This window comes from Triticum urartu, chromosome 6A (genome assembly GCF_056163025.1).
Source record: "Triticum urartu cultivar PI428250 chromosome 6A, HENAU_Tu73, whole genome shotgun sequence".
NCBI classification, from domain to species: Eukaryota; Viridiplantae; Streptophyta; class Magnoliopsida; order Poales; family Poaceae; genus Triticum; species Triticum urartu.
Genome location: NC_141878.1, coordinates 418,180,756 through 418,252,844, shown reverse-complemented (window position 1 = coordinate 418,252,844; position 72,089 = coordinate 418,180,756). Strand labels below are relative to the sequence as shown.

Sequence of the window (72,089 nt, the reverse complement as noted above, 5' to 3'; positions counted from 1 at the left end):
ATCGTTTGCATTAGGGGTTGTCTTTCTTTATTTGGTCCCGTAGTCGGACCTTGATTGTATCTGGATGATGTAATGCTATATTTATGTATTTCGTGAAGTGGCGATTGTAAGCCAACCCTTTATTTCCTTTCTTATTCAGTACATGGGATGTGTAAAGATTACCCCTCTTGCGACATGCCTACTATGCAGTTATGCCTCTAAGTCGTGCTCCGACACATGGGAGATATAGCCGCATCGTGGGTGTTACACAAGTCCCTCGTACCTACACAAACAAATAAGAACGTCGCAACCAACGCGATAAAGGGGTTGTCAATCCCTTCACGGTCACTTACGAGAGTGAGATCTGATAGAGATGATAATATTTTTGGTATTTTTATGATAAAGATTAAAAGTAAAGATTGCAAAATAAAAGGTAATAGAAATAGCTTGTTGACGGAAGATTAATATAATGGAGAGTAGACCCGGGGGCCATAGGTTTCACTAGTGGCTTCTCTCAAGATAGCATATGTATTACGGTGGGTGAACAAATTACTGTCGAGGAATTGATAGAAAAGCGAATAATTATGAGAATATCTAGGCATGATCATGTATATAGGCATCACGTCCGTGACAAGTAAACCGACTCCTGCCTGCATCTACTACTATTACTCCACACATCGACCGCTATCCAGCATGCATCTAGAGTATTAAGTTCATAAGAACATAGTAACGCATTAGGTAAGATGACATGATGTAGAGGGATAAACTCAAGCAATATGATATAAACTCCATCTTTTTATCCTTAATGGAAACAATACAATATGTGCCATTTCCCTTTCTGTCACTAGGATCGAGCACCGCAAGATTGAACCCAAAGCTAAGCACTTCTCCCATTGCAAGAACGATCAATCTAGTAGGGCAAACCAAACTGATAATTCGAAGAGACTTGCAAAGATAACCAATCATACATAAAAGATTTCACAGAAGAATCAAATATTGTTCATAGATAGACTTGATCATAAACCCACAATTCATCGGATCTCGGTAAACACACCGCAAAAAGAGTTACATCGAATAGATCTCCAAGAAGATCAAGGAGAACTTCGTATTGAGATTAAAAGAGAGAGAAGAAGCCATCTATCTAATAACTATGGACCCGAAGGTCTGAAGTAAACTACTCACACATCATCGGAGGGGCCATGGAGTTGATGAAGAGGCCCTCCGTGATTGATGCCCCCTCCGGCGGAGCTCCGGAAAAGGCCCCAAGATGGGATCTCTTGGGTACAGAAGGTTGTGGCGGTGGAAATAGGGTTTCGTGGTGCTCCTGGTTGTTTTCAGGGTATATGAGTATATATAGGAGGAAGAAGTAGGTCGGTTGAGCCACGAGGGGCTCACGAGGGGGAGGGCGCGCCACCCTGCCTCGTGGACTCCTCATTTGTTTATTTACGTCCACTCCAAGTCCTCTGGATCATGTTTGTTCCAAAAATCACGTTCCCGAAGGTTTCATTCCGTTTGGACTCTATTTGATATTCCTTTTCTGTGAAACACTGAAATAGGCAAAAAAATAGCAATTTGCATTGGGCCTTGGGTTAATAGGTTAGTCCTAAAAATAATATAAAAGTGTAAAATAAAGCCCATTAAACATCCAAAACAGAATATATAATAGCATGGAACAATCAAAAATTATAGATATGTTGGAGACGTATCAAGCATCCCCAAGCTTAATTCCTGCTCGTCCTTGAGTAGGTAAATGATAAAAACAGAATTTTTGATGTGGAATGCTTTCTAGCATATTCTTCAATGTAATTCTCTCTATTGTGGCATGAATGTTCAGATCCGAAAGACTCAAGATAAAAGTTTAATGTTGACATAAAAATAATAATACTCCAAGTATGCTAACCAAGCAATTATGTCTTATCAAAATAACATAGCCAAAGAAAGCTTATCCCTACAAAATCATATAGTTTGGCCATGCTTCATTTTCGTCACACAAAATGCTCTCATCATGCACAACCCCGATGACAAGCCAAGCAATTGTTTCATACTTAGCCTTTTCAAACTCTTTCAACTTTTACGCAATATATGAGCGCGAACCATGGACATAGCACTATGGGTGGAATAGAATATAATGATTGAGGTTGTGTGAGAAGACAAAAAGGGAGAAAGTCTCACATTGACGCGGCTAATCAATGGGCTATGGAGATGCCCACCGATTGATGTCAATTCAAGGACTAGGGATTGCCATGCAACGGATGCACTAGAGCTATAAATATATGAAAGCTCATCAAAGAAACTAAGTGGGTATGCATCCAACTTGCTTTCTCACGAAGACCTAGGGCATTTGAGGAAGCCCATCATTGGAATATACAATCCAAGTTCTATAATGAAAAAATCCCACTAGTATATGAAAGTGACAAAATAAGAGACTCTCTATCATGAAGATCATGGTGCTACTTTGAAGCACAAGTGTGGAAAAAGGATAGTAACATTGTCCCTTCTCTCTTTTTCTCTCATTTTTTTATTTGGGCCTCTTTTTTTATGGCCTCTTTTTAAAAAAAATCGTCCGGAGTCTCATCCTGACTTGTGGGGGAATCATAGTCTCCATCATCCTTTCCTCACATGGGACAATGCTCTAATGATGATCATCACACTTTTGTTTATTTACAACTCAAGAATTACAACTCGATACTTAGAGCAAAATATGACTCTATGTGAATGCCTCCGGCGGTGTACCGGGATTGCGATGAATCAAGAGTGACATGTATGAAAAATTAAGCATGGTGGCTTTTCCACAAATACAATGTCAACTACATGATCATGCAAAGCAATATGACAATGATGATGCGTGTCATAGTAAATGGAATGGTTGAAAGTTGCATGGCAATATATCTCGGAATGGCTATGGAAATGCCATAATAGGTAGGTATGGTGGCTATTTTGAGGAAGATATAAGGAGGCTTATGTGTGATAGAGCGTATCATATCACGGGGTTTGGATGAACCGGCGAAGTTTGCACCAACTCTCAAGGTGAGAAAGGGCAACGCACGGTACCGAAGAGGCTAGCAACGATGGAAGGGTGAGAGTGCGTATAATCCATGAACTCAACATTAGTCATAAATAACTCACATACTTATTGCAAAAATCTACAAGTCATCAAAACCACGCACTACACGCATGCTCCTAGGGGGATAGATTGGTAGGAAAAGACCATCGCTCGTCCCCGACCGCTACTCATAAGGAAAGCAATCAAAGAACACCTCATGCTTCAAATTTGTCACATAACGTTTACCATACGTGCATGCTACGGGACTTACAAACTTCAACACAAGTTTTTCTCAATTTCACAATTACTCAACTAGCACACCTCTAGTATTACCACCTTTATATCTCAAAACAACCATCAAGCATCCAACTTCTCTTAGTGTTTAAAATTTAACCAAAGCAAATTACCATGTTGTTCTGAAGGACTCTCAAAATAATACTCCGCCACTCTCTAAAAGATATAAGCGAAGTACTAGAGCAAAATTATCCAACTCAAAAGATATAAGTGAAGCACATAGAGTATTCTAATAAATTCCAATTCATGTGTGTCTCTCCCAAAAGGTGTGTACATCAAGGATGATTATGGTAAACTAAAAAGCAAAGACTCAAATCATACAACACGCTCCAAGCAAAACACATATCATGTGGTGAATAAAAATATAGCTCCAAGTAAAGTTACCGATGGACGAAGACGAAAGAGGGGATGCCTTCCGAGGCATCCCCAAGCTTAGGCTTTTGGTTGTCCTTTGATTTTACCTTGGGGTTCCTTGGGCATCCCCAAGCTTAGGCTCTTGCCTCTCCTTGTTCCATAATCCATCAAATCTTTACCCAAAACTTAAAAACTTCACAACACAAAACTTAAAAGAAAATCTCGTGAGCTCCGTTAGTAAAAGAAAACAAACCACCACTTCAAGGTACTGTAATGAACTCATTCTTTACTTATATTGGTGTTAAACCTACTGTATTCCAACTTTTCTATGGTTCATAAACTCTATTACTAGCCATAGATTCATCAAAATAAGCAAACAACACATGAAAAACAGAATCTGTCAAAAACAGAACAGTCTGTAGTAGTAATCTGTAGGTTTAGAATACTTCTGTAACCCCAAAAATTCTAAAATAAATTTATGGACTTGAGTAATTTATCTATTAATCATCTGCAAAAAGAATTAACTAAATATCGCTCTCCAGTAAAAAATGGCAGCAAATCTCGTGAGCGCTAAAGTTTCTCTTTTTTACAGCAAGATCGCAAAGACTTTCCCCAAGTCTTCCCAAAGGTTCTACTTGGCACAAACACTAACTAAAAGAATAAAACCACATATAAACATAGGCTAGATGAATTATTTATTACTAAACATAATCAAAAAGCAAGAAACAAAAATAAAATTGGGTTGCCTCCCAACAAGCGCTATCATTTAACGCCCCTAGCTAGGCATAAAAGCAAGGATAGATCTAGGTATTGCCATCTTTGGTATGTAATCCATAAGTGGATCTCATAATAGATACATAAGGTAATTTAAATTTCTTTCTAGGAAAGTGTTCCATGCCATTCCTTAATGGAAATTGGAATCTAATATTCCCTTCTTTCATATCAATAATTGCACCAATCGTTCTAAGGAAAGGTCTACCAATAATAATAGGACATGAAGGATTGCAATCTATATCAAGAACAATGAAATCTATGGGCACATAATTCCTATTTGCAACAATAAGAACATCATCAATTCTTCCCATAGGTTTCTTAATGGTGGAATCCGCAAGATGCAAGTTTAAAAAACAATCATCAAATTCACGGAAACCTAGCAAATCACACAAAGTTTTAGGAATCGTGGAAACACTAGCACCCAAATCACATAAAGCATATCATGATCTTTAATCTTAATTTTAATAGTAGGTTCCCACTCATCATGAAGTTTTCTAGGGATAGAAACTTCCAATTCAAGCTTTTCTTCAGAAGATTGCATTAAAGCATCAATGATATGTTTAGTAAAAGCTTTGTTTTGACTATAAGCATGAGGAGAATTTAGCACGGATTGCAACAAGGAAATACAATCTATTAAAGAACAATTATCATAATTAAATTCCTTGAAATCCAAGATAGTGGGTTCATTTCTATTTAAAGTTTTGACCTCCCCCATACCACTTTTATCAAAAATTTCACCAAGATCTAAAAACTCCGAATCATTGGGGCGCCTTCTAACTAAAGTTGACTCATATCCAGTACCATCATTATCAAGATTCATATTGAAAAACAAATATTTAATAGGGGACACAACAATAACTTTTCGATCTTCATCATTATTATCATGGAAACTAGAAGAACACGCTTTCACGAAGCAATCTTTTTTAGCACGCATCCTAACGGTTCTTTCATTGCACTCATCAATGGAAATTCTCATAGCTTTGAGAGACTCATTGATATCATGCTTAGGTGGAATAGATCTAAGTTTCAAATAATCAACATCAAGATAAATTCTATCCACGTTCCTAGCCAACTCATCAATCTTAGACAATTTTTCTTCAATCAAAGCATTGAAATTATTTTGCGAACTAATAAATTTCTTTAATATTAGATTCGAAAATCAGAGGGCATCTTATTATAATTTCCATAAAAATTGTTGTGGGAATTACCATAATTATTAGAGGAATTACTAGGAAACGGCCTAGGATTAAAATTACCTCTATACGCGTTATCACCAAAATTGTTCGTACCAACAAAATTCACATCCATAGATTCATTATTATTCTCAATCAAGGTAGACAAAGGCATGTCATTAGGATAAGAAGAAACACTCTTACTAGCAAACAATTTCACAAGCTCATCCATCTTTCAACTCAAAACATTAATTTCTTCTATCGCATGCACCTTTTTATTAGTAGATCTTTCGGTATGCCATTGAGAATAATTAACCATAATATTATCTAGGAGTTTAGTAGATTCTCCTAAAGTGATTTCCATAAAAGTGCCTCCCGCGGCCGAATCTAAAAGATTTCTAGAAGCAAAATTCAATCCGGCATAAAAAATTTGTATAATCATCCAAAGATTCAAACCATGTGTAGGGCAATTACGTATCATTAATTTCATCCTCTCCCAAGCCTGTGCAACATGTTCATAATCAAGTTGCTTAAAGTTCATAATATCGTTTCTAAGATTGATGATCTTAGCGGGAGGAAAATACTTAGAGATAAAAGCGTCTTTGCACTTATTCCATGAATCGATACTATTTTTAGGCAAAGACAAAAACCAAGTTTTCACACCATCTCTAAGAGAAACGGGAATAGCTTCAGTTTAACAATATCATTATCCACATCTTTCTTCTTTTGCATATCACACAAATCAACAAAGTTGTTTAGATGGGTAGCGGCATCTTCACTGGGAAGGCCGGAAAATGGATCTTTCATGACAAGATTCAGCAAAGCAGCATTAATTTCACAAGATTTAGCATCGGTAAGAGGAGCAATCGGAGTGCTAATAAAATCATTATTGTTGGTATTGGAAAAATCACACAATTTATTATTGTCTTGAGCCATCGTGACAAGCAAGCAATCCAACACACAAGCAAAAAGAGAGAACTAGAAAAGAGAAGGGGAACGGAAAAAGAGGGCGAGTAAAATGGCAAGGGTGAAGTGGGGGAGAGGAAAACGAGAGGCAAATGGCAAATAATGTAATGCGAGGGATAAGAGTTTGTGATGGATACTTGGTATGTCTTGACTTGTGCGTAGACTCCCCGGCAATGGCGACAGAAATCCTTCTTGCTACCTCTTGACCACTGCGTTGGTTTTCCCTTGAAGAGGAAAGGGTGATGCAGCAAAGTAGCGTAAGTATTTCCCTCAATTTTTGAGAACCAAGGTATCAATCCAGTAGGAGGCCACACGCAAGTCCCTCGTACGTACACAAACAAATAAGAACCTCGCAACCAACGCGATAAAGGGGTTGTCAATCCCTTCATGGTCACTTACGAGAGTGAGATCTGATAGAGATGATAAGATAATATTTTTTGGTATTTTTATGATAAAGATTAAAAGTAAAGATTGCAAAATAAAAGGTAATAGAACTAGCTTGTTGACGGAAGATTAATATAATGGAGAGTAGACCCGGGGGCCATAGGTTTCACTAGTGGCTTCTCTCAAGATAGCATAAGTATTACGGTGGGTGAACAAATTACTGTCGAGGAATTGATAGAAAAGCGAATAATTATGAGAATATCTAGGCATGATCATGTATATAGGCATCACGACCGTGACAAGTAGACCGACTCCTGCATGCATCTACTACTATTACTCCACAAATCGACTGCTATCCAGCATGCATCTAGAGTATTAAGTTCATAAGAACAGAGTAACGCATTAGGTAAGATGACATGATGTAGAGGGATAAACTCAAGCAATATGATATAAACCCCATCTTTTAATCCTCGATGGAAACAATACAATACATGTTGTTTCCCTTTCTGTCACTGGGATCGAGCACCGCAAGATTAAACCCAAAGCTAAGCACTTCTCCCATTGCAAGGACGATCAATCTAGTAGGCCAAACCAAACTGATAATTCGAAGAGACTTGCAAAGATAACCAATCATACATAAAAGATTTCAGAGAAGAATCAAATATTGTGCATAGATAGACTTGATCATAAACCCACAATTCATCGGATCTCGACAAACACATCGCAAAAAGAGTTGCATTGAATAGATCTCCAAGAAGATCGAGGAGAACTTTGTATTGAGATTCAAAGAGAGAGAGAAGAAGCCATCTAGCTAATAACTATGGACCCAAAGGTCTGAAGTAAACTACTCACACATCATTGGAGGGGCCATGGAGTGGATGTAGAGGCCCTCCGTGATTGATGCCCCCTTCGGCGGAGCTCCGGAAAAGGCCCCAAGATGGGATCTCTTGGGTGCAGAAGGTTGCGGCGGTGGAAATAGGGTTTCGTGGTACTCCTTGTTGTTTTCAGGGTATATGAGTATATATAGGAGGAAGAAGTAGGTCGATTGAGCCACAAGGGGCCCACGAGGGGGGAGGGCGCGCCCAGGGGGTAGGCGCGCCCCCCTGCCTCGTGGACTCCTCGTTTGTTTCTTGACGTCCACTCTAAGTCCTCTAGATCACGTTTGTTCCAAAAATCACGTTCCCAAATGTTTCATTACGTTTGCACTCCGTTTGGTATTCCTTTTCTGCAAAACACTGAAATAGGCAAAAACAACAACAATTTGTACTGGGCCTTGGGTTAATAGGTTAGTCCCAAAAATAATATAAAAGTGTAAAATAAAGCCCATTAAACATCCAAAACAAAATATATAATAGCATGGAACAATATAAAATTATAGATACGTTGGAGACGTATCAATATTCTACGAAGATCTTTATCGGTTGAACCTTATGACAACATGCGTAATTCCCTTTGTCCATCGGTATGTTACTTGCCCGAGATTCGATCGTCGGTATCTTCATACCTAGTTCAATCTCGTTACCGGCAAGTCTCTTTACTCGTTCCGTAATACATCATCCCACAACTAACTCATTAGTCACTTTGCTTGCAAGGCATCTTATGATGTGTATTACCGAGAGGGCCCAGAGATACCTCTCCGATACTCGAAGTGACAAATCCTAATCTTGATCTATGCCAACCCAACAAACACCTTCGGATATACCTGTAGAGCATATTTATAATCACCCAGTTACGTTGTGACGTTTGATAGCACACAAGGTATTCCTTCAGTATCTGGGAGTTGCATAATCTCATAGTCGAAGGAATATGTATTTGACATGAAGAAAGCAATAGCAATAAAAGTGAACGATCAATATGCTATGCTAACGGATGGGTCGTGTCCATCACATCATTCTCCTAATGATGTGATCATGTTCATCAAATGACAACGCATGTCTATGGTTAGGAAACTTAACCATCTTTGATGAATGAGCTAGTCTAGTAGACGCTTACTAGGGACACGGTGCTTTGTCTATGTATCCACACATGTATCAAGTTTCCGGTCAATACAATTCTAGCATGAATAATAAACATTTATCACGATATAAGGAAATATAAAATAACAACTTTATTATTGCCTCTAGGGCATATTTCCTTCAGTCTCCCACTTGCACTAGAGTCAATAATCTAGTTCACATCGTCATGTGATTTAACACCGATAGATCACATCGTCATGTGATTTAACACCAATAGTTCACATCGTCATGTGATTAACACCCATAGTTCACATCGCCATGTGACCAACACCCAAAGGGTTTACTAGAGTCAGTAATCTAGTTCACATTGTGATAACCCACAAGTATATAGGGGATCGCAATAGTTTTCGAGGGTAGAGTATTCAACCCAAATTTATTGATTCGACACAAGGGGAGCCAAAGAATATTCTCAAGTATTAGCAGCTGAGTTGTCAATTCAACCACACCTAGAAACTTAATATCTACAACAAAGTATTTAGTAGCAAAGTAATATGATAGTAGTGGTAACGGTAGCAAAAGGTAACGATAGCAAACGTAATGTTTTTGGTGTTTTGTAGTGATGATAGTAATAGCAACGGGAAAGTAAATAAGCGAAGAACAATATATGGAAAGCTCGTAGGCAATGGATCGGTGATGGAGAATTATGCCGGATGTGGTTCATCATGTAACAGTCATAACCTAGAGTGACACAGAACTAGCTCTAGTTCATCAATGTAATGTAGGCATGTATTCCGAATATAGTCATACGTGCTTATGGAAAAGAACTTGCATGACATCTTTTGTCCTACCCTCCCGTGGCAGCGGGGTCCTTACGGAAACTAAGGGATATTAAGGCCTCCTTTTAATAGAGTACCGGAACAAAGCATTAACACATAGTGAATACATGAACTCCTCAAACTACGGTCATCACCTGTAAGTATCCCGATTATTGTCACTTCGGGGTTAACGGATCATAACACATAATAGGTGACTATAGACTTGCAAGATAGGATCAAGAACTCTCATATATTGATGAAAACATAATAGGTTCAGATCTGAAATCATGGCACTCGGGCCCTAGTGACAAGCATTAAGCATAGCAAAGTCATGGCAACATCAATCTCAGAACATAATGGATACTAGGGATCAAACCCTAACAAAACTAACTCGATTACATGATAGATCCCATCCAACCCATCACCGTCCAGCATGCCTACGATGGAATTACTCACGCACGGCGGTGAGCATCATGAAATTGGTGATGGAGGATGGTTGATGATGACGATGGCGACGGATTCCCCTCTCCGGAGCCCCGAACGGACTCCAGATCAGCCCTACCGGGAGGTTTTAGGGCTTGGCGGCGGCTCCGTATCGTAAAACGCGATGAATTCTTCTCTCTGATTTTTTTCTCCTCGAAACACAATATATAGAGTTGGAGTTGGAGTCGGAGGAGCTCCAGGGGGGCCACGAGGTAGGGGGCGCGCCCCCCACCCTCGTGGACAGGTAGTGGGCCCCCTGGCCTTCATCTTTTGTAGGTATTTTTTATATTTTCCAAAAAGTTGCTCCATGAAGTTTCAGGTCATTCCGAGAACGTTTGTTTCTGCACATAAATAACACCATGGTAATTCTGCTGAAAACAGCGTCAGTCCGGGTTAGTTCCATTCAAATCATGCAAGTTAGAGTCCAAAACAAGGGCAAAAGTGTTTGGAAAAGTAGATACGATGGAGACGTATCAACTCCCCCAAGCTTAAACCTTTGCTTGTCCTCAAGCAATTCAGTTGATAAACTGAAAGTGATAAAGAAAAACTTTTACAAACTCTGTTTGCTCTTATTGTTGTAAATATGTAAAGCCAGCTTTCAAGTTTTCAGCAAATATTATAACTAACCACATTCGCAATAACGCTTAGGTCTCAAGTTTACTCATATCAATAGCATAATCAACTACCGAGCAATAATAATAAATCTCGGATGACAACACTTTCTCAAAACAATCATAATATGATATAACAAGATGGTATCTCGCTAGCCCTTTCTGAGACCGCAAAACATAAATGCAGAGCACCTTTAAATACCAAGGACTGACTAGACATTGTAATTCATGGTAAAAGAGATCCAGTCAAGTCATACTCAATGTAAACTAATAGTCACGAATGCAAATGACAGCGGAACTCTCCAACTGGTGCTTTTTAATAAGAGGATGATGACTCAACATGAAAGTAAATAGATAGGCCCTTCGCAGTGGGAAGCAGGGATTTGTAGAGGTGCCTGAGCTCGGTTTTGAAATAGAGGTGAATAATATTTTGAGCGGTATACTTTCATTGTCAACATAACAACCAAGAGATGGCGGTATCTTCCATGCTACACACATTATAGGCGGTATACTCCCCCTTCCACCAACAAGCATCAATCCATGGCTTGCTCAAAACAACGAGTGCCTCCAACTAACAAGAGTCCCAGGGGGGTTTGTTTGCAATTATTTTGATTTAGTTTGCATAAAGCATGGGACTGGGCATCTCGGTGACCAGCCACTTTCTCGTGAGTGAGGAGCGGAGTCCACTCCTCTTGAGAATAACCCGCCTAACATGGAAGATACAGACAACCCTAGTTGATACATGAGCTATTTGAGCATACAAAACAGGATATTTATTTGAAGGTTTAGAGTTTGGCGCATACAAATTTACTTGGAACGGCAGGTGGATACCGTATATAGGTAGGTATAGTGGACTCATATGGAATAACTTTGGGGTTTATGGGGTTGGATGCACAAGCAGTATTCCCGCTTAGTACAGGTGAAGGCTAGCAAAAGACTGGGAAGCGGCCAGCTAGAGAGCGACAACGGTCATGAACATGCATTAAAATTAATCAACACCGAATGCAAGCATGAGTAGGATACAATCCACCATGAACATAAATATCGTAAAGGTTATGTTGATTTTGTTTCAACTACATGCGTGAACATGCGCCAAGTCAAGTCACTTAAATCATTCAGAGGAGGATACCACCCTATCATACCACATCACAACCATTTTAATAGCATGTTGGCACGCAAGGTAAACCATTATAACTCATAGCTAATCAAGCATGGCACAAGAAACTATGATCTCTAGTTGTCATTGCAAACATGTGTATTCATAATAGGCTGAATCAGGAACGATGAACTAATCATATTTACAAAAACAAAAGAGGTCGAGTTCATACCAGCTTTTCTCATCTCAGTCAGTCCATCATATATCGTCATAATTGCCTTTCACTTGCACGACCGAACTATGTGAATAATAATAATAGTGCACGTGCATTGGACTAAGCCGGAATCTGCAAGCATTCAATAAACAGGAGAAGACAAGGCAATATGGGCTCTTTTGTTAGATCAACAATTATGCATACAAGAGCCACTTCAACAATTTAATTATGGTCTTCTCCTATCGACCCCAAAGAAAAGAAAAGAAATAAAACTATTTACATGGGAGAGCTCCCAACAAGTAAAAGAAGAATAGGAAATATTTTTGGGTTTTATTTTTAATTACTACTACAAGCATGGAAAGTAAACTAATTAAAAGCTACAACTATTTTTTTGGTTTTTCTTAAGGTTTATCAAACACACAAGAAGAAAGCATAAAAAGAAAATAAACTAGCATGGATGATACAATGAAAAAGTATGAGCACCGACATCTAGCAATGAGTGTGTGAACATAAATGTAATGTCGGTGGGAAATACGTACTCCCCCAAGCTTAGGCTTTTGGCCTAAGTTGGTCTATGGCCATGGCTGGCCTGGCGGATATCCATAATAATAGTTGGGATCGTACTACGATGAAGAAGAAGACTCTGATTGCCACTGGCTGGCAATCATCTCCGGATCCCACTGGTAATTAGACTGTCGTGAAGGATCAACTTGTGGTTCCGGCTCTGGCTCCATGGCTGGTGCAGGGTTCCGGTAGGCGTGAATAGCCTCTAACGGAACAAGGTACTGACCTGCAGATAAATCAAACAAAGAAGGAGCAGGCAGGGTAATAGTCTCAGGATGATATTTATCAAAGAACAATTTGTATTTAAGCTCTCCTTCCCTACTCTTAACAATAAAATCATGTGCCACCATACTTTTATAATCTAAATAAACACGAGGCAGCACCTTTTCTTCCTTCTCATAATGCCTAATAGGCATGTTAAAATGTGCAGCTAGGCGTGAAGCATAGATGCCTCCAAAGATGGGGCCATTGGTACAGTTCAGACTTAACCGTTTAGCAATAATGCCGCCCATACTAACAGAGTTATCACCGTATAAACCGTGGAGCAAAATAATAATATCAGGGACACTGAGGTTTCCACAGTTTCCGCGACCAATTAAAAACGACTAGCAAATATTGCAAAATAGCGTAAACAGGAAAATGTATGCTAGTGATTCGTGCATCGGAAACCTTCCTTGTTTCCCCTACAGTGATAGTATCAATAAACCCATCCACATCCTCTCGATGTGGTTCCTCTGTCTTGCCCTCGAAAGGTACTAAACAAACCCGACAAAAATCATAAAGTGACATCTCCTTATGCTCATCATATAAATGAAACTCCACCGTAGGTGGTGAGCTCCTAGAATGGAAATGAAAGTTTTGCACAAAGATATTTGTGAGTAAGAGATAATGATCGCGTTGGTTGTGGAGGAAAGCGGTGAGGCCTGCATTCTTAGCCAATTCATGAAAATCTTCATAAATCCCGGCTGCTCTCAAGAAATCATCGGAAGGCCATTCACACGACCGAACCTCCGCGGTGCGAGGCAGATTATACTTAGGCTTCGGTGCCTTTTCCTTCGAGCTTCGGCTCGATGAGCCCCTCAAAAGTATCTTCATCATTTTCTGAAAAATTCTGAAATTGTTAGTAACTTCAAAATAAAAGTAAACCAAAATCAATAATATTGATTGCAACTACTCCTACAAGTGCCTAGGGCCTATATCATGCATCAAAACTACTTTTGACCATATAAATTTGACATGCAAGCTCAAGAACAGGGTCACCTAAGCAGCAAAAATTTGAAATGAATAAAACACTAGAACAAAAACTAATTGGACCAATGGAGGAGTCACATACCAAGGAACAATCTCCCCAAGCAGTTTTGTGAGAGGTGCTTTGAGTAAGGAGATCGAAAATGGCAGCAAAATGAGCTTGGACCCGGGTTTGAGCCGGATATTCGTGTTTGGGGGAGGAAGAAGGAGTGTGTGGGTGAAGGAATAAGTGGAGGAGGGCCACCGTGGGCCCACGAGGCAGGGGGCGCTCCCAGGGGGTAGGGCGCACCCTCCACCCGCATGGGCAGGTGGTTGACCCCCTGTTGTGCTCTTAGTGCCAAAGATTCTCAAATATTCCAGAAAAAATCATATTTAAATTTCAGGGCATTTGGAGAACTTTTATTTTCAGGGTATTTTTATATTACACGGATAATCAGATAACAGACAGAAAAATACTATTTTTATTTTATTTAATATAAATAACAGAAAGTAAAAGGAAGGTATAGAAGGTTGTGCCTTCTAGTTTCATCCATCTCATGATCATCAAAAGGAATCCACTAACAAGGTTGATCAAGTCGTGTTAACGAACTCATTCCGAATAACATGGAACCGGAGAAACTTCGAATAACACTATGTTACCTCAACAGGGATATGCACATCCCCAATAATAAGAATATCATATTTCTTTTTGACAGTAGGAAGAGGAAATTCAAAACCTCCAAATATAATCGATGGAATTTTTCCAATAGAGTTGATACTATGAACTTGAGGTTGTTTCCTCGGAAAGTGTACCGTATGCTCATTACCATTAACATGAAAAGTGACATTGCCTTTAGTGTAATCAATAACAGCCCCTGCAGTATTCAAAAAGGGTCTTCCAAGAATAATGGACATACTATCGTCCTCGGGAATATCAAGAATAACAAAGTCTGTTATAATAGTAACGTTTGCAACTACAACAGGCACATCCTCACAAATACCGACAGGTATAGCAGTTGATTTATCAGCCATTTGCAAAGATATTTCAGTATGTGTCAACTTATTCAAATCAAGTCTATGATATAAAGAGAGAGGCATAACACTAACACCGGCTCCAAGATCACATAAAGCAGTTTTAACATAGTTTCTTTTAATGGAGCATGGTATAGTGGGTACATCGGGATCTCCAAGTTTCTTTGGTATTCCACCCTTAAAAGTATAATTAGCAAGCATGGTGGAAATTTCAGCTTCCGGTATCTTTCTTTTATTTGTAACAATATCTTTCATATACTTAGCATAAGGATTCATTTTGAGCATATCAGTTAATCGCATACGCAAAAAAATAGGTCTAATCATTTCAACAAAGCGCTCAAAATCTTCATCATCCTTTTTCTTGGATGGTTTGGGAGGAAAAGGCATGGGTTTCTGAACCCATGGTTCTCTTTCTTTACCATGTTTCCTAGCAACAAAGTATTTCTTATCATAACGTTGATTCTTTGATTGTGGCTAATCAAGATCAATAGCAGGTTCAATTTCTATATCATTATCATTACTAGGTTGAGCATCATCATGAACATTATTATTAGCATTATTACTAGTTTCAGGTTCATTACCAGATTGAGTTTCAGCATCAGAAATAGAAATATCATTTGGATTCTCAGGTGTTTCAGTAATAGGTTCACTAGAAGCATGCAAAGTCCTATCATTTTTCTTTTTCTTCCTTTTAGAAGGACTAGGTGCATCCACATTATTTCTCTGAGAATCTTGCTCAGTTCTCTTAGGATGGCCTTCAGGATACAAAGGTTCCTGAGTCATTCTACCACCTCTAGTCATAACTCTAACAGCATTATCATTATATTTACTATTCAATTCATTGAGCAAATCATTTTGAGCTTTAAGTACTTGTTCTACTTGAGTGGTAACCATAGAAGCATGTTTACTAATAAGTTTAAGTTCACCTTTGACATTAGCCATATAATCACCCAAGTGTTCAAGCATATTTGAATTGTATTTCAATTGTCTACCAAAATAAGCATTAAAATATTCTTGCTTAACCATAAATTTATCAAACTCATCTAAGCATGGGCTAGCAAACTTAGTAAATGGGATTTCGGCTTTATCATATCTATAGAGAGAATTTACCTTTACTACCTGTGTCGGGTTATCAAGACCATGAGTTTCTTCAATAGGTAATGGATTAAGATCATATGTTTCTTCAACAGGCAGTAAATTAAGACCATGTATTTCTTCAATAGGAGGTAAATTCTTAACATCTTCAGCTTTAATACCTTTTTCTTTCATAGATTTCTTTGCCTCTTGCATATCTTCAGGGCTGAGAAATAGAATACCCCTCTTCTTTTGAGTTGCTTTAGGAATAGGCTCAGGAGCTGGCTCCGAAGGTGTCCAATTATTTTCATTTGTCAACATATTATTCAATAGAATTTCAGCTTCATCAGGTGTTCTTTCCCTAAAAACAGAACCAGCACAACTATCCAGGTAATCTCTAGAGACATCGGTTAGTCCATTATAAAAGATATCAAGTATTTAATTTTTCTTAAGAGGATGATCAGGCAAAGCATTAAGTAATTGGAGAAGCCTCCCCAAAGCTTGTGGGAGACTCTCTTCTTCAATTTGCACAAAATTATATATATCCCTTAAAGCAGCTTGTTTCTTATGACCAGGGAAGTATTTAGCAGAGAAGTAATAAATCATATCCTGGGGACTACGCACACAACCAGGATCAAGAGAATTAAACCATATCTTAGCATCACCCTTTAATGAGAACGAAAATATTTTAAGGATATAAAAGTAACGAGTTCTCTCATCAGTAGTGAACAGGGTGGCTATATCATTTCATTTAGTAAGATGTGCCACAACAGTTTCAGATTCATAGCCATGAAAAGGATCAGATTCAGCTAAAGTAATTATATCAGGATCAACAGAGAATTCATAATCCTTATCAGTAACACAGATAGGTGAAGTAGCAAAAGCAGGGTCAGGTTTCATCCTAGCATTTAGAGATTGCTTATTCCATTTAGCTAATAACCTCTTAAGTTCGTGTCTATCTTTGCAAGCTAAAGAAGCTTCTTTATCAAAAACATAACCCTTAGGAATAATAGGCAAGTCTTCATCATCAATTTCATCAGTATTATCAGATTCAATATTTTCAATCTCTCTAGCCCTAGCAAGTTGTTCATCAAGAAATTCACAGTAGTATCAAGCATAGAAGTAGTTTCATCATAAGTATCATGTATAGCAGAAGTGGCATCATCAATAACATGCGACATATCAGAACGAATAGCAGAAGCAGGTTTAGGTGTCGCAAGCTTACTTAAAACAGAAGGTGAATCAAGTGCAGAGCTAGATGGCAGTTCCTTACCTCCCCTCGTAGTTGAGGGATAAATCTTGGTAATGGATCTTTCAAGTCTTCATAATGATAAGCATATACAAATCCCAAGTGACTCAAAGAATAGAGCTATGCTCCCCGGCAACGGCGCCAGAAAATAGTCTTGATAACCCACAAGTATAGGGGATCACAACAGTTTTTGAGGGTAGAGTATTCAACCCAAATTTATTGATTCGACACAAGGGGAGACAAAGAATATTGTCAAGTATTAGCAGCTGAGTTGTCAATTCAACCACACCTGGAAACTTAATATCTGCAGCAACGTATTTAGTAGCAAAGTAATATCATGGTGGTGGTAACAGTAGCAAATGTAATGTTTTTGGTGTTTTGTAGTGATGATAACAATAGCAACGGAAAACTAAATAAGCGAAGAACAATATATGGAAAGCTCGTAGGCAATGGATCGGTGATGGAGAATTATGCCGGATGCGGTTCATCATGTAACAGTCATAACCTAGGGTGACACAGAACTAGCTCCAGTTCATCTATGTAATGTAGGCATGTATTCCGAATATAGTCATACGTGCTTATGGAAAAGAACTTGCATAACATCTTTTGTCCTACCCTCCCGTGGCAGCGGGGTCCTTACGGAAACTAAGGGATATTAAGGCCTCCTTTTAATAGAGTACCGGAACAAAGCATTAACACATAGTGAATACATGAACTCCTCAAACTACGGTCATCACCGGTAAGTATCCCGATTATTGTCACTTCGGGGTTAACGGATCATAACACATAATAGGTGACTATAGACTTGCAAGATAGGATCAAGAACTCTCATATATTGATGAAAACATAATAGGTTCAGATCTGAAATCATGGCACTCGGGCCCTAGTGACAAGCATTAAGCATAGCAAAGTCATGGCAACATCAATCTTAGAACATAATGGATACTAGGGATCAAACCCTAACAAAACTAACTCAATTACATGATAGATCCCATCCAACCCATCACCGTCCAGCATGCCTACGATGGAATTACTGACGCACGGCGGTGAGCATCATGAAATTGGTGATGGAGGATGGTTGATGATGACGATGGCGACGGATTCCCCTCTCCGGAGCCCCGAACGGACTCCAGATCAGCCCTCCCGGGAGGTTTTAGGGCTTGGCGGCGGCTCCGTATCGTAAAACGCGATGAATTCTTCTCTCTGATTTTTTTCTCCCCGAAACACAATATATAGAGTTGGAGTTGGAGTCGGAGGAGCTCCAGGGGGCCCACGAGGTAGGGGGCGCGCCCTAGGGGGGCAGGCGTGCCACCACCCTCGTGGACAGGTGGTGGGCCCCCTGGCCTTCATCTTTTGTAGGTATTTTTAATATTTTCCAAAAAGTTGCTCCGTGAAGTTTCAGGTCATTTCGAGAACGTTTGTTTCTGCACATAAATAACACCATGGTAATTCTGCTGAAAACAACGTCAGTCCGGGTTAGTTCCATTCAAATCATGCAAGTTAGAGTCCAAAACAAGGGCAAAAGTGTTTGGAAAAGTAGATACGACGAAGACGTATCACATCGCTATGTGATTTAACACCCAAAGAGTACTTAAGGTGTGATCATGTTTTGCTTGTGAGGGAGGCTTAGTCAACGGGTTTGTCACATTCAGATCCGTATGTATATTGCAAATTTCTATGTCTACAATACTCTACATGGAGCTACTCTAGCTAATTGCTCCCACTTTCAATATGTATCCAGATTGAGACTCCAAGTCATCTGGATCAGTGTTAAAGGTTGCATCGATGTAACCTTTTACGACGAAATCTTTATCACCTCCATAATCGAGAAACATTTCCTTAGTCCTCTTAGGTAACTAAGGATAAATTTTGACCGTCGTCTAGTGATCTACTCCTGGATCACTATTGTATCCCTTTGCCAAACTTATGCAAAGGTACACAATAGGTCTATGATAACCCACAAGTATAGGGGATCGCAACAGCTTTCGAGGGTAGAGTATTCAACCCAAATTTATTGATTCGACACAAGGGGAGCCAAAGAATATTCTCAAGTATTAGCAGCTGAGTTGTCAATTCAACCACACCTGGAAACTTAGTATCTGCAGCAAAGTGTTTAGTAGCAAAGTAATATGATAGTGGTGGTAGCGGCAACAAAAGTAAAGACAGCAAAAGTAATGTTTTTGGTATTTTGTAGTGATTGTAACAGTAGCAGCGGGAAAGTAAATAAGCGTAAACCAGTATATGGAAAACTCGTAGGCACCGGATCAGTGATTGATAATTATGCCGGATGCGGTTCATCATGTAACAGTCATAACATAGGGTGACACGGAACTAGCTCCAATTCATCAATGTAATGTAGGCATGTATTCCGTATATAGTCATACGTGCTTATGGAAAAGAACTTGCATGACATCTTTTGAACTACCCTCCCGTGGCAGCGGGGTCCTATTGGAAACTAAGGGATATTAAGGCCTCCTTTTAATAGAGAACCGGAAAAGCATTAGCACATAGTGAATACATGAACTCCTCAAACTATGGTCATCACCGGGAGTGGTCCCGATTATTATCACTTCGGGGTTGCCAGATCATAACACATAGTAGGTGACTATAGACTTGCAAGATAGGATCAAGAACTCACATATATTCATGAAAACATAATAGGTTTAGATCTAAAATCATGGCACTCGGGCCCTAGTGACAAGCATTAAGCATAGCAAAGTCATAGCAACATCAATCTCAGAACATAGTGGATACTAGGGATGAAACCCTAACAAAACTAACTCGATTACATGATAAATCTCATCCAACCCATCACCGTCCAGCAAGCCTACGATGGAATTACTCACGCACGGTGGTGAGCATCATGAAATTGGTGATGGAGGATGGTTGATGATGACGACGGTGACGAATCCCCCTCTCCGGAGCCCCGAACGGACTCCAGATCAGCCCTCCCGAGAGGTTTTAGGGCTTGGCGGCGGCTCCGTATCGTAAAACGCGATGATTTCTGCTCCCCTATTTTTTTCACTCTAAAAGAAAATATATAGAGTTGGAGTTGGCGTCGGAGGGCATCCAGGGGGCCCACGAGGTAGGGGGGCGCGCCCCCCACCCTCGTGAACAGGGTGTGGGCCCCCTGGTCTTCATCTTTGGCGAGGATTTTTTATTATTTTTCCTAAGATGTTCCGTGGAGTTTCAGGTCATTCCGAGAATATTTGTTTTCTACACATAAAACAACATCATGGCAATTCTGCTGAAAACAGCGTCAGTCCGGGTTAGTTCCATTCAAATCATACAAGTTATTGTCCAAAACAAGGGCAAAAGTGTTTGGAAAAGTAGATACGACGGAGACGTATCAAGTCCCCCAAACTTAAACCCTTGCTTGTCCTCAAGCAATTCAGTTGACAAACTGAAAGAAAGAAAGAAAGAAAAACTTTTACAAACTTTGTTTGATCTTGTTGTTGTAACTATGTCAAGCCAGCATTCAAGTTTTCAGCATAGATCATAACTAACCACATTTGCAATAATTCTCAGGTCTCATAATTACTCATATCAATAGCATAATCAACTAGCAAGTCATAATAATAAATCTTGGATGACAACACTTTCTCAAAACAATCATAATATGATATAACAAGATGGTATCTCGCTAGCCCTTTCTGAGACCGCAAAACATAAATGCAGAGCACCTTTAAAGATCAAGGACTGACTAGACATTGTAATTCATGGTAAAAGAGATCCAATCATAGTCACACCCTATATAAATTAACAGTGATGAATGCAAATGACGGTTGTCCTCTCCAGCTAGTGCTTTTTAATAAGAGGGTGATGACTCAACATAAAAGTAAATGGATAGGCCCTTCGTAGAGGGAAGCAGGGATTTGTAGAGGTGCCAGAGCTCGGTTTTGAAATAGAGATAAATTGTATTTTGAGCGATATACTTTCATTGTCAACGTAACAACTAAGAGATGGCGATATCTTCCATGCTAAACACATTATAGGCGGTTCCCAAACAGAATGGTAAAGTTTATACTCCCCCTCCACCAACAAGCATCAATCCATGGCTTGCTCGAAACAACGAGTGCCTCCAACATACATCAGGTCCCAGGGGGGTTTTTTTTGCAATTAATTTTGATTTAGTTTGCATAAAGCATGGGACTGGGCATCCCGGTGACCAGCCACTTTCTCGTGAGTGAGGAGCGGAGTCCACTCCTCTTGAGAATAACCCGCCTAACACGGAAGATAAGGACAGCCTTGGTTGATACATGAGCTATTCGAGCATACAAAACAGAATGTTTATTTGAAGGTTTAGAGTTTGGCACATACAAATTTACTTGGAACGGCAGGTAGATGCCGCATATAGGAAGGTATAGTGGACTCATCTCGAATAACTTTGGGGTTTAAGGGATTGGATGCACAAGCAGTATACCCGCTTAGTACAAGTGAAGGCTAGCAAAAGACTGGGAAGCAACCAACTAGAGAGCGACAACAGCCATGTACATGCATTAAAATCAATAAACATTGGATGCAAGCATGAGTAGGATATAATCCACCATGAACATAAATATCGTGAAGGCTATGTTGATTTTGTTTCAACTACATGCGTGAACATGTGCCAAGTCAAGTCACTTAAATCATTCAAAGGAGGATACCACCCCATCATAGCACATCATAATCATCTCAATAGCATGTTGGCACACAAGGTAAATCATTATAAATCATAGCTAATCAAGCATGGCACAAGCAACTATGATCTCTAATTGTCATTGCAAACATGTTTATTCATAATAAGCTGAATCAAGAATGAGGGGCTCATCATATTTACAAAAACAAAAGAGGTCGAGTTCATACCAGCTTTTCTCATCGCAGTCAGCCCATCATATATCATCATAATTGCCTTTCACTTGCACGACCGAACGGTGTGAATAATAATAAGAGTGTACATGCATTGGACTAAGCTGGAATCTGCGAGCATTCAATAAACAGGAGAAGACAAGGCAATATGGGCTCTTGGTTAAATCAACAATAATGCATATAAGAGCCACTTCAACAATTTAATTATGGTCTTCTCCTACTGACCCCCAAAGAAAAGAAAAGAAATAAAACTATTTACACGGGAAAGCTCCCAACAAGCAAAAGAAGAACGGGAAATATTTTTGGGTTTTCTTTTTAATTATTACTACTACAGCAAAAAAATAAACTACTACTAATTTTTTGGTTTTTCTTAAGGTTTAACAAACACACAAGAAGAAAACGGGAAAAGAAAATAAACTAGCATGGATATTACAGTGAAAGAGTATGAGCACCGACATCTAGCAATGAGTGTGTGTGAACATAAATGTAATGTCGGTGAGAAATACGTACTCCCCCAAGCTTAGGCTTTTGGCCTAAGTTGGTCTATGGCCACGGCTGGCCTGGCTGATATCCATAATAGTAGTTGTTGGGGTCATACTGTGATGAGGAAGAAGAAGGCTCCGATTGCCACTGGCTGGCAATCATCTTCGGATCCCACTGATAGTTAGACTGCCGTGAAGGATCAAATTGTGGTTCCGGTTCTGGCTCCTCGGCTGGTGCAGGGTTCCGATAGGCGTGAATAGCCGTCAACGGAACAAGGTACGTGCCTACAGTCAAATCAAACAAAGAAGGAGCAGGCAGGATAATAGTCTCAGGGTGATGTTTGTTAAAGAACAATTGATATTTAAGCTCTCCTGCCCTATTCTTAACAATAAAATCATGTGCCACCATACTTTTATGATCTAGATAAACACAGGGCAGCACCTTTTCTTCCTTCTCGGCATGCCTAATAGGTATGTTAAAATGTACGGCTAGGCGTGTAGCATAGATGCCTCCAAAGATGGGGCCTTTGGTACGGTTCATACTAAACCGTCTAGCAATAATACCACCCATACTAAAAGTGTTATCACTGTATAAACTATGGAGTAGAATAATTATATCAGGGATACTAAGGTTTCCACAGTTTCCGCATCCAATTAAACAATGACTAGCAAATAATGCAAAGTAACGTAAAACAGGAAAATGTATGCTAGTAATTCGTGCATCGGAAACCTTCCTGGTTTCTCCTACAGTGATAGTATCAATAAACCCAACCACATCATCATGATGTGGTTCTTCTGTCTTGCCCTCAAAAGGGACTAAACAAATCCGACAAAAATCATAAAGTGACATCTCCTTATGCTCATCATATAAATGAAAGAACACCGTAGGTGGTGAGTTCCTAGAATGAAAATGAAAGTTTTGCACAAAGGTATTTGTGAGTAAGAGATACTGATCGCATTGGTCGTGGAGGAAAGCGGTGAGGCCTGCATTGTGAGCCAATTCATGAAAATCTTCATAGATACCGGCTGCTCTCTAGAAATCATCAGAAGGCCATTCACACGCCCGAATCTCCGTGGTGCGCGGCAAATTATACTTAGGCTTCGGTGCCTTTTCCTTCGAGCTTTGGCTCGATGAGCCCCTCAATAATCTCCTCATCATTTTCTAAAAAATTCTGAAATTTTTAGTAACTTCGAAATAAAAGTAAACCAAACTCAGTAATATTGATAGCAACTACTCCTACAAGTGCCTAGAGCCTATATCAAGCATTAGAACTACTTGGAACCATATAAATTTGACATGCAAGCTCAAGAACATGGTCACCTATGCAGCACAAATTTGCAAAGAATAAAGCACTACAACAAAAACTAATTGGACCAACGGAGGAGTCACATACCAAGGAACAATCTCCCCAAGCAGTTTTGCGAGAGGTGCTTTGAGCAGGGAGATCAAAAATCACAGCAAAAGTGGCTGGAACTCGTGCTTGAGTTGGTTTTTCGGGTTTGTTTGAGACAGAGGAAGAAGATGGGTGCTGGGATAAGTGGAGGAGGGCCACTGTGGGCCCACGAGGCAGGGGCGCGCCCTAAGGGGGGCCCACCACCCTCGTGGCCAGGTGGCAGCTCCTCTCGTGATAATTTTTGCACAGCAAATCCTCAAATATTCCCAAAAAAATCATATTAAATTGGCATGTCATTCTGAGGACTTTTATTTTCGGGATATTTTTATATTGCACGGATAGGCCAGGAAACAGACAGAAAAATACTATTTTTACTTTATTTCTACTAATTAACAGAAAGTAAAGAGAGGGTACAGAAGTTTGTGCTTCTAGTTTCATCCATCTCATGCTCATCAAAAAGAATCCACTAACAAGGTTGATCAAGTCTTGTTAACAAACTCATTCCGATAATCATGAAACCGGAGAAATTTAGAATAACACTAAGTTACCTCAATGGGGATATGCACATCCCCTATAATAATTATATCATATTTCTTTTTGACAATAGGAAGAGGAAATTCAAAACCTCCAATTATAATCGATGGAATTTTTCCAATGGAGTTGATACTATGAACTTGAGGTTGTTTCCTCGGAAAGTGTACCGTATGCTCATTACCATTAACATGAAAAGTGACATTGTCTTTGTTGCAATCAATAACAGCCCCTGTAGTATTAAGAAAAGGTCTTCCAAGAATAATAGACATACTATCATCCTCGGGAATATCAAGTATAACAAAGTCTGTTAAAATAGTAACGTTTGCAACCACAACAGGTACATCCTCACAGATACCGACAGGTATAGCAGTTGATTTATCAGCCATTTGCAAAGATATTTCAGTAGGTGTCAGCTTATTCAAGTCAAGTCTATGATATAAAGAGAGTGGCATAACACTAACATCGGCTCCAAGATCACATAAAGCAGTTTTAATATAATTCCTTTTAATGGAGCAAGGAATAGTAGGTACTCCGGGGTCTCCAACTTTCTTTGGTATCCCCCCCTTAAAAGTACAATTAGCAAGCATGGTGGAAATCTCAGCTTCCGGTATCTTTCTTTTATTAGTAATGATATCCTTCATATATTCAGCATAAGGATTTGTTTTGAGCACATCAGTTAATCGCATACGCAAAAAGATAGGCCTAATCATTTCAGCAAAGCGCTCAAAATCCTCATCATCCTTTTTCTTGGATGGTTTCGGAGGAAAAGGCATGGGTTTCTGAACCCAAGGTTCCCTTTCTTTACCATGTTTCCTAGCAACAGAGTCTCTTTTATCATAACGTTGATTCTTTGATTGTGGGTTATCAAGGTCAACAGCAGGTTCAATTTCTACATCATTGTCATTACTAGGTTGAGCATCATCATGAACATCATTATTAATATTTTCATTAGGTTCATGTTCATTACCAGATTGTGTTTCAGCATCAGACATAGATATATCATTTGGATTATCAGGTGGTTCAGCAATAGGTTCACTAGAAGTTTGCACAGTTCTATCATTTTTCTTTTTCTTCTTTTTAGAAGAACTAGGAACATCAATATTATTTCTCTGAGAATCTTGCTCGATTCTCTTAGGGTGGCCTTCAGGATACAAAGGTTCCTGAGTCATTCTACCAGTTCTAGTAGCCACTCTAATAGCATAATCATTTTTCTTACTATTCATTTCATCAAGTACTTCTTTTTGAGCCCTAAGTACTTGTTCTACTTGAGTGGTAACCATAGAAGCATGTTTGCTAACAAGTTTAAGTTCACCTTTAATATTAGCCATATAATCACCCAGGCGTCTAATCATATAAGCATTTTCTTTTAATTGTCTGCCAAAATAAGCATTGAAGTCGTCTTGCTTAAACATAAAGTTATCAAACTCATCCAAGCACTGACTAGCAATTTTAGTAGGAGGGACTTCAGCTTTATCATATCTATAGAGAGAATTTACCTTTACTACCTGTGTCGGGATATCAGGATCAGGAGGTTCTTCAGTAAATAAAGAATTGAGATCATATGTTTCTTCAACAGGCGGTATATTAAGACCATGTATTTCTTCAATAGGAGGTAAATTCTTAACGTCTTCAGCTTTAATACCTTTCTCTTTCATAGATTTCTTTGCCTCTTGCATATCTTCGGGACTGAGAAATGGAACACCTCTCTTCTTCGGAGTTGGTCTAAGAATAGGCTCAGTAATTGGACCAGGAGCTGGCTCAGGATGTGCCCAAATATATTCATTTGTCAACATATTATTCAATAGAATTTCAGCTTCATCCGGTGTTCTTTCCCTGAAAAGAGAACCGGCACAACTATCCAGGTAATCTCTGGAAGCATCGGTTAGTCCATTATAAAAGATATCAAGTATTTCGGGTTTCTTAAGAGGATGATCAGGCAAAGCATTAAGTAACTTGAGAAGCCTCCCCCAAGCTTGTGGGAGACTCTCTTCTTTAATTTGCACGAAGTTGTATATTTCCCTCAAAGCAGCTTGTTTCTTATGAGCAGGGAAATATTTAGCAGAGAAGTAATAATCATATCTTGGGGACTATGCACACAACCAGGATCAAGAGGATTAAACCATATCTTAGCATCACCCTTTAATGAGAACGGAAATATTTTGAGTATATAAAAGTAACGCGATCTCTCATCATTAGTGAACAGGTCAGCTATATCATTTAACTTAGTAAGATGTGCCACAACAGTTTCAGATTCATAGCCATAAAACGGATCAGATTCAACCAAAGTAATTATATCAGGATCAACAGAGAATTCATAATCCTTATCAGGAACACAAATAGGTGAAGTAGCAAAAGCAAGGTCGGGTTTCATTTTATCTCTAAGTGATTCTTTGTTCCATTTAACTAATAACCTCTTAAGCTCATATCTATATTTGCAAGCTAAAATAGCGGCAGAAGATTCTATATCAAAAAGATAGCCCTCAGTGATAACAGGCATATTTTCATCATCACTATCATCATCGTATTCAGATTCAATAATTTGTTTTTCTCTAGCCCTAGCAATTTGTTCATCAAGAAATTCACCAAGGGGCACAGTAGTATCAGGCATAGAAGCAGTTTCATCATAAGTATCATACATAGCAGAAGTGGCATCATCAATAACATGCGACATATCAAAACGAATAGCAGAAGCAGGTGTAGGTGTCGCTAGCTTACTCATAATAGAAGGTGAATCAAGTGCAGAGCTAGATGGCAGTTCCTTACCTCCCCTCATAGTTGAGGGATAGATCTTGGTTTTTGGATCTCTCAAGTTCTTCATAGTGTCTAGCAGATATAAATCCCAAGTGACTCAAAGAATAGAGCTATGCTCCCCGGCAACGGCGCCAGAAATTTGTCTTGATAACCCACAAGTATAGGGGATCGCAACAGCTTTCGAGGGTAGAGTATTCAACCCAAATTTATTGATTCAACACAAGGGGAGCCAAAGAATATTCTCAAGTATTAGCAGCTGAGTTGTCAATTCAACCACACCTGGAAACTTAGTATCTGCAGCAAAGTGTTTAGTAGCAAAGTAATATGATAGTGGTGGTAGCGGCAACAAAAGTAAAGATAGCAAAAGTAATGTTTTTGGTATTTTGTAGTGATTGTAACAGTAGCAGCGGGAAAGTAAATAAGCGTAAACCAGTATATGGAAAACTCGTAGGCACCGGATCAGTGATGGATAATTATGCCGGATGCGGTTCATCATGTAACAGTCATAACATAAGGTGACACAGAACTAGCTCCAATTCATCAATGTAATGTAGGCATGTATTCCGTATATAGTCATACGTGCTTATGGAAAAGAACTTGCATGACATCTTTTGTCCTACCCTCCCATGGCAGCGGGATCCTATTGGAAACTAAGGGATATTAAGGCCTCCTTTTAATAGAGAACCAGAATAAAGCATTAGCACATAGTGAATACATGAACTCCTCAAACTATGGTCATCACCGGGAGTGGTCCCGATTATTGTCACTTCGGGGTTGCCGGATCATAACACATAGTAGGTGACTATAGACTTGCAAGATAGGATCAAGAACTCACATATATTCATGAAAACATAATAGGTTCAGATCTGAAATCATGGCACTCGGGCCCTAGTGACAAGAATTAAGCATAGCAAAGTCATAGTAACATCAGTCTCAGAAAATAGTGGATACTAGGGATCAAACCCTAACAAAACTAACTCGATTACATGATAAATCTCATCCAACCCATCACCGTCCAGCAAGCCTACGATGGAATTACTCACGCACGGCGGTGAGCATCATGAAATTGGTGATGGAGGATGGTTGATGATGACGACGGCGACGAATCCCCCTCTCCGGAGCCCCGAACGGACTCCAGATCAGCCCTCCCGAGAGGTTTTAGGGCTTGGCGGCGGCTCTGTATCGTAAAATGCGATGATTTCTTCTCCCCTATTTTTTCTCTCCGAAAGCAAATATATAGAGTTGGAGTTGGCGTCGGAGGGCATCCAGGGGGGCCACGAGGTAGGGGGCGCGCCCTAGGGGGGGCGCCCCCACCCTCGTGAACAGGGTGTGGGCCCCCTGGTCTTCATCTTTGGCGAGGATTTTTTATTATTTTTCCTAAGATGTTCCGTGGAGTTTCAGGTCATTCTGAGAATATTTGTTTTCTGCACATAAAACAACATCATGGCAATTCTGCTGAAAACAGTGTCAGTCCGGGTTAGTTCCATTCAAATCATACAAGTTAGAGTCCAAAACAAGGGCAAAAGTGTTTGGAAAAGTAGATACGACGGAGACTTATCAGTCTAGTACACGATATGACAGAGGCATAGGGAATGACTTTCATTCTCTCTCTATCTTCTGCAGTGGTCGGGCATTGAGTCTGAGTCAACTTCACACCTTATAATATAGGCAAGAATCCTTTCTTTGACTGATCTATTTTGAACTTCTTCAAATCTTTATCAAGGTATGATACGTCTCCAACGTATCTACTTTCCTAACGCTTTTCCTCTTGTTTTGGACTCTAATTTGCATGATTTGAATGGAACTAACCATGGACTGACGCAGTTTTCAGCAGAACTACCATGGTGTTGTTTTTGTGCAGAAATAAAAGTTCTCGGAATGGAACGAAACTTTGCGAGGATTGTTTATATCAATAATAAGAATTTCTGGATGGGCACCTGGGTGGGCACAACCCACCAGGGCACACCCTCCTCTCCTGGCGCGCCCAGGTGGGTTGTCCCCACCTGGTGGACCCGCAGACCCTGAAACCGACACAATAAAATCCTATTTTTCCAGAAAAAATTAGGAATAAAGAATTATCGCAAACCACGAGACGGAGTCGCCGCCACCTCCTGTTCTTCCTTGGGAGGCCAGATCTGGAGTCCGTTTGGGGCTCCGGAGAGGGGGGTCTTTTTTCTTCGTCATCACCAACCCTTCTCATCGCCAATTCCATGATGCTCCCCATCGGGAGTGAGTAATTCCTTCGTAGGCTCGCTGGTCGGTGAGGAGTTGGATGAGATTCATCATGTAATCGAGTTAGTTTTGTTAGGGCTTGATCCCTAGTATCCGATGTGTTCTTAGATTGATGTTTCTATGACTTTGCCATGCTTAATGCTTGTCACTTTGGGCCCGGGTGCCATGATTTCAGATCTGAACCATTTATGTTATCACCATTATATCCATGTTCTAGATCCAATCTTGCAAGTTATAGTCACCTACTACGTGTTATGATCCAGCAACCCCGGAGTGACAACAACCGGGCCCACTCCTGGTGATGACCGTAGTTTGAGGAGTTCATGTATTCACTATGTGTCAATTCTTTGTTCCGGTTCTCTATTAAAAGGAGGCCTTAATATCCCTTAGTTTCCAATATGGACCCCCACTGGTACACGTCGGTGCTATACAAATGGTATTTAACCCCTTTCCGCGATGGCGGTAGGAACCGTCGCCTAGTGAGTGTGGGCAATAGGGGGGTCCTTCCCACACGATCCAGAAACCGTCGGGGTTATGCCCTCCTGGCACACACGCTCGGCAAAATGAGGTCGTGTGCGACCGGCGAGCACTCAAATACAGAAATATGTACAGTAGTGATCAAAAAAATACAATTATACATGCGAAATCATTTCCGGTCGTAAGTACATTCCGCACAGTCAGTCACCGCTAAACGTTTCCGTTCGTATATACATCCCACACAGTCACTCCAAGGAAAACGTTTGCGCAAGGTGGCGTAATGCAAACAGTTTTCAAGAGAATATCGTGTGTGATTGTTCATTGATCCAACACGGTTTATTCCTAGAAACTGTGTGTGTTGCCTGAGATCATCGCCCGCGGTGTTTTCTCAATAACCGTTTGCAATAGGAAAACCCAATTAGCAAGCTAATTGGCCAATTAGCAGGCTAATTGCCCTATTATTAATAATCCATTTACTAATCTAATTGACATTCATATTAAGCATATAATATATTCCATTTCCATATTAAGGAAGCATGATTTCATAATTGTAATACATCAGAGTATAACATGATATAGCTTCAGCACTCAGCTACCCCATTACACAACTGCACCAGCAGCAAGTTTCACGTGCAACATCTAGAACCTTTTGAAATTAGCATCATAGACGGTACATAGAGAGATGCATGTCATCTGGAAAACTACTGAAGCGAAAGGCGAATATTGAGCCTTCATTCATGTTGAAGGTCTTTGCAACTTTAGGCTAGTGCCTGTGGATGATTGACCGTCCATCCTTCGACCTCTTCAGGAACACTTCAATATTGAACCGTGGGTGTTGTATGAAAACTTTCCTCGCCTCCTGACCACAGAGGTAGTTTGAGAGGTAATCATCAGTGAACCCTGAAAACAAGGATGTGCATACATATCTTCTCTATATTGGAAATGGGGCAAAGGAATAAAAAAAGGCAAGGTATAATACTTTGTACCATCTTGTAAACCTCAGTGCTTCCCATTGTTTCCCTGCAACACATATAAGGTAGTTAGTCATCAGGTTAAGTAAGGGTTCGCATGCTATCAGTAAAATATGTTGATGAAAAATAAGCACATTGCAGATTCATCAGATTAATTCAAGCCACATGGAAAACCCATTTATCCAAACCCAGCATGATTAAGAACTAGGAAATATAGCACTTGTATATGTTTCTCATGTATTAAGTGCAGCCAAATTCGATTTATTCCTCACATGGTATACAATAACAGAATGCAGCCACATCAATTGAACATCACATTGCAGAATTGAACCAAGCAGTTAACTAAACACCACAACAAATGAACCAAACGTTAACTGAGCACCACATTGCACAGTATAACATACTCCTAATGGAAGATCAGACAGTTAACCAAACCAAGCATGCTTAATAACTTGGAAATATAGCAATTGTATTTGTTTCTCATGTATTTAGTACAGCCAAATTCGATTTATTTCGCACATGGTATACAATAACAGAATGCAGCCACAACAATTGAACATCGCATTGCAAAATTGAACCAAGTAGTTAACAAACAACACAACAAATGAACCAAATGTTAACTGAGCACCACATTGCACAATATAACATACTCGCAATAGAAGATCAGATGGTTAACCAAACCAAGTATGCTTAACAACTTGGAAATATTACACCCTGGAGAATTGAAAATCACATTTGCAGAATTGAACCAAGCAGTTAACTGGACACCACATTGCACGACATATAGAACATATACACTATAGCAGAAAATTGCATGGTAAAAGTAGATAGCACAATTCACTAGAATTTGTTAAGGAAAGGCAGTAGCTAGCAAACCGAACATGGGTCCTTATAGTGAGCTAATAAGACAAGTTACTCCTCACTGTCGGAGATATCGATGACAATTGGCTCCTTGGACATGGAAGAGGGCGAGGCCTCCGCATCGTGGGTGCCCTCGTTGTAGTGGTGAGTTGCCTGAGCCGCTCTAGGCACCAACTTCCTGGCTCTCGAGATTAGGTAAGCATGTGAACGCTGAGAAAACACCTCGTAGTCTTTGTCGAAGGCACCGACGGCAGCCTCGAGAAAATACCATGAACTGTCGTTTAAAGCAGCCAACCATGTCGTGGCGTCGGCACGCGAGGTGTCAACGGTGGCCTTGACGACGAGGTGCTCCTCCAAGATCTGGGGGTCAGCACGAATGGCAGCCATCGCAACCTCATCCGCGCGTGCGGCCGTGATTTGCTTATGCGCTGCCAAATGCTCCTTGAGATCCTGGCTATACTGCGTGCACCGTGGCTTAGGCCGGCGCTTATATGGTGGAGGGGTTGGTGATTTGGGTGGAAGGTGTCGCACTCGCGCCAGCGGTCGGGGCATGTGTGATGTGGAAGGAGGAGGATGGGGGTCAGGTGTGGATTACCTGCCTGGATAGGCGAGGCCGAGTAGCGTGAAAGAGGGTCGTCGGCAAGGAGGCAGCGCTGCAAGCAAGGAGTGAAGGTTTCAACTTGGAAAGGAAGGTGGAAATAGGGGAAATGTGGCTTTTGGTAAGGGGGAGGGGGCGGGGAGCAGGGGCGAAATTAGGCCTGGGGCAACTAGGGCTATAGCCCCAGGCGTAGCCCATCCAGTAACTATACATCTAATAGCAATTTTTATGATTTTTAGACTTGTAAAGGCCTAGCCCTAGGCGTGAATCCCACCCCCAGGCCATATACGTACAGGTATCTCAGACCATCTCCACGATTTTGCAAGTAAAAAGGATCGCAAAGTGCCCAAATCATCGATCGTCTCGCTCTCGCTCGATCAAAGAAAAAAACCTCGTTAAGACTAGCCACAATGGGTAGTAACATAGACTAGTAACATGCCCATGTTACTAGTCTATGTTACTACCTCTATAGTGGGGAGTAACATATGTGTGGTAACATGGAACACTTCATTTATTAAGCTATAGACACATCTTGCCTTGATATGTGTGATGTTACTCATACTAGTAGTAACTAGCTATGTTACCACTTTCATCTCTTTCTTCATTTATTGCATGACACATCATCTATTTAACCTATATATGTGTGATGTTACTACCTATGTGTCTCCTACTATGGGTAGTCTAACAAGCTGCGCCGCCCTCGTCAAATCCCTAGGACAGACCAGGACTTGCGTCCAGGCGGCTGGCACTCTCGCCTCAAGCAACCGCTTCACCCTCCTCTTATGCTCCAATCCTTCAACTCCTACTCATTGCAGATCAGAAGTGTGTGCACAATCAGCCGGACATGTAATTTCTAGTTTGTATCATCTAATTTATGTGTTCCTAGTTCCTTTGTATCAGCCGAAGTCAATTAGTTGATGATGATAAAATGTATTACTTTAGTCAATTTTGTTTCGTTGTTAACAGGAAAAGAATAGAAATCCAAGATGAGGACCCATACAATTAAATCTTTATTTCAAATAACATCCAACGAGAATGCATTCGACAATACCAGCACCAAGGAATCAACTACATAATCAGTACGAGTTGGAGCTAGTAATGGACAAGAAAATTAACCATGTGTCTACCTAGTGCGCTTCGTGATAATGGTATATTATGTTTTTATTTTCAAATTTATGCAATTGACTTAGTCTATGTCTTGTGTCTTGATTTTTAATACTGAATTTTTTCCTTCTACTATTGCTGATGAAGAAATGATGGGTTCACATGAAGCAAGTTTTCGTTAATAAGGTACCAGCTTTTGCAATGACACACTATGTTAAATGGGTTATTACATTCTTTTCTTTCATTGAATTTCTTCTCGTGCTAAACACAAAGTATATATTGTGAATCTGACATGCATTGGTATGTGTGGTATTGTGACGCCTCCGATTCAATCGTACACTAATCATACACGCAAACATGTACGATCAAGATCAGGGACTCACAAGAAGATATCACAACACAACTCTACAAATAAAATAAGTCATACAAGCATCATATTACAAGCCAGGGGCCTCGAGGGCTCGAATACAAGAGCTCGATCATAGATGAGTCAGCAGAAGCAACAATATCTGAGTACAGACATAAGTTAAACAAGTTTGCCTTAAGAAGGCTAGCACAAACTGGGATACAAATCGAAAGAGGCGTAGGCCTCCTGCCTGGTATCCTCCTAAACTACTCCTGGTCGTCGTCAGCGGCCTGCACGTAGTAGTAGGCACCTCCAGAGTAGTAGGAGTCGTCGTCAACGGTGGCGTCTGGCTCCTGGGTTCCATCGTCTGGTCGCAGCAATCGGGTATAGGAAAGGGGGGAAAGGGGGAGCAAAGCAACCGTGAGTACTCATCCAAAGTACTCGCAAGCAAGGAGCTACACTACATATGTATGCATTGGTATCAAATGTAAAAGGGGTAACATATGTGGACTGAACTGCAGAATGCCGGAATAAGAGGGGGATAGCTAGTCCTATCAAAGACTACGCTTCTGGTAACCTCCATCTTGCAGCAGAAGAGGAGAGTAGATGGTAAGTTCACCAAGTAACATCTCATAGCATAATCCTAACCGATGATCCTCCCCTCGTCGCCCTGTGAAAGAGCGATCACCGGTTGTATCTGGCACTTGGAAGGGTGTATTTTATTAAGTATCTGGTTCTAGTTGTCATAAGGTCAAGGTACAACTCCAAGTCGTCCTGTTACCAAAGATCACGGCTATTCAAATAGATTAACTTCCCTGCAGGGGTGCACCACATTTCCAAACACGCTTGATCCCGTTTTTCCGGACACACTTTCCTGGGTCATGCCCGGCCTCGGAAGATGAACACATCGCAGCCCTACCTAGGCACAACAAAGAGGTCAGCACGCCGGTCTAAATCCTATGGCACAGGGGTCTGGGCCCATCGCCCATTGCACACCTGCACGTTGCGAGGGTGGCTGGAGAGCAGACCTAGCAACCTCCATTCACTACAAAAAAAGACACATCCGTGACATTTTGGGCCGAACGAAATTTTTTTGTCATACATATGACACTTCTATGACGATAATTGTGACAAAACCCGGTATCATCATAGATGTGGTGGGCTCCTACTTCTATGACAAAAAATCATGACAGAAAATGGGCTTTTCGTCCTGGGCGGGCCGGAGACGCAGCTGCATGACATTCTTTGGGCCGTCCATGACGGAAAAAACCGTGGTAGAAGCAAGGGCGAGGAAAATTTCAGGGAGTTCCCAGTTACGGTGGGAGGTCGGGGGCCGAGCGATGCGCGTTTCTCTCGTGCACGTACGTGCATGTGTGCGAGGCGTTGGCTCTAACTGAACCCGAGCGAGGCGTTGGGCTCTAACTGAACCCGAGCGATTGCACTGCAGGCTACGCGTTACTGAACCCGAGCGATCGATCGATGGTGTTAACTGAACCCGATCGAGCGATTCCTTCGCTACTGCTGCTAACTAAAACTGATCGATGCTGCCTCTAGATGAACAGTGAGCGTTGCGGGGGGGTTTGGATGAACAGTTCCCGGTGGGGGTGGATGAACAAGACCCCGTGGTGTTGCCTCTGGATGAACAGGACCCCGATCGATCGAGCCGGTTGGGGCTGGATGAACAGGACCCCGTGGAGGGCTGGATGAACAGGACCACCCCGTGGAGGGCAGGATGAACAGTAGCCCGTGGAGGGGTGGTTGAACAGGAGCCTGTGGAGAGGGCTGGTTGAACAGTAGCCGGTGGAGTAGCGCGCGGTGGAGGCTGGATGAACAGGAGCCTGTGGATGAACAGTCGCAGGTGGAGGCTGGAGGAGGTCGACGGTGGATGAAAAGTAGCTCGTGGAGGCTGGAGGGGGTCGATGGTGGAGATGAACAGTATCCCGTGGAGTCCCGTTTTGCGGTACGCCACACCCCTCCCGATGAACAGGACCCCCGTTTCGACCGTAGCACTCCAACACAAGTCCGTTTCCTCCGTTTTGCGGTACGCCACACCCCTCCCGATCAATAGGACCCCCGTTTTGACTGTAGGAGGTCCGTTTCCTCCGTTTTGCGGTACGCCACACCCCTCCCGATGAATAGGATCCCGTTTCAAACGTGGCCGGTCGAACACATGGCCGTTTCCTCCGTTCTGTGGTACGCCAGGCCTCGTTTCCATTGCATGTTCCGTCCAAGCCCTCCCGATGAACACGACGCATTCTGTTGCCTCCCCATGAACACGACGCATTCCGTTGCCTCCCCATGAACAGGACCACAACGTTGTTTCTCCGTTCCGACCCAGCCATGTACAGGAGCCCTGGCCGTACGTATGCGTGAGTAGGCGTTCGAGACCCCGCCCGTATGTACACATATGTGGCCGTATTTTCTTTCTTGCACCCTGGCCGCCTCTACTACGACACGTGCGCGCCTCTACATCGACCGGTATATATGTACGTACACGTTCGCGACCAAAATGACAACGCTACGTACGCTTCAACCAGGTGGGTCCCGACTGTCAGGCACTTCCTTGCGTGCGAAGATGTAGCTGGTGGGTCCCAGCAGTCAGGGGGCGAAATACGGTGGCCCGTCTGGTGGGTCCTGCTGTCAGGTGAAGGAATAATTATTTTGCACGTAATAAGGAGGCACTTCCTTGCTGCGGCCGTGGACCCAGCTGTCAGCCTCTCCACGTACAGTCCACGTCCGATGGAAGCCGTTCCTTGACCACATTGACCACGCCGCGCCGAGAGCACCAGGGCGGTGGACGACGGCGAGGCCTAGGAAGGGGACGACGCAGAGCCGGGGAAGACGCGGTAGTGGATGCCCACGCGTAGAGGAGTACGAGGGTTCACTGGTTCGCTGCGGTGTGAGGCTGCCGTCACCGCAGAATAACAGGGGGTGTGGGTGAATAGAGGGATGGCCTGGCCAGCGGTGGGAGTACTAGGGGGCGGTGAGGCCTCCGCCGCATCGCAGCCGGCCACAGGAGGCAGGAGCACGAGGCACGACCGGCGCTGGTTTGGGCGGCTGGAGCAAGAAGACCAGAGGTTGAAGAAGCACTACGGCCGTTGGATGGACATCGTACGGTCATTGGAGCTAGAATCATGCATATTGACTAAGTTGACAAAGCCCTCCGTCCCCGTTAACTTAGTAGGCCCACAAGTCAGCCTGCCACTATACTGGGTCCAGCTAACAGGGGGAGTATTCATTTTTTTGTGCGTAATAAGGAGGCACTTCCTTGCGTGCGAAGATATAGCTGGTGGGTCCGAGCTGTCAGCGGCGGTAAAGTTTTTTTCACGAAATACAGAGGCCCTTTCGATGGGCCCCTGATGTCAGGTGGAGGAATCATTATTTTGCGCGTAATAAGGAGGCATTTCCTTGCGTGCGGCCATGGACCCAGCTGTCGGCCTCTCCATGTAAAGTCCACTTCAGATGCATGTCGGTCATTAACCACGTTGACCAGGCCGCGCTAAGAGCACCAGGGCGGTGGATGACGACGAGGCCTAGGAAGGGAACGACACGGAGGCAGGGAAGACTCGGCGGTTGTTTCCCACACAGAGGGGAGTACGACTATATGAGGGTTTATTGGTTCGCCTGCCGTCGCCGGAGAATAACAGCAGGTGTGGGTGAGTAAAGGGATGGCTAGGCCAGCAATGGGAGTACGGTGGGGCGGTGAGGCCTGCGCTGCAGCAGAGCCGGCCGCAGGGAGGAGGGAGCAGGCAGTCCCACCGGCGCCTGTTTGAGCGGCTGGAGCAGGAAGAGCAGATATTGGAGAAGCACGACGGCCGTTGGATGGCCATCCAACAGTCACTGCTTGTGTGTCAACCTTTTTTTAGGAAAGCCTCAAATCTGTGGAAAACAGCATACATCCCATCTGCCATTATTTCTAATAATTTACAGCCCATTTGCTAATTATTAAGGTTTTTTTGGAGCCCATATTCTTTTTGTTAGCATTACAGCCCATATTGTGGCCACGATTAAAAAATTATACAAAATTTTACATATTTCGGTGCGGTCCGAACTGTTTTTAATCCCGAAATTTCAACTCACATTCAAACTGATTTTAAAAATAAATGTATAATATAAAATCCAACAAATTCTCCACGCATAAAAATTAATGTAATTTCAAATCTCGAAATGAAAAAAAGATGTTTGAAACTAATTGCCGGTTTGATATGTTTTAAAAATGTACAGCCCATTTCTCATTACTGATGGGCCATTTTCTCGGCCAGCCGAATGAAAGCTCTCCTTGTCTTGAAATATTTGCAGCCCAACAGGCCTGACAAAGCGACTTACTTGGGAAATCACAAAAAAAAAAACTGGGCTGTGGTCATGGACCCAGCTGTCAGCCTGTCCACGTACAGTACTCTTCCGATGGAATGTCGTTGACCACGTTGACCACGCCGCGCCGAGAGCACCAAGGCGGTGGACGAGGGCGAGGCCTAGGAAGGGGACGATGCGGAGCCGGCGAAGACGCGGCAGTGGATGCCCACGCGGAGAGGAGTACGAGGGTTCACTGGTTCGGCTGCGGTGTGAGGCTGCTGTCGCCGCAGGGCCTGGCTAGCGGTGGGAGTAGTAGGGGGCGATGAGGCCTCATCGGCAGCACAGCCGGCCACTGGAAGCAGGAGCAGGCGGTCTCCCCGGCGCTGGTTTGGGCAGCTGATGCAAGAAGAGCAGCGATTGAAGAAGCAGCAGGACCGTTCGATTCAAATCCAACGGTTACTGCTGCTAGAATCGTTTGTTGACTAAGTTGAAAAGCCCTGCGTACGCGTCAACTTAGTAGGCCCATAGGTCAGCCTCCCAACCGGTGCGCCCCAAATGTCAGTGGGAGGAATCTTTTTTTTCACGTAATAACGAGGCAGTTGATTGCGTGCGGCTAGGCCAGCGGAGGGAGTAGGGTGGGCCGGGGAAGCCTGCGCGGCATCACAGCGGGCCACAAGAGGAGGGAGCAGGCAGTCCCGCCGACGCTAGTTTAGGCGGCTGGAGCAGGAAGATCAGAGATTGAAGAAGCACGTCGGCCATTGGATGGACATCCAACACTAACTGCTGCTAGAATCGTGTGTTCACTGACAAAGCCTTGCGTAAACAAGTCAGCCTCGAAATCTATGGCGTGTACAGCCCATTTGCTATTATTTTTATAATTTTTACTCATCTTCTAATTCATATGGAATTTATTGCAGCCCGTTTTCCATTTTTAGAATTGCTGGCCATTTTCTGGTCAGTACCAGGGTCAAAAAATTAACTAAATATGTGGGAAATTTTGAAAATTCGCAAATTTTTGCTGGGGAACGAAATATTCTTAATCCAAAAATTAATAGTCATACTAAAACAAATTCAAAAATAAATTAGTACTATATCATGTTAAATCCAATGAAATATGTATAAGATATCAGTGAAGAACAAAAACAAAAAAAGAAACTTATATCCCATTTGCTATAATTTTTTTGGAATTTTCAACCCCTTTTGATATTACTTTTAACAGACATTGACCATACTCTTAAGCCAGGCCGGAATGCATCCCTCCTCGTCTTGAAAGATTTGCAGCCCAGTAATTCGGAGAAAACAAATAGGCCTAGCTTGGGTATTCTTCAAAAAGAAATATTGGGCTACCTATTTTCCCAAAGAACTGGTGCATGAGCATTTAGCTTTATTTATTTATTTATTTACTTATTTATTTACTTATTTATGTTTAGGGGACCATGAGCATGTACCTGGGCCGGATTCATGTGAGAGCCTCCCTTCCAGTTAATTATGGGCTTCTCTATTGGGCCTTCATCAGTGGGCTGCATGTTATCAACAAGTGGAAAATGTGTTCCAAGTTTCAAAAAAAATGTGTTCCGTACGATAAATAGAATGCGCTACGTACGGTATGGGGCACTAAAGGATCAAACCGTGCAACGACTTCCAAAACATTGTGGTTGTCGTTCTAACAACACATTTATTCAACCAACAGACGAAATATACTACTGATTGTACATTGAAAACAGCAACAGCAACAACCCGGGTTGGGGGTGCAACAGAAGCAGTAAGCAGGCCAGAAGAGTGAAGACGCAGCTCGCTCTTCCAAACCAAACATCAGCCATCATTACAAAAGGGCTACCAAAAAAGAACAAGTGTATGCATCAAACTAAATAAAGATCCTACTACACCAAGTGTACGCATCTAACTAACTGGCTCAGTTAGACGTTACTATTTATTAAGCTATGGAGATTGGCTGATGGCTTTAACCAGATGAGTGCCTGACGGGGGAAAGTCCAGCCAGCAGGTCGAAGTCTGATACTTGCGACCCTCTCTCCTACTTTGGGCTATAGAGCGTGGCGGCACATATCAGGGTATGGTGCATGCACAGACGCATGGTACGTCGTGTACACACAGTTTTGCCTGATGAACGAAACCGCACTGCCATCATGATCCTTACCGTCGGTTATCTCCTGGTTAATCGGATAATTCAGTCTGACAAACAGAGAGCGTGTACCAAGGCTACTTACCAACCTCCAGTCAAAAATTCCTGAAGGCCCAGAGAAGCTGGGATCCTGCTCAAAGACCTTGCAGTGACTGTGATTGTATTCCGCGAAACAACACGTCCAGTACGTGCGAACGATCATCAATCTTTCGCCGTCGTCTGATCGAGCCAGGAACCACCTGCAACTGCCATGCCGCTTTTCTTTGAAAGGTTCTGGGATTAGGAAGGGTAGGGACACCAGGCGGCCTACAACATCATATCAAGTTGGAGTCAAATAAAAAAGGGCTCTTGGTTTAGTCAATCTTAAGAACAGCTTGTTATGAGCATGAATATTTTTTCAGCAAATGTTGATAGTAATATAAGCAAGCCATCATGATATCATAGGAAAGTAACATACTGCTGTAACAGCCGTTTGTAGCGATGACTGGAGTAGGCCAGCAATACGTCCAGCCATAGAAGGAGTCGACAGCGTAAATGAAGCCCTTATGTTCAATGGCATTAGAGAACCATGAAGGATGTATGATCCTGCGATGGACGTGCAGATTTATCCACTTACCGCAGTGACCTGTCAGATAGGCGAGGCCGCGGTTGAAGAATGCAATTAGCCTGAAGTCTTTATAATTCACAGATCTTGTGGGCACTTGGCAGATTACAACCTTGAGCAAATCAAACTTGGTATCATGTTGGCTACTGTAAGATTCCGAGTATTCTGGGCCGCGGTGCCAAAGCAGTGCAGTGTTAATCGAAGGAAGGGGGATCAATCGCCGGGTGTAGACCTCCATGAGCATCCAGCTGCCGCGACCGTCGACGAGCACCATCCAAGACGTGTTCATGCCGACCCAGTACATACCGTTAATGTAGTTGAGGCTGACGGGGATCGGACCGCAGTTAAGGGGGTTGATGCTCGCCACCCTACGATCGTTATGTTGCGTGACACGCCATTTCTGTAGATCAGGCAGCATCAGCAAGCAAGGAGCTGGCTTAAAAAGCTCCGGCCTGAGGGCTTTGAGTAAACGGTACAGCCCCGATGAGCACGCGGCGAGCGGCATGGTACTGAGATTGTCCACACGCGAAACAATGGGCTTGATTACCTCTGTGGGGAGCGAATTCCAGCCACTCTTTTGGCGGACGCTGCTCGGTTCTGCCATTGTTAGTGCTTGGGTTTCGGACGAGGGGGGGAGGCGCCTTAGCGGGGATGGAAGATTGGACAAGATTATGTGCGGACAAAGATGGAGAAGCAAATATGTGTTGCGGGAAGTGGACAGGTGATGATGACTACAGCATGTCGCTTGACTTACGGGACACATACCAGCAGCGTAGGGTCATGTCGATGCCAGACAACTTGCTTGAGTGATCACAGTGCTGGTACTCCCTACAATGCTATGCCCTAACTTGCTTGAGTAGAGTAGTAGAGTAGGACTCTGCTCTACTACTAGCACTGGAGGAGTAGTATATTCTAATCTAAAATAGTTACAAACTTTAATGCCCGAGCATGGAACGACTATGAACCATGCTCAAAGACCGTGTCTACGTGGTGTTTGGACATGGGCGACAACCTCAACGCCAACGGTGCTGCTCCTGTTGCACCGTATGTGTTTATGTCCTTCCTGTTCGAAATCGTGGTAGAATTCATGTTTCTACTATGTATCCTACTACTATGCTAGTCCACATGATTAGTTTCATCTCTGTTATAGACGTCATGATTTATTTCGTGCTTATTCGGATTAAATCTCGTAGTAACTTGCTCATATATTCAACTGGCGCAACGTCCCCTACAGCCACTCCCGTTTCATGGACGGCCTGGTCGATGTTGGAATTTTGCTAGTAGGCCTTTATAAGGTGAGCTCTTCTACCACTTGTATGAGCATGAGAAGAGGATACCTACACGCGCGCTCCTCCTCCTCGCTCGCCTTGCCACGCCACGCCTCGTCACGACGCGCCGCGGGTTGCGGGATTGAGCCGAGCCGAGGACAGAGCTATACTCCCACGACCTACCCGGCCCGCACTATATAGTTTCTCACCACCGTTCCAGATCATTGCACCGCCAAGCAAGTCTTCTCCATCCCTCCTTTTGGTGTGCACTGGGAGAAGGGACAGCAGGCCTCCGGAACCCCGCCTCTCGTGATCCTGTACGGGAGAGGGGCGATCAAGTTTTTGGGGAGCGCACTCGCGCGACTGCTGGCAGCGACGACTTCACGAACGACGACTTCTTCCCCGACCTCGGCAACCTCATCCTCGATGACATGGGCGACAACGTCAACGCCGGCAACCAGTGAGATACAGGGTGTAGGAAGTGGTTTGGGAATTTGCATGCCTTTCCAACCAGTGAGATACTCCGTACAAAGTACGACAAAGAAATAGCCATAGAGAAGGAAGCTAAAAGTAAACAATCAAACGAGCATTTGTGCATTTGTTTTGCATTGAATCGTTTCACAAGCTTGACTAGTGTTGTTTTTCTACTTTTACAAAAACCGCATCGTAATGTTAAAACGTGCATTTGCACGTACATAAGTAATAGTAGTACTCCCTCCGTCTAGGTGTATAAGTCTTCCCTCCTTCTTGGTCACGGTGCACAACCGAAGATGACTTATTGACCTGGACGGAGGGAGTAGCACAGTCTGCAAGCATATATTGAGAGAGAGACGTGTAGTGCGATAGTATATAGTAAAGTTTGAGCTATATGCACGTACTTGCAAAATGCATATGAATACACAAGGTTTCCAATATTCCCTTTTACATACTTAATTAAGGACGCTAAAAATTCATGAATGTTCGGGATTTATCATTTGCGTCCCAAAACTAATGAGATCGCCTTACGAAACAAAAATTATACTCCTCCTAAAAGCCACGGCGCTCACAGGAGCGCTTGCGGCGGGCCACGAGTGCCCTTGTGCGCGGCCATTTCCCAGCGCGCCGACACAACGCCTCTTCCTCAGCCTCGCAACTCGCGAGGTGCTGATTGGCAGCTTGCCGGCGGGCGAGCGCGATCTCACCGGTGTGGTGATCCGGCGCCAACAGGTACTCCTCCTCGCTGGAAGCGTGCACCCGGTCCACGTACCGCCAAGCGTAGATGAGGCGCTTGGGCCCGACTGCACTCAGGGCGTCGGCACAGGCGTCCTCCGCCACCCTCACGGCCCTCGCACGAGCCTTTTGCCAAAGATCCAATTGCCTGACTCTCTCGGACGCGACATAGGCCTCCCAGGCAGCTTGTTCTGCGGTGCGCTTCTCTTCCTCGGCCTTCTTCTCTGCCTCTATTTTGGCACGCTCTGCTGGAGGCAAAGCCTCCCACAAGGCGACATCCATTTATTTCCAAAGCTCCTCAAGGCTTGGGGGCTCAACGGGCGGCGCGGCGTTCTCCTCGTAGCGGGAAGTCGACGCGTCCTCCAGCGCGCGCGCTGGCGAGATTGGGAACGCCGACGCATCCACCTCGACGCGTCGCGGCGAGGAGCGGAACGCCGACGCGTCCTCCTCGACTAGTGGCGGCGAGGAACGGAACGGCGACACGTCGCGTCGCGGCGAGGAGCGGAACGCCGACGCGTCCTCCTCGACTAGTGGCGGCGAGGAATGAAACGGCGACGCGTCGCGTAGCGGCGAGGAGCGGAACACCGACGCGTCCTCCTCGACTAGTGGCGGCGAGGAGCAGAACGGTGACGCGTGACCGCCCGCATGGTGCAGCGAGGGGCTCCTAGGGCTTGGGAGGGGCGATGCCATGGTGGTCGGCGTGAGAGGGAGGGGAGGAGATAGCAATGAACGTGAACGTGAGGGGGAGGAGATAGCGATGTCATGGGAGGCGCAGTATTTATAGCGAGCAATGGCACACCTACGTAAGATATGGACTGAGCTGCACTGACTTAACTGTCGGTCCAGTTGCGTCACTGACATGTGGGCCAGACCCCTGTTGGGCCCATATGTCAATGACCGAATGCACCTATAGTTAAGTAATAGCTACGTGGGCATATTTGTTGGAGTAAATTACGAGGGAGCGAATGGGTGGAAATATTGCTGGTCACAACGGATTGGACGAGCGTGTGGGGAGGAGAGTCATGCATGCATATTTTTTCACACGGGGTGGAGTGGTGGAACCGCCGGAGGGAGAAGGAGAGTTTGGCAAGCATATTTTTTCCACACATGGAGAGGAAAAGATTTGGAGACGAACGGGCTTCCTGCAGGTATGGGGAACGGTGCATAATAAGTCATCTTGCATGCCGGGCTAGGTATAGTCTCAAGTCATTAAAAACAAACATGCCCCACACATGTTCATATTTCAAGGTGCACTAAATTATTGCATGCGATGATTAAGGCTGGCCATAATGGTGGTATCTTAGCTGGTATCATGCACACGGGAATAGCAAACATGCTGATGTGGCAAAGAATTAAAGAAGAGAGGGGGGTTAGAGTAACTAGTGTTCATGCATGCATTGGTAAACACATTTTTTGTGGAGAACGACAGCACTAGTTGAGTAATTTTGCAGACTTCAAAAACTATTCCACAATGTGTCAACATTCACAATGTCAAATCAATATTTTTACACTCATTATAAAACATAGTTCTTATACTCATTATAATCAGTACTCCCTCCGTCTAGGTGAGCAAGTCATCTTAGATTGTGCACTGTGACCAAGGAGGAGGGGAAAACGAGAGATCTTAATGTTTATTTGCTAATTAATAGCATTGCATGCAATGAACTAACCACTGCATGTCGTGTTTGGTAGTCTCAAGTCATTAAAAGCATGCACACCCACATCTCCTATTGGTTGATATGTCAAGAAACAAGAAACGAGGTAGAAGTTAATGCACCGCGCCTAAGTGTTTTGGGAGTATTGTAGATATTGATATTTTTAGTATAAATTTGGTTGTGGGATTTCATTGATGCCTCTCAAAGCGTTGACAGGTCTGCTATGCGTGACCTAAAGATGAAAGCGTTGAGCATCTCGAAGTTGATCAACAATCTTCAATTGTCAAAGATTAGCCGTTCGGCCAATAAGGTGGCACACTTAATCACTTAAGATTAGCCGTTCGGCGATCAGTTCATCGTCATCTACACACGTGGATCCGAGATGGTGAAAGCATGGCTTGCTTGCTTCCTACGCATGTTCAACAGTTCAACGGATGAGTGGGTCGCTGGGCTAGATGTTGAGTACACGACAGTCCTGGGATGAGAGAAGGATCTAAAGGACAAAGAGAGGAACAAGCCCGCCGTGATCCAGGTTCGCGTACATAATGTTTACTTGGTCTACCACATATGCCATGCCGACGTTGAGTGCCAAGATTTTAAGAACTTCCTCAAGGACAAAAGAGTGAAAGTCGTTACTGCGTTGGATAGGTCTCGTTGTAGGCCAGCCCTTCGATCTCCAGAAGGCAAGCCTGGTGTCCTCCTCTCAACCTTCAATGTTGACCCTGGCAGCAGCCATGATTGATCCTTCGTACGCTAAACTGAAGAAACCTCATCACGAGTTTCATCATGCATGGGAGTCGAAGACATTAGATGAAGATCACATCCTGTACGCAGCAATGGATGCCTACCTTTGTTTAAATATCTACAAGGGTTGGATGAAGAAGCATAGCCCAGTGTCCGGTTCAAGCAAAGAAGCGTCGGCAAAGAGGAAGAGGAAGAGGGACGAGGACGAAGTCGAGGACGTGGACTTGGACTCCAAGTAGGTGGCAGTGCCGTCGCTCATGCTGGTTCTACTGCAGTATCAAGCGGACTAGTTGCTTATTAGTTTATTTTCAAGGGTGTGTTGTGCTGAGGCCCCAACAAAACTATGTTTATGTTCTTTCTCGTTATTTGAACTCTTTAGTACATACAGTAGTACTAGTACTATGTCTTACTACTGTTCTTCTTGCAGTTGGTACTACTGCTCGTATCTTCGTGTTCCTACTGTACTTAATACGTTCGTACTAGTAGTATAATTTGGGTCAGTCGATTTGTCAAAGAAGTTCGACGGAGCGAAGGAAGAAGACGGCAGAAGAGGTGGAAGAAGCCCTTCTAGCCATCCATGTTGCATCAAACGGCCCACATGAGTCGACTGACCCAAATTGCTCCTTCAGATTGCAGGATCCACGTGGCATTCAAGAAAGGTAGATTTCGCGTTCGCACCCGGTTTGCGGGCTTGACGCGCGCGCGACCAGCTTCCGCCGCGACAGCCACCATGCGCGCCTCCTCCGCGCGGGCGGAGACGACAATGACACGCTAGTTCCTCCTCGCCGATGTGCTGGAGCACGCGCTCGTCCTCCTCTTCGTACGCTGCGTGCATAGACGTGGCTCCACCAGCTGCTCGCGTGCTTGGCAGCGCGGCGGCATCGCGAGGAGGGACTACAGACGATGTGAGCGGGCGAGCCTTCGGCTTCATGGCACAGGGATGGCGGCAACACGGTGGTGATGGGTGAGAAATTGTTGGCCGGAGCAGGCGGGCGCCGGCATGCGCAACAGCAGCGGCGGCATATTGATGAGTGCGCGTGTGGGAGCTTACTTTAGTTTTATATATAAGGTTGGTCAAACTTAAAAGAAACTCATACTAGTACACGTAAACATTAGACTTAGGCAGTGCTTTTATTAGTTACTAGCTTATGTTCTTGCCCATTGTGACCAGCCTTAGTACCACGGCCACGATACGGAATCATGTGCAAGTGCGTGAACCGCGGCCGCGCGGTCGATCGAACGGTGCGTCGCCGTGTCGCGCTCGAAGGACATCCACCGAACCTTTTTGTGTGTGTGAAAACAATCCTCGAATATTACTCAACTTTTTTTCCTGTGTAAGTTCTTGACGCAGCAATATTTCCATATATTTGAATTTAGCTCCAGTTTGTGTTTATTTGGATTTGGACGTTTTAGGTGCGCCCTAGTTTTTTTTAATACTGACTTTGTGTGTGTGACTGAGAGAGAACGTGTGTATGTGTCCATATGTGTGTTGTGGCGGAAGGGCAATGTGGAGACAGTGTGCGTGTGATACAGACATAGAGAGGTGTGAATGTGAATGATCGTGCATGAGTGAGACATAGACAGATGCCGATACGTTGTGTATACATGAGAGAACAGTCTTCTAGTTTACTTGTGTGTGTGTGAGAGAGAGAGGGAGAGGGAGAGAGAGAGAGGCAGAGAGAGGAGCATCCGTAACACAACAACCATCTCTCTCGATTCGTCCGTCCCTCGCACGGTCGCATGCAACACATGCATCAGCGCGCACATTTTGACACCCTCACCCGGCCCCTGCCCACCTCAAGGCCCGCACAATCTCTTCGTGAATACCCATTTCTCTCCTTAGGTTTGTTTTCTCTCAATATCTGACACACACACACACAGAGAGAGAGAGGAAGAGACACACGCAGCACAACACACACACACATTCCCCCGAGCACACAATTCATCCCCATCCAAGGTTATATGGCGACCACTCTCACTTGTGCTTCTTTGCACCCCAACATGCACAACACCTCAATCTTCAAAGAGGGCAACGAGTAGATCGAAGACGGCGACCACACCTCTCTAGAGAATGCGGGGTGATGTGACGACGGCTGACTGACTCCTCCCCCACCCTCTCTCTCTCTTGCACAAAATTACCAATCCCTCTCTCCCCCGCACAAAATTGTCAATCCCTCAACCCATGAGATCCTTCCCCTCTCGTCCATGTTTTTCCTGCTCTTTCATCAAACATGTTGTCTCTTCTCCTTCCACGTATATAGAATCCAGATGCACACGCATCTCATGTATATTACATGTATGCATCTTTCTCACAGACCTAACTTCTTCCTCTCTCTCTCTCTCTTTCTCTCTCTATCTCTCTCTCTCTCTGTCTCGTTAGGTTTGTCTCCTACTCTCTCGTCCACATACATACAATCTTTCCCGCCCTATATGCTCCATCTTCAAAAGCTCTCTCTGCATGTTTCATTCACACATTGGGATATGTCAAAATGTTGCTTCTATAATGGCTGATGTAGAGTTATGGTTGTTCTTATTGCATCCTACAAAGTAATAACTATGAAATGCATTTAGATTCTCATTTGACTGGGATTATGTGAGTTTGAGCATGTTGTGAAGTACTATAGACCTTGTATACATCTTGGGATTCGACAATGATTGTAACTATTGAATTGTATAGACCATTACATTCGAAGTCAATAGCCTAATATATTTATTTCACAATTTCAACAAATGATTAGTTCACTACAAACTAAGAAAACAAATGTGTACTCCCTCCGTTTTTATTTAAGTCCGCGTATTAGCATTGGTCAAAGTCAAGTTTTGTAAACTCTCAGAAAGCTTATAACAAAAAATATTAACATATACAATAAAAATAAATACCATTAGATTCATTATTGAATGTACTTTCACATCATACATATTTGTTATGGTAAATGTTTATATTTTTCTATAAACTTGGTCAAACTTTAGGAAGTTTGACTTCGGTCAAACCTAATATGCAGAGTTTACTACTACTACTCGCTGGTTGCTTAGCCGAATCACTCAACACGCCAAACAGGGAGTCCAGTGTCACAAAATTTTGAGGTCGACGGGAAAATCTCCCGCGACCCTGATTCGAGCAGTGGGAAGTTACCATCATAGCCTTAGGAATAGGCCTACGGATGACGCTTGGTAGGCGGCTGTTTTCGTAACTTCAGGTTCACCCTACCCAGCCAACCCCACCCCGGCACCCAGAGTAGTACACATGAATACTCCCCAATTTCTATCCCCACCGCAAAATAGACTTCTCCACGGCACCGCAGCCTTCGTGCTCCTCCCCTTTACATCGGCGCACTCGTCCACCGCAGCGCATCTGCCTCATCGACGACCTCGTACGCCGCACTGGAGCCGGTCCACCGTCGTCGTCGTCGTACACAGAGCCTCTTCCCCGGCATCGTCTTCCATAGTCTCGGATCTGCTTCCCGGAAGCTGACGCCAAGTGCAGAAGTACCACCGTCATGGACAATGAACTGACTCCCGTTGCCGACCATGACTCACAGAGGCCGCCGCGACCATCGTTCTCCTCCTCGATTGGTAATGTGCGTATTGAATCACTTAGCAGTACATGTGCAGTTCCAATTTTGTTCATACCTACCCTTCAAATTTCCTAGGTGCTATTGTTCCCGTAAAAGTAATTGGTTATAGCCTCCATTGTCCAACAGAATATCAGCTTATAATTGTGCGTCGCTCCTGTATCGTGCTGTGCTTGGGTAGGTTTTTCATCTGCAACCAGTAGTGTGGCAAATGATGGAAAGGTTTTTAGAACTAGCAAAATGCCCATGCGTTGCACGCATCAAGATGCATTTGTATGAGTAGTTTATCTTGTTGGAGATGCTCTAACATGGTAGACGAGTGCTTTAATGTTGCCCACAAGATGCGCGAGTATTACTAGTAGTATATTTTTCTTGCCATGTTGAGATTTTAAAACCACGAGTGCGAACATGCAGAGGAGCAATGAAGACCAAACACGGGATATTCGGGACATCTTCAAGGAGCGTGGCAAGTTAAAGAGGAGCTGCCCTGAACCTGTAAAACGAGCTTTGGTAAGTAACACCCTTTCAATTACTTTCGTGTAGCCTCATGTTCTTCGATGTGTATATGTTGTAGTTTTTGTTTCTCTTAAGCGTGGTGTTCTTCGATGTGTAATAAGAAGAGTCTTAATCGTCCTAATGCTTTCGTTTTTAGCTTGATGTAGGAAGTGGGTGTTCTCACCTTGTAGCCTATTTTTATTTATTTTTTCCTTTTGAATTCACTTCTCCGAGTTCTGTTTATCTGGCTTCTACTAAATGGATCTAGGTTGCTCTGAGTATTGATCTAAAAAAGAAGTAACTTCATGTCAGGATGCAGTTCCTGCGAGGAGGGAAGTATGGTCAACCTCGAGATCATGTTTCCAAAATGAGGCTGGATTACACACAAGGTGCCAGTTCCCTAATGATGTTGCATTAGACACAAGGTGCAAATTCCCAGATGATGTTGGATTACACACAAGCCAGGTGGAGTCGTCAGTTGTTCGTGTCCTCGTGGCATTAGTAAAGGTTGAAAGAAAGCGTGCAACAACCCTTGAGAATGTAGCTGAGTTCCTGAAGAAGCGAAAAGAGCAATCAGATGCTCTCTTCACCCAAGCCAAAGAAGAGATGGAAGAAGCCAGAAATAAGCTAGCAGAGGCAGAGCAGGCTAGGCGTCTCCTGCTATCTAAAACTATTGTCAATACAAAATTTCCTTCATAATAGCTAGGTTCAAATGTTTATCCAGTCAGCATGCCGGTTGTGATGTCCGTGCATCTACTGATGTGGCACAAAATGTTTTTTTTGGGTCATGTAATAATAGCAATTACTTTCCAAACAATAACAGACGAAGCATTGGACATGGTATAGTTCACGCGCAAGCCCGACATTCCAAGTTCAACTTCCACATCAAACTCATGTTCACAGATATCTGCACATTCATACATAATGTCCACAACCATGATTCACTTCAAAGCCAAAAAAATGTGAGGAGAGTTATAAATAAAGAAAATCCCCTAGTAGTTCCTGCTACCAGTGCGAGCACAACAAGTCAGGACCATGCGTAAATTAATTATATTTTAGTCATTTTTTGTGTTCTAAAATGTCTGCCGGCTCGCGGAAGGACATGTTGCCGGCACATGCGCGGATTCAATGAAGGCAGGCGGGGCAGTCTTAAGCTGGTTGCACACGGCGAGGAGGCGTGCTCAGCCGGGCCTGCAGCGAGTGCGGCCCTCTTGGCCGGCGCGCCGGTTCAATGCATGCGCTATGAGAGGTCGCGTCCGTGTCAGAGCAATCACTCCCTCCAGTCCTTTTTTGTTTGGGTATAACAAAATCTCGTTTTCCATTCACATTTTACAAGTAAAGTTCGTGGACAAACTTTGACCCAAAGTACGATGGGGACTAGTAAACCAGAATGGAGGTAGTAGTTTTTTTAATCGAAGAAGGGTTTCCCCTTCCGATTTTCATTAAAGAAAACCAGCATCTAAATCTAAACCATAGTATTTGCCCTAGAACTACCAGGTTCAACATCTCGCAACATAAACCCATACAACCTCCATCGCAAAAAAACCATACAACCATACGCCAAGGAGGTACGTAGTACTATGAATTCCATTTTCGCTCCATACCAATCGTTCTAAAAACTACTTACTACTTATAACGCGCCATTGAAAATCGGAACTCTTAACCCTGCTAAAAAATTGATATTTTAAACGTGGCTACTAGATCTGTGGCAACTGGCGAGCCACCGCGCTCCAAGTCATTCACCTGTGGTCCCGACCATCAACTCCTACGGATCAAATTATCACGCGAGCTGACTATTCCTACAAAGGTGCTCCACCACGTACCCGATACCCGCGAATGTAGCAATCGTGCCCCTAGGGTTTTAGGGTTTATTTGTTAACGTCGCCTTTATGTAACACTCATGTGTGCGAGACAGCGAGAGGCCGACTGCGTGCGTGCGCCTCTTCTCTTCGTATATGTACTCCACCGTTTGTCTGGTGTCCAAAAAATTATAATAACTACTAGCAATGTGCCAATGCGTTGCCACATGAGCAAAGTAGATTAATTAATACATATTCACCAATTTGATAGAAAAAAGTCTAGCTTTGAAATACGTATATCACTAAAAATATGTTATGTTTCACTCAAAATATATTCCTTTGGCGGTTTTGATGAGATAAGGGAGGAATGTTGTTGGTTTCAAGATTCGAGAAGTGGTATATGTCTAATTTCTACTCTTACTAGCAAGATGCCCGTGCGTTGCACGGAACATCAAGATCTTGTGGGAGAAAAGGATGAACGAGGGAAGGCCTTATCTGCAAATGTGGTGAAGAGTGCGGGTAAATTGCCACATTTTCCTTCCTATCCGTCAGATATAAATCAGACGACCTACATTGCATGATGGCAGGCCCACCATCATCACCAACTCTATTTTTTATCCCTACTCTTATAATAAGCATTGTCGGTGATGATCGTGTACCTGCCATCCTGCAATATAGGCCGTCCGTCTATATCTGACGGATAGGAAGGAAACTATGGCAATTTTGCAAAAAGATACCCACACCCCTCTCCACATTTGCAAATAAGGCCTTCCCGCGTTCATCCTTTTCCCCCACAAGATAAATTACTCATACAAATGCATCTTGATGTTCCATGCAAGGAGTTGCAAATAAGGCATCTTGCTAGTTGTTGCAAAAAGCCCATGTGTGTGTGAGAGAGAGGGCGAGTGGAGGAGGACGGAGTGCATGTGTGACAAAGACACAAGGAGTGTGTGTGCGATAGGTATCAGCTTAAAATGAGGCGATAGTGTGTGTGTGTGCACGATCGAGAGGGCGTGTCTCAAGAAGGGAAGAAAAATCTACATAGATACAAGGAGCGGGAGAGAGACATGTATGCGATGGTGGAAGCACGAGTGTGCGGGTGTATAAACCTATCTAGAGGCTAGCTAGTCGATAAATGTTTGTGAGAGAAATACAAGTCGGGGTGCGAAAGCGGGAGTTTTGTGTGTGAGAGAGAGAGAGACGGTAGTCGGGAAGGGGAGTGGAAGCAGGAGTTGTGTGTGTGTGTCTGTGAGAGAGAGAGAGAGAGGAGACGGTAGTCGGGGTTGTTTGATCGGTAAACAAATGAATAATGTCAGTCTGGGATGGAGACGAAAAGGAGACCGCAACAAATGTTGTGTCTACAAGAGAGATAGAGAGAGTAATTTTAGTGGTATGAGTCATATGTAGAGACATATAGGGTGTGTGAGAGAATCCCATAGAGAGAAAGACAAAGTGAAAGACGAGTGGAGACTGTGTGTTTGGCGGTGAAAAAGAAAGCTTAGGTACCGAGTGATACCAGAGAACAGTAGAGACGTGAGAGATAATGAAAACTGTGTAATTTATAATGATAGGGAGAGTGTGACACTTCTCAAGGGAGACGTCGAGAGACCATGTTTGCGAGGATAGGAGCAACATGAAGTGAGCGTGCGGGTGAGCTGGAGAAAAGAGAGTGATAGCTACCTGAAGGAGCATGCATGCGAGAGAGATGGGCATGAAAGGAGTGAACAAAAAAGGGATTCAAATATTTGAATTCGAGATGATCATACATGTAATCCATACTCAAACCAAAATTGATCTATCAAACATGCATACTCATATGAATTCACGCACATCTATGTTATTTAATATGTAGATATTACTAATCCATACATTTTAGTAGAACATAATTTGGTTAAATTTTTTCGAATTCAACCTTAAGATTTCTAGATCGTTGTATTTGTAAATCATATTATACATATAAAGGAGCATAATTATTTGTTGTGCTTTTGAAAGTATATATAAAAAAATGATGTATATAGAATGTAATTCCAATTGAAAATGGATCCCGCCCGGAAAAAAAATAGAATACAAACGGGATTCGAATTGAGTTGGCACGGTAACGTGCACTCTGCAAAATTTCAACGAAACGGGGAAAGTCGTAGTAACCGCCCGAAACCAAAATCTGCGAGATGGAAATCACTACTGCCTATCCCTGCCACGCAAAGCCTATATGCTAGATTTCTATAGGTTTTGATAGAGGTAGGTTTGTAATTTCACCCAAACGTGACGTAACCGCCTCTCACCCGGATTCATACATGATGGGCGCCAAAACACAGTGTGTCCTTGGCCGAAATCGACTCCCTCCCCGATTCATATTCATACACGGTGGGCGCCAAAAACAAACTCTCGTCGGCAAATATTCGGTGTATACGAGATTACCGTCCTATCCCCAACCGACTAGTGTTGTTGTGATGTAGTAGAAATTTGAAACAGGGGCTAAGTTTGTAAATTTCCTCGCATTTGAGACAAGCGCGCCCTGAATACATGGTTCCCCCCTTCCTCTCTACCTCCCTTTTCCCCATTCGTACTCCGTGGGCGCCAAAACACCCTCTCCACCCCACCCTCCTCCGTCCGCCGCTGTCCGCCACCCCATCCACCGCCGTCCTCCTCCACCATGCCAGAGATGATACCCCGACGCTGTCGTCCATTACAAGAGATCGACCTCTCTCATCCACGGCTTCGGACCGGGATCCTTGCATCCCGTCCTCTCGCTTCATCCCCGCCGTCATCCACCTTGTCGGCGCTGCTCCTATGACCGTCTCGTCCACCGCGCCCCGCCACCACTGTCTACCCTCCTAGATCTGCTTCCACGCCGCCGATAGCCATCGCTACCGCAGCATCATCAAATTCTCAGCAGATGCGTACACGGCGCCGCACCAGAGGCGATACTCTTTCGTATCTGCTCAACTTATTTATCACAGCAAGAAAATAGATTGCCACTTCTTTACTCTGATTTCTTGTCTTGGTTGTGAAGTTGTCTTTGTCCGGTTTGCACCTTCAGATCCGCCATGGCACGCTCAACACCATACTCGCAATGCTTATGGTTTTCCCCTTTTATATTCCACACTAGTTAAATCACAGTAGACTAAATTTCAAAATTGGGTCAATCGATTTTTCAGAGCTCGTCGGAGTTCACCGGTGCGATCGAAGGGGCTCGGGTGGGGACAGTGGTTGTGGGGGGCGGTAGTGGGGCCTCGTCGAACGAAGAAAACTCGACACGGGTGGGTGCGGGGGTGGGGGTGGCGGAGGAACACAAGCGGTGGGGCCGGTGGTTCCGGCGGCGGCCCATGCGGTGTTCTGTATGGGAAGCATAGTATGTTCCTTGTCAGGAAGGGGAGCAGGGACATCTGCAGTCAACAGCTGATAGAGCTGGCATGTACGTGATCGATAGGCTTTCAATTACTAGCGGCAATACAACACCATAATTTCCAACCAGTTCCACTTTCCCGATTTATATATCCTGGTTATGGTGTACCCCTGTTATGTACACTATGATCTGCCTAGTTGTTGTGTGCTATTGTTATCATGGTTTGGCAATAAACTCTCTATACAGTATATTATGAACCTATCATCTACCAGCTATCCTTACTTCTGGAGCCTATTTTTTGTGTACTTGTGCCAGATTATATAAATGCATGCACCATATTACAGCACACATGAGCTCTCTTATCAGAATCCAGTGATAGCACACAAGTGTTTACAGGGGCGCCCCTATATTAGAATATCATCTGCATTACAAAGATAATCTCACAACTATTTATGTTTTCATGGTTCTCAGATATTATACGCAATTACAGTGAATATCAAAATCCGCGCATCAGAAGAATATTGTGGAACACTGCAATGACTTACAAAATTGGCAGCAAGGCATTGAGTGCCATTCTAGAAGTAATGAAACTCGTACGCTCCCCACCTGTTGATTCTTGTTCAGAATATCATCCTAATGACTATTCTAACCTCGAGGAGTCAAAGGCAGATGGCCTGTCATGTTCACCCATCAAGGTGCCTGTTCTAATTTGGCAAGGTTTTATTGATTGCGCGTATCTTACATATGTTGTCTTGCATTTCTTCTACTTTGTTGCACTGCCATCTGCTTAGTTTACTCATCATATATGTCAAGATGCCATGCCCATCCATTATCAATACATATTCCATCTGTCATCATACCATGTTTTTCCACTCAAATGTTGTTCTTGTGCATCAGACATCAAAAAGGAAGAGGGTGATTGCCGAACCTGAAGGAGCACCAGCAAAGTCCTTTAAAAACGTGGTGGTGCCGGAGAAATCAGACAGCACCCCACTTATATTGGTTGTACAACCAGTGATACAAAATGTAGGACCGACTCCAGCAGACTGTACCCATACTTCACTTGCCACACCACTAGCCCCGCCACACAGGACCTGCACTCCAGCAAAAGGTATACCGATTTCATTTGCCATAGCACCAGCTGTACCACAGAAAAATCCCACTCCAGCAAAAAGTACAGCAAGTCCACCGGCCGAAGACCTATCCCAACTGCAGAGACGACCAATTCCTGTAGATTGGAACCCCATTCCATTTATTCCCAGTTTAAAAGACAATGCTTTCAATGTTGTTAGGGACTACGTGCATATATTCCCATCATGGGAAGATTATTGTGAAGACAAACACCATTTTCACATCTTCCTGTCCAACTTACGTGTAAGTGCTATTATTCATGGTTATTATTTTCCTGTTTTCTGCTGATTGAACACATCAATGATTTACATTACATTGTTGTAACTAGGCGAGGGTCAATCTGGATAATCATGACGAGCAAAGCTTGCTTGTGCTTTTTAAGGAAGTATTGCAGCAGTATCGGTGTTACCTGAGGAAATCACACTTTGATGGCAAGTCTATAAACGAATTTCCGGTGAAGTCTCCTGTGCTAAATTTAGAAGACATTGAATGGAAAAACCTTGTTATGCACTAGTCTCATTCCCAGGATGAGGTATTGTCTATGAAATCACAAGACAATTTGAACTTCTACTTTTCCGCATGTGCCTTATGGATCTTTTTTGCAGGAAATCTGCTCGAAGAAGAATTCTGGTTTGACAAGAACAACAGGATATCACAAATATGTTGTCTGCTGCTTTGCTCTTGTTAGCACCTGTTGTCCTGTATCACTGTACTTGCATACATACCTGGTTCATTATGTGACAGTAGTATGCATGATAGCTTGCTTACCAATTGTTCACTCTAAATTATCTGATCTGTATGAATGGTTACATTAGTGTAGAATATATCCAATGCCAATGTTTTTTTAGCTCTGCATTCTTCTTGTAAGTATATGTTGTCCTTTATCAGTGTACTTATAATGACATGTATTTGTTCATGTACCATCACTCTGCAGCTTATTTTCCTTTGCCCTCCATTTTCTACACATCAAATCTATATTTACTCTTACCATAAGGTTGGTACTGAAGAAGTTTAGCTGTGCATTGCTCTTGGCTGTACCTTTTGCCTGTATTGCTGCACTTACATTTATAGCTACTTGGTTATGTAGCATCACTCTTCATCTTATCTTAAATATTCTCCATTTTTTCGTATATTATCACATCTATATTTACTCTTAACAAAATGTAGAATAAAGGCAATGCTTTTGAAGAAGATTCTATGGTAAACTTCTTGAATTGCCCCCCATCAGCATAGACAAGGCCTTTATAGAGCCTGTCTTCACCAATAATGTAAGTTTATCCATCTCAAGCCTTCAAACTTTGTTGTATATATTTAGTTAGGCATGACTGCAACAACTGTTTATTTTTGGTGTTTGCATCAAATTTCTTGTTTAAAGTTTATTATATGTAGTTCATAAACAAAAGTTCGTCCTTTCTCAATTTAAGTTTTCGGTTGTACAACCAAGTCCTTCTTCATACCATGTAAATTAAACTATACAAAGCAAGTGATCTTCTTTTGCACTGCATGTATGCTTCCATTCTTCATCTATAATCCAGTGGTGTGGTGAACCTACCCACTACAGCACAATGTCATATTCTGTAATGTCTTAACTATGAACAATGTCATATCATTCTACTATTATTTAAACCGTCTCTTTATTTGCCAATCTGAAATGGTATAAATTGACAGCACACTAACCATTGATACTTATGAGTTCTTGATATGTAATCCAGTGGTGTCGTGAAGCTGTCAACTCCTTCACAATGTCATTTCCTGCCATGTCTTAACCTGAACAATACCATATTGTGTTAATGCAAATTTAAACTGTGTCACTCTATTAGTCAGTAAGAAATGTGATGAATTGTCAGCACTGATACTTTTGTATGCAAAACTTGTCAGCTGTCTGCTTGTTTATCTTTCATATTGAGGAAGATATAAGTGTTGAACAAGCGCAGTCTCATCATCTTGCTCAGCTGCTTGCGCTGCAGCTCCCCAGCAGGGCTAACCTTTCTTGAACTCTATTGAAGTGTTGTCGGTTTTGTATATTATTTTGTCAGCGTGTTTATTTGCACTGGTGGCGGTCTTTGATGCCCGGTGTATGTAATCTATTGTCTGCTTGTGCTTTATTATCGTAGTGGCAAACTTTGATGCCCAGTGGATGTAATATGCCATAATTTCTTTATTGTATAGTATAGGTTTTTTCTTATTCACGATGCCACAATTATTTTACTGTATATATATCCTGTCTTCGCAGTAAACCGGCCAAACCATAAAATTACGGTACATAATCGGGCCGTCATGCAATCACGATGTAGGTTGGGCCTGAAACGTGTCGATCAGCTCACGGGCCGGCAGCAGCCCGAAATGAACCCCGGCCCATGATTGTGCGAATCAAATCACGGGCTGTTAACAGGCCGAAAAATTGTCTCGATCCTTGTTTGGCCCAATCAGATTTCGGTTGCGAGCAGGCCGGATGCAAACCGGGCCGTAGTTAGGCCCAACTATATGACGGGCTTTTAACAGGCTGAAATTAATATATGGTCGAAATGTTAAACGGGCCCTTAACAGGCCAAAACTAATATTAGGCCGAATTACTAAGTGGGCCTTTAGCAAGTGGGCCTAAAAGCATAGTGTCCAGTTGACGGGCCGAATCTGATATGGGCCATAATTAGGCCCAAAACCTCTTAAAGGGCCGGACCTGATCTGGGCCGTAATTTGGCCTAGAACGTGGTAGGCTTTTAACGGGCCGGATCTCATATGGGCCACTATTAGGCTCGGAGCGTGGCAGGCCATTAATAGACCGGATCAAATATGAGCCGGCATTTGGCCCAAAACATGGCAGCCAGTTAACGGGCCGGCCTACTAGGGTCCTCAAAATCTTGTGGGCCTATAGCTGGGTCGTCCCATTAATGTCGGTGAAATCTCGTGGGCCTTTAGCTGGGCCGGCCCATTATGATCCGCAAGAATTTTGTGGGCCTTTACCTGGGCCGGCCTATTATGGCACACAAAAATCTTGTGGGCCTTTACCCGGGCCGGACCATTATGGCCCGCGAAATCTTGTGGGCCTTTAGCTGGGCCAGCCCATTATGGTCAGCAAAATCTCATGGGCCTTTAGCTGGGCCGGCCCATTATGGTCCGCAAAAATCTTGTGGGCCTTTAGTTGGGCCGGCCCATTTAAACTTATTGGGCCGTGCCACGTGTCGACGTATCATAGGCGCCTTCTGTCCAGTGAGTGGATGACATCTATCCCGACGATGAGCCAACACGTGTTTCCTCTAGCCAATGATGATTTTACATGTGGAAAATCCCCATTGGTCGGGGCTGTTAACGGGTTATCGGATCCAAAACCCGACCCGATAGATTAACGTTGTTACGGTGGATGCCACGTGTCGGTCACCCTTGACGAAAGCACTTGTGTGACGCGCGATTTATCGTCATGGAAGTGGACACTTCCGTGATGATAATTTTGGTAATGTCATGGAACACTTCTACGATAGCACAGTATGACTATCTTGATTCTGTCATAAATTTGTCATGGATGTACATGCATGACAAAAAAGCGACCTACTGTGACAAACACGTATCATCACGGAAGTGTATTTTTTTGTAGTGATTACAAAGGAAGTTGCGTTACACGGTCCAACCCAGCGCGCGCCGCTTAGTCACTGACGTCACGAAGGCTTCGGCTGATACCACGACGTTGAGTGCCCATAACTATTCCCGCGTAGTTGGTTAGTGCATATAGGCCAGTAGCCAGACTCAGATCAAATACCCAGTTCTCGTTAAGCGTGTTATTTTGAAATAACCGCGAACGCCGACCAGGGCCAGGCCCACCTCTCACCTAGGTGGTCTCCGCCTACCCTGTCGCTCCACCTCAAAGTAATAGTCGGGGGCCGTCGGGAACCCAGGCCCACCACTACCTGGATGGAGCCACCTGCCCCTTCAGCCCCCACATCGGAACCACTTGCGGGTACTCTACGAGCCGACCCGACTTTAGTCACCACAAGTATCATATATTATGTATAAGTATATATCCGTGATCACCTCGCGAGTGATCACGGCCCGATAGTATAGCATGGCAGATGGACAAGAATGTAGGGCCACTGATGAAATACTAGCATCCTATACTAAGCATTTAGGATTGCAGGTAAAGGTAACAACAGTAGTAGCAAAGACAGGCTATGCATCAGGATAGGATTAACGGAAAGCGGTAACATGCTACACTACTCTAATGCAAGCAGTAGAGAGAAGAATAGACGATATCTGGTGATCAAAGGGGGGCTTGCCTGGTTGCTCTGGCAAGAAGGAGGGGTGGTCGTCGATGTAGTTGATCTCGGGGGTATCGGCAGCGATCTCGGGGTCTACCAGAAAGAAGTAATGGAGGGGGAACACAATAAATAACAGGGCAATCAAAGCATCACAAAGCATAAGAGGGCAATACGCGGTGCTAGGTGTGCCCTAACGCGGTACGAAGTGATACCAACGAAGGGGGAAAACAACCGGGAAAGTATTCCCGGTGTTTCTCGTTTTTGGACAGATGAACCGGAGGGGGAAAGTTGCGAGTTTGCTATGCTAGGGATGTGTGGCGGACGAACGGGCTACGTGTCCGGATTCGTCTCGTCGTTCTGAGCAACTTTCATGTACAAAGTATTTTCATCCGAGTTACGAATTATTTTATATGGTTTTTCAAAGTTTTAAATGATTTTTTAAATTTCTGGATTTAATTTAATTCGAAATACTAAATGGGAAAACTGCTATGTGTACCCAGAGGGTAACTAGCCTCTTAGTATGACAGGTGGGGTACAGGGGTCTAGTCAACAGTGCAGTCAAAAGGTTGACCAGTCAAACTTTGACTGGTCAACAGGGTCAATGGACCCACATGTCATGGGGTGTAAAATTTAACTAGCACTAAATAAATCTAACAGGGCCTCCCCCCTTTTTACTAGATACTAATTGGGGAGGTTACCCCTCTAATTAAACTAGGCTTGGACCCATTAGGTACTGGCCCAGGCCACGGCCAGCGAAGGGGTGAGCCTGCTTGCGCGGCACTGATCGAGGCCATGGACGAAGCCGGCGGCGATGGGCAAGAGGGACGCGCAGCCGGCAGCAGCAGGGGAGCGGCGGCGTCGGGCGATGCGGGTGAGGGGCAGCGTTGTAGCACGCAAGGAGCAGCAGTAGTGCATAGCGGGCAGCAGTAGCAGTACTTGCCGCGGCAGCGGCAAGAGCAGCAGTACGAGTGCGGCAGCGGCGGCTGTAGCGGGGCGCGCCTCGGGCGGCATGGACGTCTGTAGGCGGCCCGGCGAGCGAGCGCCTCGGGCGCAGCCTGAAGGGGCCTGCAGGTGAGGTAGGGCGCGATAGTGAGGGGGAGGCAGCAGCAGAGTATGTACGCAGGAGCTCGGGCTCCGGCCATGGTGGCCATGGACGAGCACAGGGGCGGCGCCTAACGGGGTGGATTGAACTAGGGAACGAGGGGAATCGGTCGGGGACCTCACCGCGAACCTGTAGAGGTGCAAAGCAAGCTCGGGGAAGGCTTGGAGGCGACAAATTGAAGCGGCGATGAGCGGCGGCCGGAGGTGGAAGATGACTCGATGTAGGCGATGTAGTGGCGCCGAGCTTCAACGGGAGGCAGTAGAGGAAGTAGCGGGCGACGGCGAAGTCCAGGGGCACGACCTCAGGCTTCGGGGATGACGGGGAGTGCGCGAATGACGACGGCCATGGCGGTGGTGGTTCGGGTGTGTGCGGGAAGGAAGAGAACGGGGCGAGGGGGAAGGAGTGGACGACTAGGGTTCGTCTAGGCGTCGGGATGGTCTTATAGACGGCGAGGAGGTAGCGGATGGACGGCGCGTGCACCCTGCCGGCAATGGAGCCGGTGGATGGCCGCCACGCCCTCTGTCCTGTACAGAGGAACGGGATGAACCCCATTGGGCTGGGCCATAGCACTATTGCACATAGAGCCCACCAGTACAGTATTGGCTAGGCCTTTTCCATTTTCTTTTTTTGTTGTCTATTTTGTCCTCTTTTTTGTATTAAATTGAGCCACCAAATGACCTTTGTAAAATGTTCAACTTGTCACATAGTTAACATTGCATTATTTGGCACTGCCACAAAATGTTAGGTTGATAAAAGAAATAGATTAGAATTTATATAATTTAAAAAGCAATTAGAATATTGTTTTGGCCCCTGTTTTAATTGTTTTAGGGCATTATACCATCTTATTAAATGTTGGTTTCTCCACCACAATTACTTAGTAAATATTTTCAAAATTATGAACAGTTTATTTTTGTAGTTTGAAGAAATATTAATTTTGACTTTATTTTAAATTTGAAAATGATTGATTTTTATCAAATGGCAATTTGGCTTGGTTAAACTTGATGACTTGGCACCATCAGTGGGAGATTACTGTAGCGTAATTATCGGGGTGTCACAAGTATAATAGTATTAAGCGCTATTTGTAGCTGTTTAATTTTAGCCCTGGGCTTTGAGGAATCCTGGCTCCGCCTCTGGCGGGGAGGTAGATATTTCCATGGAAGCCGAAAATTTGGAATCGCTTCTGCGAAAAAACTGGCGCGCAAAGTGTCATCAGACACGGTCCCTTATTCAGAGCGGGCTGTGGACTGTAGCCGTCGCACCTTCTCACGTAAGCCGTATGCGTACTATACTCCGACGGTGCTCCAAGATATTTTGTGTTGCATCTTACACGGTTGGTTATAATAAAGTGTGTGGGATCTACTTGATTTTTCGTCTTGATTTGAATTACATAATGGGGTCACAGCGGCCATGGACGGTGTTTGAATTGCTAGACCTTTTATCTGCAGTGAACATGCAACTATATGTGTGTCCTAAAATAATTGGAATTATTCAGGATTCGTTTGGACATTTTTATGCATTAAGTGAGTTTTCAATGCATTTATGTGTATAATTCAAATTTGAATTACATGCACATGCTCCAATGCATATAAATTGGTTGAAAAATCAAATCTTTGTCCTTGGGTGCATGCTTAGGTCCCATGCAAGAAATGGGAATGAATGTCAAACACCATGCCACCGTCACTCGGTCGCAAACATTGAGATACCTGGTTTTTAAATTCTATTAAATCCAAAACTTGTCTGAAATTCATGAAACTTGGCATGCTATCATGGAGCGGCATCAACATGTCGTGGTAAATATTTTGTCCCATTTGGGGCAGGTTTGGGTATATGCTTCTCACAACAAGCAGGATGGTTTCGGTAGGGAACGCCCACCTTTGGAGACGAAACGATATCCATTGCCTCTTATTGCTTTCAAAAAATTTCCCATGTCAACATAGAACAACAGGAGTGTTGTGTTATTTTTTGTGATTTTTCAGGGTTCATTTGGATATTTTTATGCATTAAGTGAGTTTTCAATGCATTTATGTGCATAATTCAAATTTGAACTACATGCACATGCTCCAGTGCATATAAATTGGTTGAAAAATCAAATATGTGTCCTTGGGTACATGCTTAGGTCCCATGCAAGAAATGGGAATGAATTTCAAATATCAGGGCACCGTTGATTGCCGGCAAAATGTTGAGATGTCTGGTTTTTAAATTCTAGTAAATCCAAAACTCGTCTGAAATTCATGAAACTTGGCATGCTATCATGGAGCGGCATCAACATGTCGTGGTAAAAAATTTGTCCCATTTGGGGCAGGTTTGGTTATATGCTTCTCACAAAACAGAGCTTCTCACAACAAGCATGATGGTTTCAATAGGGAACGTCCCACCTTTGAGGACGAAACGATATCCATTGCCTTTTTATTGCTTTCAATTTTTTTCTCGTGTCAACATAGAACAACAGGAGTGTTGTGTCAATTTTTGTGATTTTTGGGGGTTCGTTTGGACATTTTTATGCATTAACTGAGTTTTCAATGCATTTATGTGCATAATTCAAATTTGAACTAAATGCACATGCTCCAGTGCATATAAATTGGTTGAAAAATCAAATATGTGTCCTTGGGTGCATGCTTAGGTGTCCATTTTGAGAGAAGGCGCACTCGAATAATGGCAGCCAACAAAGGCATTTTGAAAAAAATTAGCTGCCACTTTAATATCTCAAACGTTTGTATAATTTAAACTGTGTGCGTTCTGTTAACCATTCACGTGACACCACGTGTCTTGGTTTTAATGGCTATAGGAGGTGTCGTGTGGACAGCTACTTGACTGAACGGGAGGCATGCGAGTGTAGTCCGGTGCGCAGGCTCACCGAGAAGCGTACAAGCTGTTCAACGCAGGATCTGTGCATCTCTTCAACGCAAACGGTTCAGATTACAGTATGCAAATTAAAGCCAGACTTCGGCGCTAAGCCAAGAGACACTGCGATTTGTCAAAATATGCAGCTAAAAATCAATAGCACTATCTATTTTTGTAACTAAAATTCAGTAATTAAGCATAGATTTCATTCATACTAGAGATTAAGCAGTTGTTCTCACTGGGAAGAGAGACAGCCTTGGACCGCCACCTGCCTCGCTCCCACTGGTCTATATTAATGGCGCCGCCGAGCGGCCGCACCCCCCATCCTCGCCACACACACAATTCCTCTCTCTCCGCCCGCATCCTCGACACTGCTCTGAGTCCTCAAAGCCGTCAGTGTACGAGGATGCCGCCGAAGCGCCCCATCGGAGGGAGTGGTGACGTCGGGGCTGCTGAAGCACCGGAGCACTGCGTGAATATGGAGATAGAGGTTTCCGTCGCCGCCGACGAGGTGGAGAACGAGGCTGCCAACAAGCAGAGGCGGGTCGAGAAAGAACCCCAAGTGACTCCAGCAGGCCTAGACTTCATCAACAACCTCCCCGATGATATGTTGATAGTCATCATATCCCTCCTCCCAATCAAATATCGGGCGAGGATAGCCGCCCTTTCCCGACGGTGGCGCCTCCTATGGCTCCTCACCCCTATCGACCTCCTCGACGCCCACAAGCTCTACCATGGCTATCGCCAAAGCTTGGATGCGTTCTCCTAGATCCTCGGTAGTCACCATGGCCAAATCAAAGGCCTTATCACGGGCAAGCTTCGTTCCAATGACAAGGACCGAGCCAAGCTTGACGAGTGGTTCCGTTCCCCCGCCATAGATCAGCTCGAGAAGCTCAGGTATAATTATGGGCATATGCGCTTGCTGCCAACGTCCGCGCTCCGCTTCGCTCCCACGCTGCGCCTCGCCAAGTTCATGAACTGCCACCCCCCCCTAATGCTGTGCCCGCTCTTTTTCTACCACGACTAAAGCACCTCGAGCTCGTCGCCATTCTCATCCCAAAGGATGACATGGAGTGCCTGCTCCGCTGCTGTACTGCACTCGAGTTCCTTCGTCTTTAGGCGATGAATTGGTCGAGTACCTTGCGCATCACCTCCAGGACTCTTCGGACTATTTATGTGTGTTGTTGGTGCTGCAATGAGAGATCACAAAAGGTGGATCACAATATGGTCATCCAGGACACACCTTCATTTGAGAGATTACTTGTAGTTGATCAACAAGGTCCAACAAGAATCAATGTCATTTCTGCGCCAAAATTGAAAGTGATGGGCTACTCGTCTGTCAAATACTACAACTTTCAGGTACAACAGTCGCCTTATACCTCTCCTTCTTGATATCAACGTTATTTCTAGTTTTGAAGATGTATGTTCGGCTGTCATCCAGCAAAGCTTCACCCAGACTCTGGGCACAGTGAAGGTCTTGGCACTAGAATCTGCCAGCCCCAACCTGGACCAAGTTGTCAGTTGCCTGAGATGCTTTCCGTGCCTAAAGAAGGTGTATATCGAGGTGATGTTCCTTTCCTGTTAAATATTAACCATAAGGGAGTTCAATTTTTTTTCACCTTTTCCCAAGTTTACAATGACAATGTACTACGATTTCTGAAAGGAACTTTGGAGGATTTTAGGACATACACCCCATCCCATATTGGTTGCTTCATTCATATGGTTACAATCGTCCATAAGCATTTCTCCTTTGGATTCATCTGTACTAGTTTTCTTAGGGAATTTTTCATCCAAACCAACCCCTTGTGAAGAAGGCTACATGTTTCTGGATTGTAATCAAATGCCCATGTTAATCATGTCAGATCGAAGATGGCATGTTGGTGCATTTTACAAATCCTACAAACCAAATGGGCGTGTAGCAGTGTTCAAAACTGCATGTAGGCACTAACACGTTCTCTTCTTTTGCAGATAATAATAGGCCCGGAGGTGGATAATGTTTATAACAACAATCACGTCGAATGCCTGGATCTGCATCTCTCAAATATTATTTTGAACTCCTACCGAGGGACCTTACCAGAGATTACACTCGCCAGGTTCTTTCTTGCTAGAGCAAAGGTCCTGAGGGTACTAAGGTTGAACACGCATTTAATTAGGAAAGATGAATGGTATGATTATCACAGTCGGCAGGTACTGTGGAATGGAAGAGCCTCCAGAAATGCCAAACTTTGTATTGGAAGAGCATATGGCAAAGCAATTGGAAGTCATTGTGTCAAACCCATACATGACTTGTCAGCGGCTGATCCCTTTTCAGAAATGACGCAGCTTGCAATGTTTCAATTTGGGCGTTGTAGTCTTTGAATTGGAACCTTGCAATATTTATGGTATTTGTTATATTGAACCATTCATGTTCTCTTGTCTTAATGCAAATAGTTCATCCGAGTGAACCGCATGTCGCATATCGCACACACCTTGATCTGGCTGATCGTTTCTTTTGTGTTGCCTAATCACAAACAGTTCATCGGAGTGAACCATATGCTGTACATCGCACACACCTTCATATGGTTGCCCGTTTCTTTTGTTCCTCCTCATCGAAAATGGTTAATTGAATTGAATCGTATGCCCTGAATCACACACGTAACTAAAATCTGAACCGTGTTTGATGCATTCTCCATCGCAAACATTTTGCACCTTTTTTGACAGTTTTTTTACACCACCGTTCGCGATTATTGCATCGCACATAGTTCCGTCGAAGGGTCTCTAATCGTAGTGTCGCGTTAGCAGCATCCTGCAGTAGTGCCCGCTGCCACGAGAGGGTAGGACAAAAGATGTCATGCAAGTTCTTTTAATAAAGCATGTATTACTATTTACGGAATACATGCCTACATTATATCGATGAACTGGAGCTAGTGTCGTATCGCCCTAGGTCATAACTGTCTCATGATGAATATCATCCAACAACTCACAGATCCAATGCTTACGAATTTTCCCATACTGTTTCTGCTAAGTTACTACTGCTATCATCACTGTTATACTTGCTACAAAATTACCAATATCACAGTTACTGTTACAATTGTTGTTGTCATTACTATCAAAACTATCAAACTACTTTGCTACTGATCATTTTGCTGCAGATAATTAATCTCCAGGTGTTGTTGAATTGACAACTCGGCTGCTAATACCTTCAAATATTCTTTGGCTCCCCTTGTGTCGAATCTATAAATTTGGGTTGAATACTCTACCCTTGAAAACTGTTGCGATCCCCTACACTTGTGGGTTATCAAGGTATGTGCTTTGTGAAAGTCCTATTAAGCGTCTTTGATATATCTCTATAGATCTGGATACCCAACATATAAGCAGCTTCACCAAGGTCTTTCATTGAAAAACTTTTATTCAAGTATCCTTTTATGCTATCCAAAAATTCTATATTCCAATCAACAATATGTCATCCACATATAATATTAGAAATTCTACAGAGCTCCCACTCACTTTCTTGTAAATACAGGCTTCTCCGAAAGTCTGTATGAAACCATGTGCTTTGATCACCTCATCAAAGCGTATATTCCAACTCTGAGATGCTTGCACCAGTCCATAGATGGATCGCTGGAGCTTTCACACTTTGTTAGCACCTTTAGGATCGACAAAACCTTCTGGTTGCATCATATACAACCCTTCTTGTAAGAAATCCACTAAGGAATGCAGTTTTGACGTCCATTTGCCATATTTCATAATCATAAAATGCGACAATTGCTAACATGATTCGGACAGACTTAAGCATCGCCACGGGTGAGAAAGTCTCATCGTAGTCAACTCCTTGAACTTGTCAAAAACCTTTCGCGACAAGTTAAGCTTTGTAGATAGTAACATTACCATTAGTGTCAGTCTTCTTCTTGGAGATCCATTTATTCTCTATGGCTCGTCGATCATCGGGTAAGTCAACCAAAGTCCACACTTTGTTCTCATACATGGATTATATCTCAGATTTCATGGCCTCGAGCCATTTATCGGAGTCTGGGCTCATCATAGCTTCTTCATAGTTCGTAGGTTTCGTCATGGTCTAGTAACATGACTTCCAGGACAGGGTTACCATACCACTCTGGTGCGGAACGTGCTAGGTTCGACCTACGAGGTCCAGTAGTAACTTGATCTGAAGTTTCATGATCATCATCATTAGCTTCCTCTCTAGTTGGTGTAGGCATCATGGGAATGGATTTCTCTGATGTGCTACTTTCCAAATTGAGAGACGGTACAATTAGCTCATCAAGTTCTACTTTCCTCCCACTCACTTCTTTCGAGAGAAACTCCTTCTCTCGAAATGTTCCATTCTTGGCAACAAAGATCTTGCCTTCGGATATGTGGTAGAAGGTGTACCCAATTGTTTCCTTAGGGTATCCTATGAAGACGCACTTCTTCGATTTGGGTTTGAGCTTATCAGGATGAAGCCTTTTCACATAAGAATCGCAACCTCAAACTTTAAGAAATGAAAGCTTTGGTTTCTTGCCAAACCATAGTTCATACGGCGTCGTCTCAATGGATTTAGACGGTGCCCTATTTAACATGAATGCAGCTGTCTCTAATGCATAACCCCAAAATGATAAAGGCAAATCGTTAAGAGACATCATACCACACCATATCTAATAAAGTATGGTTACGACGTTCGGACACACCATTACGCCGTGGTGTTCCAGGTGGCATGAGTTGTGAAACTATTCCACATTGTTTTAAATGAAGGCCAAACTCGTGACTCAAATATTCGCCTCCGCGATCAGATCGTAGAAACTTTATTTTCTTGTTACGATGATTATCCACTTCACTCTGAAATTCTTTGAACTTTTCAAATGTTTCAGACCTGTGTTTCATTAAGTAGATATACCCATATCTACTCAAATCATCTATGAAGGTCAGAACATAACGATACCCGTTGCGAGCTTCACACTCATCGAACCGCATACATCAGTATGTATTATTTCCAATAAATCATTAGCTCGCTCCATTCTTCCGAAGAACGGAGTTTTAGTCATCTTGCCCATGAGGCATGGTTCACAAGTATCAAATGATTCATAATCAAGTGATACCAAAGCCCATCTGCATGGAGTTTCTTCATGCGCTTTACACCAATATGACCTAAACGGCAGTGCCACAAGTATGTTGTACTATCATGATCAACTTTGCATCTTTTGGCATCAATGTTATGAATATGTGTATTACTACGATCGAGATTCAATAAACCATTTACATTGGGTGTATGACCATAGAAGGTTTTATTCATGTAAACAGAACAACAATTATTCTCTAACTTAAATGAATAACCGTATTGCAATAAACATGATCCAATCACAAACACCAAATAATATTTATTTAGGTTCAACACTAATCTCGAAGGTAGAGGGAGTATGCGATGGTGATCTTATCAACCTTGGAATCACTTCCAACACACATCGTCACCTCGCCCTCAACTAGTCTTTGTTCATTTTGTAACTCCTATTTCGAGTTACTAATCTTAGCAACTGAACCGGTATCAAAAACCTAGGGGCTACTATGAACACTAGTAAACTACACATTAATAACATGTATATCAAATATACCTTTGTTCACTTTGCCATCCTTCTTATCCGCCAAGCATTTGGGGCAGTTCCGCTTCCAGTGACCATTTCCTTTGCAGTAGAAGCACTCAGTTTCAGGCTTGGGTCCAGCTTTGGGCTTCTTCACGGGAGTAGCAACTTGCTTGCCATTCTTCTTGAAGTTCCATTTCTTTCCCTTGCCCTTTTTCTTGAAACTAGTGGTCTTGTTTAACCATCAACACTTGATGATCTTATTTGATTTCTACCTTCGCCCATTTCAGCATCGCGAAGAGCTCGGGAATCGTTTTCGTCATCCCTTGCATATTATAGTTCATCACAAAGTTCTAGTAGCATGGTGATAGTGACTAGAGAACTCTGTCAATCACTATCTTATCTGGAAGATTAACTCCTGCTTGATTCAAGTGATTGTAGTACCCATACATTCTGAGCACATGCTCACTAGCCGAGCTATTCTCCTCCATCTTGTAAGTAAAGTACTTGTCAGAGGTATCATACCTCTCAACACGGGCATAAGTCTGAAAAACCAATTTCAACTCTCGGAACATCTTATATGCTCCGTGACGTTCAAAACGTTTTTGAAGTCCTAGTTCTAAGCCGTAAAGCATGGTGCACTAAACTATCAAGTAGTCATCACACCGAGCTTTCAAACGTTCATAATGTTTACATCTGCTCCTGCAATAGGTCTGTCACCTAGCGGTGCATCAAGGACATAATTCTTCTGTGCAGCAATGAGGACAATCCTCAGATCACGGACCCAGTCCGCATCATTGCTACTATCATCTTTCAACTTTTCTCTAGGAACATATAAAAAATATATAGGAGCTATATCGCGAGCTATTGATCTACAACATAGATATGCAAATACTATCAGGACTAAGTTCATGATAAATTAAGTTCAATTAATCAAACTACTTATGAACTCCCACTTAGATAGACATCCCTCAAGTCATCTAAATGATACGTGATCCAAATCAACTAAACCATGTTCGATCATCACGTGAGATGGAGTAGTCATCAATGGTGAACATCTCTATGTTAATCATATCTACTATATGATTCACGTTGGACCTTTCAGTCTCCAGTGTTCCGAGGCCATGTCTATACATGTCAGGCTCGTCAAGTTTAACTCGAGTATTCTGCATGTGCAAAACTGTCTTGCACCCATTGTATGTGAACGTAGAGTCTATCACACCCGATCAAGATGCGGTGTCTCAACACGACGAACTGTCGCAACGGTGCATACTCGGGGAGAACACTTATACCTTGAAATTTTGTTAAGGGATCATCTTATAATGCTACCATCGTACTAAGCAAAATAAGATGCATAAAAGATAAACATCACATGCAATCAAAATATGTGACATGATATGGCCATCATCATATTGTGCTTTTGATCTCCATCTCCAAAGCATCGTCATGATCTCCATCGTCACTGGCTCGACACCTTGATCTCCATCGTAGCGTCGTGGTCGTCTCGCCAACTATTGCTTCTACAACTACCACTAACGCATAGTGATAAAGTAAATCAATTACATGGCGTTTGCATTTCATACAATAAAGAGACAACCAGTTAGACATCCTCTACTTTGCTGTTGCAAGTTTTACGTGGCTGCTACGGGCTTCTAGCAAGAACCGTTCTTACCCACGCATCAAAACCACAACGGTGATTTATCAAGTTTTTTGTTTTAACCTTCAACAAGGACCGGACGCAGTCAAATTCGATTCCACTAAAGTAGGACAAACACACACCCGCCGGCCACCTTTATGCAAAACTAGTTGCATGTCTGTCGGTGGAACCGGTCTCATGAACGTGGTCATGTAAGGTTGGTCCAGGCCGCTTCATCCAACAATACCGCCGAATCAAAATAAGACATTGGTCGTAAGAAGTATGACGATCACCGCCCACAACTCTTTGTGTTCTACTCGTGCATATCATCTATGCATAGACCTGGCTCGGATGCCACTGCTGGGGAACGTAGCATGCAATTTCAAAAAAATTCCTATGCTCACGCAAGATCTATCTAGGAGATGCATAGCAACGAGAGGGGGAGAGTGTGTACGTACCCTCTGCTACCTCTTGAGCTTGTGTTGGGTTTTCCCTTGAAGAGGAAAGGGTGATGCATCAAAGTAGAGTAAGTATTTCCCTCAGTTTTGAGAACCAAGGTATCAATCCAGTAGGA

At 43.3% G+C, this 72,089-nt stretch overlaps 1 long non-coding RNA gene across 2 annotated transcripts; it reads right to left on the bottom strand.

Annotated features, from left to right (window-relative positions):
- Window positions 1–33,960: 33,960 nt before the first annotated feature.
- LOC147965484 (uncharacterized) lies at window positions 33,961–61,927 on the bottom strand. 2 transcript variants are annotated; one of them, XR_015608371.1, is made up of 4 exons: window positions 61,612–61,927; window positions 60,406–60,480; window positions 57,818–57,907; window positions 33,961–34,251 (listed from the first exon to the last, which is right to left on the bottom strand). It is a non-coding gene; the product is annotated as an uncharacterized LOC147965484 (long non-coding RNA). The 2 variants fall into 2 exon arrangements; XR_015608370.1 differs by lacking the exon at window positions 33,961–34,251 and having other exon boundaries at window positions 55,464–57,907; window positions 61,612–61,923.
- Between the last annotated feature and the right edge of the window lie 10,162 nt (window positions 61,928–72,089).